Source organism: Haemaphysalis longicornis, unplaced genomic scaffold (genome assembly GCF_048455015.1).
Source record: "Haemaphysalis longicornis isolate Haplotype H1 unplaced genomic scaffold, Haemaphysalis longicornis Haplotype H1 scaffold_6, whole genome shotgun sequence".
In the NCBI taxonomy this organism is placed as follows: domain Eukaryota; kingdom Metazoa; phylum Arthropoda; class Arachnida; order Ixodida; family Ixodidae; genus Haemaphysalis; species Haemaphysalis longicornis.
In genome coordinates this window covers 8,592,263-8,664,351 of record NW_027526407.1, presented here as the reverse complement: position 1 = coordinate 8,664,351, position 72,089 = coordinate 8,592,263, and the positions used below count along the sequence as shown (strand labels likewise).

The 72,089-nt window shown below is 45.1% G+C and overlaps 1 protein-coding gene across 1 annotated transcript; it reads left to right on the top strand.

The window, feature by feature from the left end:
* Nucleotides 1-26,050: 26,050 nt before the first annotated feature.
* On the top strand, nt 26,051-57,925 carry LOC144141373 (uncharacterized). Its single transcript, XM_077672962.1, has 5 exons — nt 26,051-26,257; nt 26,584-26,738; nt 53,155-53,237; nt 53,627-53,722; nt 57,319-57,925. Exons 1-5 carry the CDS (start codon nt 26,078-26,080, stop codon nt 57,513-57,515), a joined length of 711 nt encoding a protein of 236 aa, XP_077529088.1. The 5' UTR covers nt 26,051-26,077; the 3' UTR covers nt 57,516-57,925.
* The last annotated feature ends 14,164 nt before the right edge of the window (nt 57,926-72,089 follow it).

The following is a 72,089-nucleotide window of genomic DNA, read 5'->3' as shown; positions in this document are numbered from 1 at the left end:
GTGGAGAATGAGTTTGTGGTTCTAGACGAAAAGCTGGCCTCGCTGCATGGGGAAATAACCAAATCACTAAGCGACTGTCTCAACTACCACCCCGCAAGCAGAACTTGCATCAATCGACTCTCAAAACCTCTCACGCCCCCCTCGTCTTTTCTCCAAGCCTCATCAGCACGCTGCGTCTACGACTGCACTTTCCTCACCGCCATTCTGCGTGGACATGTCCCACAAATAGCTTCTCCAGTTTCTGGTGCATGTTAAATCTCCTCCTGGGTATACATCCGTAGTCACCACTATCATTGTCATCGTGGGAACCGTGCGAGTAAAGTGATGATCCCCGCTAAGGGCAGCCATGTCTTCGGTCTCGCTTCGGTCTTTCTTCCGTTAAAATTTTGGTGCCGTTAAGCCCGGGAGAATGAACACGTGCTGCGAAGGAGACAATGCGACGTCTCCTCCTGCTTGAGGTTCGTAGAACCCCGTATTTGACTGCCGGTGACCGCCGTTGCCCCGCCCTCAGCCGGAGGTCGCCGTGCCTGGCCCTGACCGCCTACTTACGACCGACGGGAACCTTCAACGGGACGCAGATACACACCGTCACGTCCAGGGTACCACGCTTGAGATCAGCTGCACGTCCCCCGAGTACCAAGCTGGTTACGACCTGGACGCCCTGCGTTCGTTGAGGAAGGTTTTCTTCGCACTGCCGTTACGAGGCTGCTAAAGGCAGTGACCCAGCTCCGGAAAGCTCCTCCACCGTCTGCATTGGACTTACTTGAGGCAGTCAACGAGCTCGAACGGAAAGACACCCAACTTAACAAGCTGAACGAGGTGATAGGTGAGGTTCTCGAAGGAGACGAGTTTGAACATGATTTTTAAGACGTAATGCAATATCAGGAAAAGATATGCGGGGCCCTCAGTCGGTTGCGGTCGACCTTGAGCGACCTGCGGGCACCCGGCATTATATGTACCGGCAAGGGCACCTCACCCTATCCAGACGACCCTTCCTACGTCGGCTCGCGTACGTCCACCTCGCGAGTAGTTCCGCCGAAGTTGATCGCGACGGTCCACAGCCACCTGGACGTTCCCGATACTGCCAATGTGCAGAAGCCAGATACTTCGACGTTCACGTCTAGCACGCTGTCTGCGATGTCGACTTCTGATAGCATGAGGCCAGGACGTTCATTGGACTACAACTGCTGTATGGCGGAGATGCAAGCAGATCCAGTTCCGTCAAACGCGACGTGCGACGAGGAGAAGAGCTTCTGGCCCCGAGGAAAACGAGAGAAGACATTGAAGACTAATCTTTCTTGAAATGTCTTGCATGTCTCCGTACTGGATCAAGCCATCGTTGCAGGGCAGGATTCAGTATTCCCAAAGGCCGAAGACGAGGCTGAGCGCAAAGACATGCAGGTGGGACCCAACAACAAGGCAGTGTCGAGCGTCCAGGCGAAAGGCAACCGTCATGAACACGAGTTTGCGCTTGTCATAGTAAAGGACGAGACAGCGTCAGTATTCCAAGCAGACGATGAAAGCCTCAAAGAAGTCAAAAACCAGAAAGAGAAGACCTTTCCGCCATCATTTCCGCCACCGTTCGAGTGTGTCTCCGGTTCAGACACAAGGAGAAGCGAATACTTACTAGAAGTTATTGAAAGCCGATCAGCTCTAATAGACGAAGTAGGGTGGCAGGTTGCCCTCCGGCGCAAGTGTGAGGTGTTAGATCTTACTGATGTGGGAAAACATGAGCAACCCTTGCTCGGCCTTTCTGTTCCATGCAAGAAGACCGCGCAGCCTGTTCTAGAACCACCAGAACAGAACTCGCTTATTCAAGGCTTAGCTGTGACTCAACATAAAGTAGCCTGAAACTCGTCAGGAGCAGCGTATCAGTGTGCGGCGTTAAAGGAGCACACAGAAGCTGGATGGAGACGCGGTTCCAGCCTGTGTTGTGCTGATACACTGAACGCTTTTGCTGGTACACTGAACGACGTTGCGCGTACCCCTTAATAGCAGACGACAACGTTGCGCGCACGGGAGTGTGTTAAATCTCCTCCTGGGTATGCATCCGTAGTCACCACTATCATTGTCATCATGGGAACCATGCGAGTAAAGTGATGATCCTCGCTAAGGGCAGCCATGTCTTCGGTCTCGCTTCGGTCGTTCTTCCGTTAACAGTGCACCAGCTGTAGACATTGGTTGTCTGTACTTGCGGCACTTCGCTAACCAGTCCGCAACCATGCCTGAACCACAACAGTACGTTGCGCAGTGGAACTGTCGGGGTCTCTCTACAAACATTGGTTAGCTCCGTGAAAGGCTATATCTTAGAAAGCTCCATGCCTGGGCTTTCTTCCTTCAGGAGACGAACTCTCTCCCTCATCTGCCTGAATTTACGCCATACGCGGAGCCATCTATTCCAGATCGTAGTTGCAGCTTAACTTCTGCTCGTCCGGGCAAGGCGGCCATTTATGTTCTTACTCAGTTTCCTCAAACCCCTATCTTTTTAAACTCGTGTTGTACCGCAACCACAGAAGGTGGTGGCGATAAAGGTGCAGCTTCCGCGTGGTGCGGTTATTATGGTGTCGTGTTAAGGGCACCCTTATGGTGGTCGTGCTTCCCACGTGCGGCTGGGTTGGCTTACCCAACTACGCCAACTCACCCTGGCTGCCCCATTCTTGTAGAGGGGTACTTCAATGCTCCCCACTGTGACTGGTAATACCCTGCCTCAGGTGAGCGTGGTCGAGTGGTCTTGGCGCACTTCACCGATGCCTGCTTTACGCTGCTGAATGATATTACTAGCCCGACACACCGTTGTAACCATGCCCGGGTGCACCCATACTCACCTGACTTGTCGTGGTTGTAGGTACACCAACGAACTACTGGCAACGCGAGTCGGACTGCTTGGGCAGTGACCACCACACAATTCGCCGCGGGCTTATTCCGAAATGAACGGATCGGCTTCGTCGCCGTTGAACAGTGGTGAACTGGGATACCTTCTGATCCACCCTCAACGCTTCCCTCTCAGCGCCCAACCCGGACCACATCGATCTGCTTCGCCGCGTCCTCATGGAGGCCTCCTAGCATATCTGGGGGGAGGAGTCCCACCCTAGGCCAGATCTCCGGCTCCTGCACCTCTGGGCCAAACGTAAGCAAGTCGATGTAATTGCCACATAGGATCATTCGTCGATTTCTGCTAGGCTCCAGCTTCAGCGCCTTACCGCTGCTACCAGACGGCACAAGGAAAGACTGTCCAGGCAGCACTGGCTTGACTGGTGCGCCTCTCTCGGTTCGTCATCTTCAACGGCTTCCGTCTGGCGTACTTTTCGCTCCATGGAATCTGGCATTTGCCTTCCGGCAGCAGCAGCAAGCGCTTGCATTGCATCCAACAAGGATCCGGCACAATTCACCCCCGACGTTGCCCTGGCCTTGTTTCCAGCCTGTGATGCTGTGCCAGTGGCAAAGTCGGTTCCGTTAAGCCTGTCGAAGAGTGTGGGCTTACAGACAACTAGCCAGGCCATTTCGATAATCCGGTCACCCTTTACAATGGCTAAATTCTCGGCCGCAATCGGTCAAGCTAAACTACGGACTGCTCCGGGTCCCGACGGCATTACGGACGAGGTGTACAAAAGTATTTACTACCCAGCTCTCACAGTGCTTCTAGACTCCTTAAATCAAGTGTGGCTCTCTGATGAACTCCCTGAATGGTGGCTTCGGGCAGATATTGTCCCCATCCCAAAGCCCGGGAAATCACCTCAGGAACTTCGTAACTTGCGCCGAATAGCTTTGAGATCTCGCTGTGCCAGCTGTTAGAGCGGATGCTTGCCACGCTTTTTTCAGTGGTGGCTTGATACGTTTCAGTGGTATCACCCGGCTCAAGATGAAGGGATTAAAAACCAGCCAAGAAGACGGAGACACAAGCAAAGAAACAGACAGGACGATGCTGACAGATAAGACGAAACAGAGAGGACGATCCAGCATCGTCCCGTCTGTTTCTTTGCTTGTGTCTACGTCTTCTTGGCTGGTTTTTAATCCCTACATGATTAACCAACAGGCCCAGTTTTCCACGTTGCTTCACCCGGCTCAAGTCGGATTCAGGTCTCCCCTTGGTACTATACGTGTCATCTATGCTTTTGGTGGGAGGCCGTTCTCCCAGTTTGAGGACTGTGCTAGCTATAGACATATGCAAGGCGTATGTCAATGTTAGCCATGCTGCCACCTCATAAGTACTAAGATGCCTCCGCCTCGCTGACAAAGTCTGTGTCTCTGGCAGGCACTTCCTACAACACCGCTCATTCTCCGGACGCATCAACGAAGGAAGTTTCGGCACCTTTACTCCAGTGTGCGGCGTGCCACAAGGTTTTTTTCTGTCTGCCGTTTTTAGCATCGTCTTGTTGCCACAAGCCAAGCACCTGGCCACTATTCAAGAACTGTATTTCCTCATGTACGCGGATGGCATCATTGCAAAGACAGTTCATTAAGACCTGCCAAGACGATTCGAGTGCCTCCAGCAAGCGCTAATAGAATGCCACAAATGGTGTAGGTATGTGGCTGGCCCTCTCTCAAGATAAGACTGCTGCATTACCGTCGCCAAAGCTTGGGGCCGTCACTTCCTTGTAGTATCGCCGATCGCCCTACAACTGAACGGTACCGCCTTTCCTAATGTCGGACACCTTCACGTTCTGGGCTTAGAGATATCGGCTTCAGGGTCTGCAGCTCAGTGGCTGCGATCTGCTCGACAGCAAGCCGGACAACTGCTCCACCTTGTTTGCCGCATCTCTCAGAAGTATGGCAGGGCCTGCTGGACGATGGCAAACCTCCTAGTGCATTCTGTACTACATTCAAGTCTCGTGTACCAGTCACAGTTCCATCACCTGACGCAAGTGGACTGGGATCGGCTTGAGGCTAAAAATAGGGCCGCCATGCGCACCATCGCTGGCCTCCCCCGCTTAACGCCAAGGGTGCAGCTGCAAGCAGAATCCCATTTAAACACGCTCAATGAAATCATTAATCAGCGTCCTTCTGCCCACCTGCTGAAGCTTGACCTTGTTTCAGAGGTGTCAGCTCTCGCCAAGTACATGGACCAGGGGCCCGAGGTGATGCCAGACTTTTCTGCCGCTAGGCCGCCCTGGTTCTACCATCAGGTGACCGGCAACACGCCTCTGACAAGGCTCCATGTCCGTACTTCTGGCCTACATCAGCCCCCGGACACCGTTCTTCGTGTCCCTGAGAGGCCGCCGGCGAAGCAACCGGTCATCTAGGGTTTTGTGGACGTCGGGGCATACCACTGCATCGTCACCACGGCCTTGACATGAGCGTCTTACCCTGGCTTGAATCAACGCTGCGTGTACGAGACCCTTCGCGCTCTACCTAGCCTCCTATCGGAAGACACTGCCTTTTGGGATGGTCTGCAGGCGCTTGCATCGACAGTGCCTAGTGGGGTGAAGCTGGAAATTTTCACAGACTCAATGTCAGCGACTCGGAATTTACGTCGCGCTGCGCGGTGTATAGGCCTGGGTTCTGTTTGACTCCTGCGCCAGAGGGTGACGTTAAACACCTGTTGTGGACTTGTCCAGTCTTACAAACGCCAGAATTCAGCACCTCCGAGGCACAGGGCTCCATCCAGGGAAACCCCCCGATCTTAAGCGTTGGAAATGGAGACCAAAGTACCAGCCTCGTTTTGGCTTTCTGCGTACAACTGGTGCAATGTTCTACCTTTAAACCTCCCTATTATGCCGTAGGACAATCTATCGCAATTAAAAAAAACTGGGCGACCAACACAGAAAGCTTCTGAAACGTAGACCAAAGTTCTGCGTTGAACCGATTCTCGAGCCGGCAGAAAAGGTATAGCTCTCACCCGCCGCGGTGGTTTTTTGGCTAAGGCGTTGTGCTGCTGAGCATGAGGACGCCGGTTTGATGTGATTCCCTGTCGCAGCGGCAGCATTTCTGATTGAGGCGAAAAGCAAAAACGCCCCTGTGTTCGAAGTTTTGGCGCACATTATTCATCCCCAGGTGGCAAAAATTAATCTGGAGCCTTCCACTACGCACGCCTCATCCCCTGAGAAGCCTCCGCGCGGTGAAAACCAGTCTCTCAATCAATCGATCAGCTGGAGCTCTCCAGTATTTTGGCTGCCTAGTGAATGCGCAAAAAACGGAGTTGTTTTACGAAATGCGTTCAGGTGTTTTCCTGTACAAATGTAAGATAAGTTCTTTCTGGTTGTTTCGGTCCTTTTATAAAGTTTTTGCAATAGTGCTTATCCAATGTGGGTTTTCGATAAGGACGCTTTTGTTGTGATGCCATAATTTATGTTAATTGAGAAAGCTGAAAACACTGTAATGTACTACGTTTGTGGGTTTGAAGATTTCCTTGTAATAGTTGCTTGAAGATTTAACTTCATGCCCTTTATATCGCCCTTTATATCGTCAGCCAAAAGACGTGCGTTCAGAAGGCGAGCCTTTGCAGTGAGTCGCGTGTTGCTCCGGTCGTTTCTATTGTTTCCTAAACAAAGTTGACTAAACCATTGAAAAATATCTGGTTGGCATGAATCTGAAGTTTAGATATGTAGACAAGTACTTGTTCAAGTAAAAAACTCAAGGTTTTAGCACACTTGTAAATGTCACGAAGACGTCCAAGAAAAAAGGCTTAAAGTTTGATTACTCGTTTCAAATACCTAAGCAACGTAAAATCCAGTGTGTGAATTTATATGTAAAACTTGTGCATATTCACATTTGTGAAAATATAACCTTAGGTTACCCATAGAGGTATTCAGCTTTTAATCGGCCCGTTAAAGACTGGTAAAGAACGGTGTAGCGTTTTTATGCATGAAATTGGCGTTGACCAACTGCTGCGAATTTTTGTAGAACGAAGCGTCAACGCCTAGGTAGGCAGTTTAAGAGCAGCTGGGCACACAGTAGAATGTGTTTGCTTGGCTTCTCAAAATACTCGTCGAGCGAAAAATGATATGTGAAGCGCGGCTGAAGACCGAAAAAAAGCAGCACGATTTGAAACCAAAGACAGCGGTCATTGTATGCGTACATGGTATTTCACATCGCCTGAAGAAAGTTGTATAAAGATAAGAGGTACGATTTCTCTTTTCAGCCCAAAGCAAATTGGCCACGATTTGCGCCGGGGTGAAAATCTAGCAAAGAAAAAAAAATAAGGACTGAAGGCCACGGAGTAAAATGTAGCATAAAAATTGTAGAGCGCCATAAAGTTGTTCTCTGCAGCATTCCTTTAAAGTGTCGTAAGAAATACATAGGCAGAATGGCCGCTGTCTCAACGTTTGCCTGTGCGAACCTCAAATATAGTTGAAAGGAGCACCATGTTGACTGTTAGCCATGCATTTCATGGAGTGCACAGGCTGTCAGGAGTTGCAGCACACACTCACTGATGACAAACCAAATCATGAGTACGAGGAACGCACATGCCTACCGCAATTGCCACACGTCGTTCTCTGAAAACACAGAAAGCGCGTCACAAGAGAGACAATTCAATCAAGAACAAAGTACATGTACCAAGAACAAAAACAAGCCTAAAGAACAAAATACATGTGTCAGCCAACTGTCTATTATTTTATTAGACGCTGAATTTGTTTTTTGTAAAAACGTTATTGGATTATAAAGTTTGCTCTTTTTTTGGTTTTTACACATGTGCTGTTCTTATATGATGTATTTTTTGTTGTTTTCCGGCGAGCATGCCGCATAAAATTTTTAATGCGCACATTCTGATGCGGTGGCCTTGATTGCTTTGTATGTATGGATGCGTGGTCACATTTAAGCTATCCAGTTACTAGTAGCCCTCTCTACTTCGTTCTTTTTTCCCTAGTTAAGCTTCCGCTGTAACCATCATTAAGCAAACCATGTTTCAAAAAGTTCCCGTTCTGAGGAGCTTTCACATGTTCCTCAAAAAATAATCAAGGTGTTCTTGCTTGTTTTTTCCTGGTCAAATGTTGGAAGGATTTCCGTTGTAGCTATTCTGTTTGTCTCTTGGAAGAATGTGCGCAAACTTTCCCAACTCTTAAGTCAATAAGAACGCAGAATATCACCCGCCATCTCTTCTTCCGAGCTTGTGATTAGGGACCGCTCAAACGTTACAGACGGCCATCTCACAACTAATCCGAAGTACTCACCTGTCTCTAACCCAAACACGCAACAAAATATTCTTGTCGTGAAATGTCACTCACTACCTAATACGTTCTCAATATTGTGTATGTACTAATCCGATTAGCGGGTCTTTTACCTCGGTTGCACCCTCATACTTACTACAAGCATCAATTCTTGGTGTACAATGCTCCGAATTTGCTCTTGAGCTACACTTCTCGCCGTATCCGCAGTATTTTGGTATCCGCAGTATTTTGGTATGCCTAGTATATTTACGACCGCTAATTTTTTAACATACATGCGTATTAGCAGATTCTAAAATGACCTCCTGCTTCGCTCCAGGTCAGCGATGCAGCCATGACAAGCATACCGTTAAAATATTGTAACTTTTCTTGTAAAACCACTGTTGCAAATGCCAGAGCATCTGCAGTTGCGGAGTCGAAGTTGAATTTTAAATTACGAATTCAAAGGGTGACCGTTCGAATTAGTCTGTTAATTCCTCTAGATTATCGGCTTGAGTTTTTGTTGCAATTTTTTGAGCTTGGGTTAATTTTTGGTCTTTTAATTATTACAGTCTGTTCGTCAAATTATGTTAGGTTCTGTTAAGCTATATTAAGGAGAGTGAAGTAGTGGCAGACGCCACATTTCTGGCGACGCTCCAGTAGACATCCCCTTGGTGGACTGTTTCCGGTACCAGTGGAAGGCGCTGTAGTCACAGACACTTGCTTTCCCTGTTTATAAAAATATAGGCCACCATAATAGGGATCAAACCATCCCGGCTGCTTAAAAACTAAATGCAAGTTAGGCGCAATTATCGAAAATTCTAATTCATCTTAGCTGTACCGGTTCAGTACTATTCAGCGGGATTATTATCCGGAAAGACATAAACTTCGTCTTGTCAGAGTATAGGTGTGAGAGAGCGAGAGAGCTTTTTATAAAAAGAAAGCAGAGAAGTCTGCTGGCATGGATTCGCCGGCATGTTACTCTGGGGTGATGGGGTGAGGGGAATTAAGGGCCTAAAGGAAGTAGGGCGAAAGAGAGGGCAAAAAAGGAAAAGGTAAAAAAATGTAACATGGAGTGTTACTTGACGAAAATATTTATTAGCTTGCCCAATAGTCAGTGCACGTTTTCATTGTTGCTCTTTACAAGACTCAAAAGCCCTGTTTCCACAATCCGGAATGTTGTTTTGCCCTAAACGATTGTTGGTAACATTTGTTGCCGTCACTTGAATTCGAGCTCTCCTGGAATGTCTGTGGAAACCCGGCACACATCATTTGAGCTTGATTTTTGGTGCTTCCAGTAAAACAATAAACAGAGGTATAAAGCTCGCTATTTTTCACTGTAATACTACTTAGCTCGGTTGGTGGAAATGCACGAAAGCTGGTGTGCGCTAAGGCCGGTTTAAAAATCTCTGACCTTTGACACCAGAACGTCATGTATTTAAAAACACTTGCAGGTACGGGAATCGAACTTAATACCACGCTGTGGCGGGGACATTTCACCTGTAATTATAATGACATAAAGGTGACCACGGAGTTTGAGTTGCTTTAAATGACAATAAAACAGTAAAAAAGTTAAAGAAAAAATTGCGATATGAATCACTAGAAGGCACAAGGTGTTCTAAGTCGATTCGCAGTTGGGGCTTTTCGAGGCACCGCCAGTCTGGGTGCATAGACGTGAAAAATATCAAGTGGACGTTACAATGACGTTACAAGGCCCTCACAATCCTGGTACCCTCACACCATGTCCAGGTGTTCGACCGCAATGTTCTTGGCGAACACGTGGACGACCAGAGCCAACCCAGTGCCACAAGCCTGCCACCAATTTCGAGGGCGTCGCCGGTTAATGTAGGAAAAAAAATAAAAGAAATCGCGTGTTTGTACACCGTAATGCCAGGTAAAAAGCACTGCATGGAAATAAACTTCTAAGCTCCGCCATGCGGACCATGCCTTTGGTTGTACGCGGCAGAATTCGCCTTTCGCCTCGAATTACCGTGAACACCCGCAGGCGCCAATGCTGGAGGAAAATGCACGTCACGGCTTATATAACAAAGGTTCTGGATTCCGTAGGCATTAAACAATCCAGTAACTCAAAGTGCTTATGTTCATTTTTGACGTGCTTTTTCAGTTAGCTTTTTGGGAGTATCGACTTGCCCCTGATGTGGGTTGACTATTGTCCTGTCGGTGTCTTTAAGTCGTCACTGCTAGAGGGCTTGTGATGGCAGCCGTCTGGATAATAGCCCTTTTTGTCTTTTGTGTCCTTCCCTCAGCAGATGGAGCATATTTATTATTAGAAATTTCTTCTTGATTAATAAACAATTTTACTAGTATTTTGTAGACTTTCCTCATCACAAATTAGGCCATTTTTTGTGCTCTTTTCTTTAACAAGCCCAACTGCGGGTTCACTGGAAATATTCTCGTGCAGTCTGCAACAAAACAAGATGAACAGTTATGGTGAACCTTAATAATGTCTTCTTTTCTGCATATAAACACAGCTTTGTAGCAGCAGTTCGGGAAGCATCACTACGACGTTCAGCCCAACCGAGGGAACGCATTGTCGACATGCCGCAGAGGTGTTCTTGCGTGCACACCCATCGCTTCCATTACCACGAAGCTTTGCAGAGCGCCGCCGTCGGTCCATAGTGAGGGTGATTGTGGAACCGTTCTTGAGGCCGTCGGATGTCTTGGCAGTACCGGAATGGGTAGCTTCAGCTGCCCAGAAAGGGTGCATGTCTCACCAACTACGAAGGAGCGGCCAACGTTCTCCTGGGGGGTGGGGGGATGCAGGCTAGCACGTCAACCAACCACTGATGACTGACGCCAACCGGTGGACGGAGGGCAGCCTGACCATGTTGAAGCCTCTCGGGCGTGCACGGGTGAAAGGAGTCGTTAAATGCCGGACCGAGCTCAACCAGTTCTAGTGACGTTTCCATCGTCAGACACTAAGATCTTCTTTCCCGAATGCGATGTTTGTGTTATTGATTATATCTTTATTATATAAGATTATTATAATTACCTTCTGTTCATTAGGGCATAACTACTGCTGGTATTTCTTGATTTATTTGTTCATGATTATGCTTATACAAACGGGGTTTTGGGTACCTAAATCTACTTGAGGTTTGAGGTTACCTAAGGTTACATCAGGGTTGAAGTTTTTGAAGTTTGAAGTTTATTTATTTTCACGTTTTAAAAGAGCGTACAAAGAGTAATACCGAGGAGGTCCCGTAGTAAGGTATCATTTTCTTTTATTCCCCTCCTATTTTTTCCCCTGTTAGCAAAGTAGCCCAGTAAAAAGCTCTACATGGGGGACAACATCTTGTGAAAGGGGAAGGATCACTTTTTAAAGCTTTTGTGCCGATAGCACAATGAAAGCGCAGACACAACGGAGACGGCCATGTGGTAGGCGAGATCCTGCTTAAGGGTTCAGCTATAATTTGCCCTGCCCAGGCAACGCCACCGTGCCCCCTTCTGAGTAAGTGCCGCAATTTCTCCAACCCTTCAGAATACTCCGGCAGCTTCAATTTTATTGATCAGGAGAGGACAAGACCATACGTCTTACCCCACGGGTTCATTTCAATCAGCGAGAACAAGAAAAAATTGTTTTGCACTCCTCCCAGTCACCGCACAGGTTACTGTTCCCCACAAAAGATCAAACGTGCATTAACTTTAATTCACATCGACTCAGTGTAACGTGAGCGTCCACATTTGTGATTGGCAAGTCAATAAAAGACGCATTTCGTCCGAGCGCTTCCTTAGGATGGTTGTATCGCGGCGGTACTTTCATGATTTCCTTCTATTCCTTCTTCCGCACTTAACCTTCTCATTTTCTTTCGACACTCATTCTTCTCCTTTTTTATTTTATTTTATTTTTCTTCTCCATTGTCACTTTTAAGCCCCCGTCTACCTTTCCTTCAACCGGTCATACTAAGGTAGTGCCCGTAGGCGCCTATTTCACTTGACTGTTTGTTGGTAGCATTGCATTTGTAGAGCTGACTTAGAAGCCACATTACCTGTTCATGTAATAATGATTCTCTTCACCATTGGTTTTTTTCATCGACCTCCACCCATCCAATTTTTTCTTAGTAGTCGTTTTACCTCCAAACACTAACTACAGGGAACAGCAGCAGTTCTCGTGCACCAAGCCTTGTGTTGTGCATGTTTTTGTGGTATTAGTGTCTACTTTGACAGGTAGGCGTCTGCATGGTGCATATACCCTAACTGTAACCCGAACGGTGTGCATGTCTACCTGTTCCCTTGGTACTTACAAACCTTTGACAGGCTTCAACATAATAAACAATAAACTATAATTGATTCCTTCGCATGGTGAAGGCTTTTATTGAGTCTATATTTGCTTTCCAGTCACTTTGGGTTATCATGAATCGCGGTCTTCGACCTGTGGACAAATAAGACAGTGGTGAAATGGATATTATCAACTTAGAAAGGTTACGGGGACATCAGTAGTAATTTTGTTATTCTACGGGTGGGCATAAATAAAACTTTCGAACTTTGGCAAAATACAACAATCATTTGGAACGTATCGGGCCGGCAGTTGAGGATGAGTGAAACGTGGGCTCTTTTCTTTACTGATGTAAGATGTGACTTTTAGAGTATGAGCAGCTTGAGCGGCTCGACGCATGCGAAAATAATACCTAGAATGCTGGACATTGCTCCCGGCGTAAGATCACCGTTCACTGGAGCTCTCTGGCAGCTTACGCATAGGCTAACATTAAGAAGAGCATAATTTATTGCCCGCCACTAGTAGCCCTTACTGGAACAACCGCATGATAACTTTGACAGTTTCAAACATTTTTGCGGCGACTACCTGCCGCAGAGATGCATTAACCGTAAACTCCGCGAAGAGGTACGCAAACCCGAAAACTTCGCGCACATGAAGGCTTAACTTATAACCTTTCAAGCGTAATACCAAGCGCAAACCTGGTGAAAACATCATGCTTTAAGAACACTTAAATCTCACGTACTTGTGCGGGAAAATTCCTTATGGCAATTAATATTTCCTAAATGCAAAGTCATCCTAATTAACAGCAAACATTACGTATCAACTTATGAAAACGACACCTCAACAACTCAATTCTTTCAAATGCTAGGTTATGCCTCTGTTGTCATACTTATGAATGGTAGCGCACCTAAAAACAAGTTTCCCTTATGTGCAAAGCAATCTTGTTTTTTAGCTTAACTGTAAAAATTTATTAGACCGAATTAAAAAACACCATCCTAGCATTCGTACCACCAAAGCTTTCATACGATTCAATCAATGGGCGCCATTCACAAGCATGTATTTTACATACATAGAATCTATCTACAACCGCCCCACATGCTTCGCCATGGCTCACTACTTTTACCGTGTCAGCATAACATCAAGCAAAGATTGCCCGACCCTTCCTAGCCTACTCTTTAGTCTAAAACCTTCTTGCCTGTACCTTCTGCACTAGGTATTTTACCAACCCCGGTCAAGGAGCGTCCCCCACAGAGCTATCCTCCCCATTAAACCACAGACACCAAATTACTTGTGTCAGCAACAGAACTTTATCCACAAACCAAATTACTTGTGTCAGCAACAGAACTTTATCCACAAATACTTCCTTTTCACACACGTAAAAACCTTCCCAACAGAATTACCTCATAACATGGTGTCATGTACTAACAGGTACATTTCTCCTCTCCCGAAGTCAATGATTACACCAACGTTCAATCTGCTCTACCAATGCCATAGTGTTGTCAATTCTGTCTTGTATGCATGGTTATACCTCAGCCTGCACATGAGCATTTTGCATTCCCGTTTTACAAAGTATGTCTTTTTGATTTTTCTTTTTTTTCTGTTGACCATGATATTGTACGCAATACAAACTTTGGCGAAGTTAGTCCCCTTAACTAATGCCCTAGGGCCGTGCAGGATTAATAGGCGAAATAAGTAAATTTCGTCGGATCCGGCGTAGCTAGTGGCTTTAATATTGTGTTTTCTAAACCACAAGCGACGCATGTAGCTCAAACTAAAGTACATTACTGGTTTGAGGGATGAAACGTTTACCACAAATTTGCACACCCCACGCGCTGCCCCAAATGGAGCCGTAAAATATATTCCTGATCCCATTCAGTGCCTCTGGGGGAGCCCAATAGGAATGGGGGATGATAGAGTGGCGATGACTCCGCAGGATTTGGAGGTATGCATGGTGAGAGGTAAGAGAATAGAATTTAGGAGTAGGAGGGATGCCGCCAGAAAGCGAAGTGGGCATCATTTGGATCGTGAGAACAAATATTTCAGGCAACCTTAACCACACTTCTATACAACTTCTCAAATATCGTGCTGCGAATTTGTTTTTCTGGAAGAAAAAAATATTGTTGGTGAGCCCTAACTACGCAGTTTATAACAACGTTAAGGTAGGTATGTTGTATAATAAGGGAGTGAATGATGCTCTAAATATCCCGGGAAGATGTTATGATGTGCAAATAAGAAGTGTAGATTTTACCAAGTGCGTAAACTCGGCACACAGATTGTGCAGAATTATTATCTTAGATTTTGTGGGCAATATTGGATTACATGGGGCATGCGAACACTCAAATCTTCGTTTTGATTTTTATACACTCATTTCCAGTTTTCGTGTGCCTAGTTTACCTCAGTTTATAATATGATGCTGAAATCAAGATCAGAAAAATTTCCCTTCAACAGTTCAATGTGCATTGTTCACGCAGCTGGGCCTCCTGGAGGTAATAAAATTTATAACGGCAAACTCGCTTCCTCTATGTGTAGGTAAATAAGTTTATTAAGGCCTCTCACTACAGTATTCCTTTCTTATTTTGGTAGAATTTGAGGCTTTGTCGCTTTGCACACATTTTGGGAGATGGCGAAGCAACTCGTGTCCACAAAAGCACCATTGATACGTAGTAGTTGCCAGCAGAAAATATATTATTCAGAACGTATCGCGATTGGACAAATTAGGCACCCGCTGTCTGGGAAGAACGGACTTGGCAAGCATGAACATAACAAAAGCCTTCAGCATTATTATTTTATTCGCTAGGCGAGGCGCGGCGGAATAACCAATTTGAATATTACCAGTCCCCAGCAACCATATTTTCTTTTACACTCCTCAAACCATGAGCAATTTTTAGCTTAGATTGTAATCGGGCATGAATACAATCCAATCGAGTTGTATTAGTGGAAGTGCATGCTCTCCAGTTTTTGTTTCAATTTTGCTTTTGTACTCAACTTTTGAAAACTGTGCAGAACAAAGAACCTCGTCTGCGAATGCGGGTCATGGCGCACAGAATGCCGGAAAAGCAAAATAATCAGTGAAATTTGATCCATCAGTGCAAGTGAACCGTCGCATTTTTCCCTTGCTGCCGGCGGCGCAGTTTGAGGCTTCATAGCAATGCTTTAAACAGCTCGAACAACATAAAGGTTACTTCTTTACACGGCCGTTTGCCTAACCATAACCTCTATGAAGCGGGTTTAGGAGAAGCTGTAATACGAAGATCAAACAGTGCATCGTTCCCACAGAACTGTTTCGCCAACAGCTTATGTCAAGGTCGAGCACGTCGCCATCTTCTTGGAGCTCCTCGTCTAACTTTTCAACCGAAAAATATTTCCAACAAAAGGGAGTAATCTGCAGGTTGTACACGTGTATTCGTTCTATTGAGGCTCTATTCAGTTTCTTTTTAAGGTGTATTGAGTCTCTAGTTCTATGTAGTAACATAGGAGGTTACTCTCAGATTGCACAAATGAAATTTGAGAAAGCAGGAAGTTACTCGTCTGTGCATTTACTTAGTATTGCAAATTTGTTAGACAAACGAACATGATGAGTAAGGTTTAAATTTTCTGGAATGCACATGCATTTAACAGCAAAATGAGGGGTCAAAGTCTAGTTGTGACGATGGAAACATCGCGACGCTTATTTTGGTCTTTCCTCGCTAATCAAAACATGGCATGCACCTTATTGTTTATAAAACATGAAAATATTGCTTATAACGTAGAAAGATGTATTTTTTAATTCTCATACTTGAATGTTACGTAGCAATTATGTTGATGGACGTGTGGTCTGATGAAACGCGTATATAAACAAAATCACGGCGAATGAATTTAACTTTCTAATTGTGTCAGGGCGACATCCCCGTGTCACCTGGATGAAAAAAAGGAATGGTTTGTCTACCTCTCCCTTGTATGAGTGTGTTAGTGTATGTGAGCGAGCTCCTAATCGAACCTGAATTCTTTTGTCCGAATCATGGGGCAGAATGCGAAAGAGTTGTAAGCTCCCGTGTTGTGACGTGCGCCCGCTGACTGATATTGAGAAGGGCTGACTGCATATAGAACCTGCTTTCGGGCGCACGAACTACGGTAAAAGTTAGCAAAAGTTTGGCTGACAATTACAATACTTCATAACGCAAAATTTGCTCCCAGGAAATCCTGCAGCTTTCCCTGTAAGGGCCCACAGCTACTTTTCTCATGAACGGATTCTGCGACCACTCAAAGGCGCACAATACACTGCAGCGTTGTGCTCTGGCACATCACCCAGAAGGACCATGTGTCGCACCTGTTGCCATAGTTTCATTTTCGGCTTTCCTGATCGCTCTATCGTCGGCGGTCTCACCCTTCTCTAGGCTATTCCGTATCACGGCACGGTAGGAAAGAGTGCCGCGCGCTGTCTCAGCATACAGCCCTCCTCTCCCACCTTCGCTCTAAATTTCTCCTTCTCTTTCTTCCTTGTATGTCCTTTCTCTCTGGTGTCTCCCCTTTCTCTCTGGTGATTTCTGCGGCCGATTTGCACATTTCCAGCAGCGTACTTAGTGGTGTGGGCGGTTTATTTTTGTAATTGAAGCGGGATTGAATATTTACCGTGCAATGGAGGCTCAAAATACTCAGTTCTTCCTCGCAATCAATGTCTTGTATTTCGAATAGTGCACGTTTCGAGGTGGAACAACGTCGGTGTAATCTGGCTAATGACAAAATGTTTCTTTCGGTATGTATGAACCGAAATCTTTGTCTTTTCAATAGAAGGCGGAGAGCAGGCAGGGGTCTAGCACTTATTCCGCTCCCTAAAAGTGATACAGGTCTTACCAGCAGTTGCGATCACAGACGTAACAAAACCGCGAACGCTGATACCCTAGAGGCAGGTGATTGGTAAGTTGCACGCATTTCAATTCACTGTCGACGCTCCTTTTCGTCTACCAGCCCGTTTTGTCCGCCAAAAAAGCAAACGTTCGCAACCGCGCACGAAAATGCAACTGTAGCAATAATTTTTCTGATATGTTGGTTCACCTATTCGAGACGCCATCACATTTTTTTTGGTGGCACTTTCCGGTTTTGTATGAATTGCATGTACGTGTTTAAATCGTTGGCTTCTGTGTACGATTGACTCATCTGCACTGAATGTCACCATAACCCACGCTAGGTTTTCGTTTCATGTTGGCAACTCCTGAAAATGGCCAAACAAGTTCTGTAACTTCGAGTGTTTGGGAGACATTCTTTTCAGAGCCAACCCCTGTTTCTGCTAACAGAAAAAAGTAAACGTCGACGTGATAACGCACAAGATGACCTCATCAGCACTGGCCAGTTAGTTGCAGCTCAGGAACATGCCTGTGCGTTCCCGCCACTTGAACGAAACGAGACAAGCTGTCGGTACACGCCGTATCATACCGAAATCTTCTCGTTACAATGCACCAAAGTTCGTGTTTAAGTGCCTTTGAAGGCCGGGGACAACTGTTTTCTGAATTTACACATCCGCTAACTAAGCGTTGAAAAAGAAAAAACACTTAGAAGGCTACAAAATAAACATTAGTTTTTTGAGCATAGTCATATTCTTCGCTCCCAGATCAACAAAATTGTGGATCCCGTCTAAGCCCCTTACGTTTTTCAAAACGTTACCACACTTGTTTTGGTCAGTCTCTGCATGTTCTAAAGCTGAACGGAACCAAGGAAAAATACTGGCCAGGCTTTTTTTTGCTCTCAGTTAGGACCCAAATTTGCTTAAAGATTGAGCAGTTCTCTACCGGAATTACGGATCTCCTCGACACCGGTTGATAACCACAGGATCGGCTTCCCGTATGGTTCGCCGACACTTCAATTCGCCGACACGTGGATCAAAGCGATATCACGTTTTAAAATACGGACGAGGGGCGAGTGTTCTTCAATTTTAACATAAAAGTGCTGTATTCTATGATACACCAAGATTTCTATGGCGTCATATCTGTCCCAGAAATGACGCCAGCACAACGAACACATGATACACGTGAGAAAAAGTTTCATCGTGCGGATTGTTGTGCGGTCTGGAAAGGTGCAGCGAAGTAGTGCATCATAATGCTAACAAGCGCCGACAGTTGGCGTAAGCTGCGTAGTAGCCCGGACGACAGGTGAATGGCGCGAACGCCACCTGATTTGATGCCAATAGAAATGCCAGCGAGTAGCGGAACGCATTCGCGCGTGCAGAGTTCACACTACTAGTTCCACCATTCGCGTTCCTCATGTTGAGTTCGTCGAAATGCAAGAGTCTGCTGCATACGCCATGGAGCAGGACCGAAGTGGCCGGACCTTTTCTGAAGCGACCCACCAGCAGGGTGTCGCTGCAGATTTCGCTGCACTTTTCACTTTCATGCTTTAACGATTCCTCTGATCGATGAATCAACCATAGTTTGTTTCGGCTGTGGACCTAAGCTTTTTTTCGCGTACCTGAGCGGACCTTGTAAAATCACGCCATCCTACTATCCGAGTTTTGCAATGAACAAAATGAAGATGCACATGACTCTAAAGGTGGTCTTACAAAAATACCGTTTCTGCGTTTTAACGTCGAAACGCCAAGTTGCAAACTCAAGCAGCAACACTCCTGGTATTTCAGAAAGTATAATGTTTTTTATGACGCTCCAGCTTTAATGCTGCCCTAAAACGTGCAGAAATGTTTGCCAAGAAGTGTCTTCTAAATACCAACGCTCGTGTCATCGTACTTAAGCGGAACATACTACTTAAGAAGTCTTTATACTATGACGTTACAAGTGTTAGCTAAGTTTAGTGGCAGACCGGCCATTTGTGGCTAATTTTTGCAACTTTCAGGGAATTTAAATTTTTTTGAAAAATGGCTCCATCACCCATTATTGTGGAGGACACATTTCGATGAAGTTTTAAATTATGTTGAGATACTAAAAAACAGCCGCACTAATGAACTTCAAAAGGGCCAGCGGGAGATGAACTAAGCTTCGACAGTTCCAGAAGTCTCCCTTCTGCCTCATTTCCATCTGGAAACGACTTCTGGTACTGCAGCTTGGTGTACCCATTTTGACAAGTTTGTCGCAATGATTGTAGTTTTCTCATTTAGGTTCATCTCAAATTGTTCTCAACACGTGCCATAAAAGAGAACTTTCCGTACGTGACCTTTGCCGCAATATACAAAAATAGGCAATCACCTAATATTCGGGTGATAATTCGGCTAATGACTATTCACCTCATTATTTTTCACATGCCAGTTGCTCCTAGGCCCGCTAAAACCTTGTGTAAATCCTGCACCTGTAATAGAGGTCCAACTTTTCAATCTAACAATCTCGGTTCCCTTTTTTAATACATCTTTCAGGGAAGACATGCGCGCCCAATGAAAGGCGAACAGTTCTGATCGCTGACAGATTCTGACATCAATTAAATTGTTTATTTTTTGCTTGTTTTATAAATGGTGGGACTTTAATAGATGTAACTATATATTTTATATATTCAATACCATAATGTACTTTTACGTAATAGATGAAACAGATATTGTAAGATCACAACCGAAAAACTACACAATGCATAGAGTTATTTTACTCACCGAACACAGGGTTGTTCGATGAAAACCTACAAGAATTTGGTTTTGCTTTTTTCATACATACCTCGAAACAGATTTAGCTAGTGAATTCGGAAAGAAGCGGTAGTCCTAATTAAAAGTTTACACTTCAAAGAAAATTGTACTTGCAGGGAGAAATATTTTCGGCAGCCCAAGCCCATCTCATCGTGCAGTGAATAGGCCAGCATTACGCTTGTATAGTAGAATGAATAAGCGGATAATGTGGGAGCAACCATTTAAGCTGTTGTTGATGTAGAGTGTTCACAGCCGCATACACATATGAGGAGGAGGAAAAACTTGATTAATATACAAGACAGATTTAGAGGAAGGGAGAGGGGGTTAAGCTTCTCTAGCGCGGGGGTTATCCTCAGTCCAGGATTTTATTGGTCGAGGCCGCCGCCCGTGTACGCTGGAAAGAGCCCGCTGAGACTCAAGGTCCGAGCAGCCGGACAGGGCCGCCTCTGAGCCCTCCGTCGTTGGGTTCACATTGTATATTATCCCAGGGTTATATTGGCAGGCCCAAACCATATGATATATATGCCCTCTGTCCGCAGAAGTTACACGAACCCGAGAACGACGGGTTTTTGTGTTTGAATATTGCCGGGCTGTAGAATGTGCTGTTCTACAACCGGCGAAGATGGCGCTCCTCAGTTCTATCCATGCCTTTGGCGGGCACCGGGAATGCCTGCCTACCGAGACACATGTATATGCGACCTCAGAGAACGTAGTTAGCGGGAAAGGTACGAGGACACTGTGAGAGCCTGGAAGTCAGAGGATCTCCGTGGAAGAGACGCTCTTTCGGCTGTGTGTGCAGCCTCGTTCTCATCCACTCCCTGGTGGCAAGGTACCCATTCAAGTTGTTTTATGGCGTCTGATATTTCTGTCTTAGCATTTGTGAGACTTTTTCTGGCTAGGAGTGCTACCCGACCCCTGATAAAAGTTTGGCAAGTTTTTTGTGGGTCAGACGACATGTGCGTTGCGTCAGAGTGAGCGGCGGCCTGTGCTATAGCCGTCTCTTCAGCAAACTCAATTTTAATTGTATTCACCGATAGTCCACCCACCTGTGTTCCCTCGTGCACCCCCGTGACCGTACAGTTGCCCTCCGGTGTGGGTCCCGCTGCGTCTACTAATACACGCCTTTTCAGGGGCTGTAGAATCTGTCATCATCAGCGTTGCACCGACGACATCGCCATCATCGACGCCTGTCGTCATTGCACGATCGGCGTGCGCTCGCGCCACGTCTTCTTTTAAGTCGCCATTAAACCTTCCGACCGCTCAGTCGCTCTCTCCCTTGTCTGAAGGCCTATCTCATCCTCAGTGGCTAATAATCCCACAATCTGGTACCGGAAATCAGGGATACAACGACAGCGACAGGCAGGGCCGGACACCCAACGACACTGACTGCTTGACTTTTCACGAACCAACCACTGATGACCCAAGATGACCTCCCTGGAGCGCATGCTGAGGCGCCGAATCACAATGCGAACCAAGCTCAACGGCGTCCTAAAGGAAATCGAAGATAGCCTACGTGATGGATGGTTGACCACACCGATGGATTTTGCTACTTCCCTCGAAAGAATCGAATTCATGTTCAAGCCGTTCCAAAAGGTGGATGAGGATATCAACCGCGAACACCCACAGGAACTCGACGCGGATGAGACCTCCGACGTGACAATGTCCAACAACAGCGTCGTCAAGATCATGGCAGAGCTTCGTTACCGCTCCGAAAACCATCCGGCCGGTGAGTCTCACCCTTCAAATTCATCGGCTAGAACCCGCGCTGCCGAGACTGCACCGATACGGACGAAATTACCGAGAATAGAGCTAACGAAGTTTGACGGCCATCGTAGAAACTGCCGCAAGTTTTAGAGCCAGTTTGAGAGCTGTGTTCATTCGAATCTTGAGTTAAAGGACACAGACAAATTCCACTACCTGATGAACCTACTAACAGGAGCGGCGGCTTCTGCTATATCAGGATTACCGATTACGAATGCCTGCTACGCTGACACTGTAGAAATTCTTAAAAAGCGATTTAGAGATAGTGAAGTCATCGTACAAGATCACTTGCACGCTTTGATTAACCAGAAACCAGTCTCGTCATCGTCAGACATCGCAGAGTAACGAAAGCTGTACGACAAAGCACAGGTGCGCTATAGAAGCATGAAAGCGCTGGGGACGCATCCCCTGACGTACTGCTCCACGCTCCACGAAATCGTGCTTCAGTCGCTACCTCGAGATGTCGTTCTCCGTTATCACCAGCGATCGAAGATAAAACGGGATGCGGCCGATTCAGGTACCACAGAACCGTCGTCGGCAGAAGGTTGACAGCGTTGCCCCCGTCTTTTTATACAGGGGACCTGACCCATGGATCGACGTCCACAAACCTCCGACGGATGTGGCAGAAACGAGAAGATACTTTAGAGGACTTTTGGACGCATTGGGAGAAAGAATACCTACACGGACTGCGCCCTCAAGGCCCGAGACGTCAACATTCAACCGAGAAGCTGCAGCCCGAACATTTGTGCTAGTCGAAGAAAACGACACACCAAGGTTGTTGTGAACTCTCGCCCGCATCGAGCAACTTCACCCACGTCGTGACAACTAAGTTCGCGCTTGCACACTACGGGTCCCAAAAAGACTAGTGCCGAAAAGACCAGTGCAGCGCTTATATTTGCTTGAAGCCGGCTAACACCTGGCATCCGTGGACGGGAAAGATGTGGAATCTATCATCATCAGCGTTGCACCGACGAAATCACCATCATCGACGCCTGTCTCATTGCACGATAGGCGTGCGCTCGCGCTACGTCTTCTTTTAAGTCGCCATTAAACCTTCCGACCGCTTGTCTGAAGGCCTCTCTCGTCCTCACTGGCTAAAGAATCTCACAGGTGCCATATTGGTTTGGTATGGCTGTTCCCTGGGATTACCTTCTTCCTATGTTTCGGTCAGCATGCATATTACGGGGCAGAGATTTACCGATTAGTTGGCGGCGTCAAGCGGGAGAGATGTCCGCTGTGTCTTCAGTGGTAGGGGGTAGAGTGATGCGGAGATCCTCAAGGACCTGCCTGCCAGTAGTTGTCATTGACAGTCACATAATTTGGCTCTTGTACTGAGCCTGTATGAGCTCAGTGATCGTATTGTGCATCCTGAGCTGTGTTAAGCGTTCGGTAGACGTTTTATAATGAGTCCAAGGGTACCTCCTAACAACTGTCCTGATGATATTGTCGTTTATTAAGATCGCATGGTCGTTGCTTGAGATAGGGGACTGCATATGGTATGCGGCTGTTGAGGAAGGCCTGAACAAGGCGGAGAGTCTCGCATTTCTGAACACCTCGGTGTTTCTATGATTCTCGACCGATCATGGGGCTGATTTGTTCACACGTGGAATACGTGTGTTAAAGGCAACGGAATTATTGCTTTTGTTATTAATTTGCAGGCCCTGCACGCGGAATGTCTTCACTTCAGATATCTGAGTGCCGCCAAAAGTAATGTGAATTTTAGGTACTGCTACTTTGTTCTGGGTGGTGTGAAGCCGCTCGGATTTCGCCGGCGCACATTTCAGACCGCATTCCTGAGCGTACGTGTGCACTGAGGTAGCCACTGCCTGCACGGTTTCCTCGATTTATCCAATGCTTACGCTTGTCACCTACAAAGTTATATCGTCCGCATATATAGCGTTGTTGCCCCATGTACCATTTTGAGTCCCTCAGGAAGTTTCATCATGACCACGTTGAACAAAAGGGAGAAAGCACCACCCCTTGAGGTGTGCCAGGAGTTCTAATCTGTACGGACCCATAATTTGTGTCATCGATCTTTATGTATGTCTTCTTCCCTGAAGAAAATTCTGAACATAACGAAAGGTTTTGTGCTCACAATTTGCGAAATTTAGGTTACTAAGAATTTTGCTGCGCTTTAAGCTGTCGAATGCACTTTTCGACTCTACTGCTAGGATGACCTGTCCCTATGTTGTCCGGGAAGTGGGTTGATCACCTCCCGTTTAAGCTGGAGAAAAACATTCTGGGTTGACAGGTGTGCACGAAAACCAAACATGGTTGTGGGAAAACGACCATGTTCATCGATGTAAACAGGGCGACGCATGCGGACGATATTTTCTATAGGTTTTTCAATGCAAAAAGGTACAGAAATAGACCGTAAGTTGTCCCTGTATATATCTTTACCAGGTTTGGGAATGAAGTCCAGGATTGATGTTTTTGCATTCGTCCAGAATCGGGGCGCCATTCCAGATTCGTAATGACGTCTGTAATTTCCTCGATAGATTTTTTGTTGAGGTTTGCTAGCAGAGTGACCGTGATTCGGTATCCGCCCGGAGCTATATCCCTCCTGAAGTTCGCAAGCGCGGCCTTTGTTTCCTCAAAATAGTGAGGAGCACTGAGTGCCTCTTTAGCCGTCCCTTCGTAAGTAAGAGATACCGAGTCTTGATCAATACCAGTGCAAAAATACCTGTTTTCTAGCGCCTGCGCTAGTTCTTGGTTAGTACCTTGAAAAGAATTAATGGCGCGCCGGAGCTTTCGTGCACTTTCACCCCGTGTACGGCTCGGCTCGATGAGATATCATAAAATGCACCAGGTTTTCTTCAAGGTCAGAGCTCCACTGAGGGAGTTGCACTTAGCGATGCAAGTATTTCGAGCAGGCACCGTGGCGTATTCTTCGGCTTTCTGTGTGAGTCGTGCAATCTTCAGCTAAAGTTTTCTGCTAAGCATTTGCCGGCTCTAGCGTTTTGTCAGAGACCGACGGGCTTCTCAAATATGCATAAGATGTGTGTCGACGGCCGGTGTTTCCTCAGTCGTCTGTATTGCGGTGGTATGTCGATATCTACTTTCTATGAGGGCAGCAAACCACGCATGGTAGCCCGTTGCCCGATCAAGCGCCGGAAGGTCTCAGTCCCTAAAGTTGGTCCAGTTCGTTTGTTTTGACTGTGCATTCGTGTACGTCAATTTTTGCGTCTCCACCGCTACCATAACGCTGTCGTGATGGCTACCTAAGGTTTCTTTATGGTTGATCCATGCATAGCATTTTGGATTGCAAACTAGGGAGAGATCAGGACACGTGTCCCTAGCCACACTATTAACTATGCAAATCGGATGAAAAGGGTCAGTATGGAGGGAGAAGCCCATGTCTGCTGTGTTTTCCACTAATTTTCGCCCCTTGACGTTCTATTTATGATACCCGCATTAATAGCTGTAAGCATCAAAATCTCCCAAAGCTACAAGCGGTGACCTTCCTGCAATTCGGATGGCGTTGACAGCCGACATTGCTACACCGGAATAAACGTTGTTAGCTGGAACTCGTTTGCTGGTTCACCTTATTGCTAGCAGTGCGATTACCGTGCTCAAAAATGTATTTTTTGATTGGGCACATCTCCCTAACACACAATTTTAAGTCAAAGGCGGAAACCTTGTCGCTTGACTCACCTTCACTGAAGTATAATCATTGAGTTGTAATGTTCAGGTATTTTCTATCCAACCCGCCTTTCGAAGGAATCTGGTACTATTGTCACAAAACGATAGCGTTCCAAACTTTCTCTTCAACTTGATAAGTTACTTTGTTTACTGCACTTTTCATTAAAAAAATAATTTATTTGAAGAAAAAAAAGTGACCTTTTCTTGGCCAGTTCCCCATTTTTTATGCCGTTCATCGGGAATCCTGTGTAACGTATGCAGAAGTTTTTGCGTGCCAAGGATGCCTAGTTGTCAAATAAAACAATTAAAATGAAATTATTTACGAATAAAAATTTCTGAATAATATTTCTGTATAAAGGATGATTGCGTTTTTTTTGTGTTCTATTTTCTGACCTGGTGTTGCACTATTTGCGTACACACTTATGGTTTAAAAGAAAGACTGCGATGAAAAAGATGTTCAGAAAAAAATGTTTGGTCTTTTGTATTTTTTATAAAATGCCAAATATACCCGGAGGGTTTTTTTAAAAAGAATGTTTACCTTAAAATAGGCGTATTTTTTAGAGATGACCAAATAAAACTTCTGAGCCAGCCAGAACTCCATCAATCTTACTCTCTGCGCGCAGTTGTTGACCTTTATTTTTCATCACTATTTTCTCGAGTAAATAAGGCTGACGACAGAATTTTTGAAGATGTTATATTGAAATACCAAAAAAACGTTTTTTTAAAATGTTTTAGTCGAGCAGAAGATGCACCCAACGCCATATCTCTTAAATGTATTCGTCGAACAGTTTTACGAAAAGAACGGCGCGAACGTATTTGTTGGTGCTCGTATTTTTTAACTCCACTTTGGCTTCTCGAGGAAGCCGCACGTTAAACCTACATGAAAGTCTACATTGCATACCACCATACGAAGAGGATCCCGAACATTTTGGGGAACAGAACGTCACTGCCGTAAGGAATTGTTTCACTTCCTCTAAGACAACCAAATGCATAAACTGACTACTCAAGCTCTATACGAGTGGACGTATCCACTATAAAAATAAAGTGCATGTTTCCTGGCTTTGCTTAGAGCAGACATCCTAACTTTGGCTTTTATTATACAGACCGACCACCGAAATCTTCTGTATATGCTCAAACATTGCCTTTTTTGTAATTTTTAAACGAGATTGTAACACATCAGCGGACTATATGCTGAACATAAATATATTTACCGTCAAAGCTGAATTTGGCTTTTAAACATGAGAAACTGTCTTTTTAAACACCCTGATCTATTGCAGGCGCTGGGCATGAAAGGAAAAGTTTACGTTATCCAACGCAATTTTAACACCACCATTCCTCAGCGTTGCCTATCTTCAGAAAATGTCGTTGAAATAAATCGCACCACCTACATTCTCACGCTTGCGTCGACTACAACCGTCAATGGAAGCGTTTTGTAAGCACTAAAATTTTTCCTATAGAAAATGATTAAGTACATTGCTCCTTTGGTGCGTTACTTATTATGAACCATGGACCTGTGCTCTGACTAAAACACATAACTTAAACATAAAAAGAATTCTCTTATGAACTGTTGATAAAATAGCACCCTCACCAAAAGCAAATAGCAAAAAAAATTGTACAATAATATTTAGCCTTCTCGTTGAGCACCATTTTATGTAAAACCAGCAGCGCAAAAATGTAAGGAATAATTGCTAAGTGTTCTTGAAATAAAGCACGAAATAAGGAAATACCACCAAAAATCTTTTACCATATTTACGAATGTCCTTTAGGTGAAAAAAAAGCAATCGCTAGACGTACAATATTTATTCGCACGAAATACAACAGAAAGTTAAACTTATATATTTAAAATTAACATACTCTGAATTCTACGAATATACGCAGTGCATTTTCAGCATGTTTTTTCATTGTGCATAAATAATGGCTGGGGCTGAGCTCAGCTGACCCTGGCTATGCAAACAAAAACTTGACTTGGTCTGGTGGATTCTTGGTTTCGCTTGGTTAACATTTGATGTACCTGTATTGGCGACCACGGCTCAGAGCCGCTCGGTTCCATGCAACGCTCACATTCCATGCAACGCTCACGTTCCCCTTCACCGTGCGCAAGACGAGTCGCGGAGGCCCAGACGGCTCAGCACCGCATGCGTGTGAGGCGGCGGGGTTGGCCAGATGGCTATCAGCTGAGCATCCGCAATCGCGAAGGCCAGCGCTGCTAGTTGAGCAGAACGACTGAAAACGTGGCCTAGTGCGCAGTGCCGAAAGCAAGCCCAGCGAATCGCGCGATGCCCTTCGAGGGGTGCGTCGCAGAGAGTGTTACTGCGGCCAACAGGTGAACGTGTGAATGCTCAACAAAATTGCTCGACGCAGGTAGTAAAGCTTTGCTGTAAAATACCCTTTTCTTCGGTGTCTCTAGTAACTCATTTTCATTTTGTTTATAGCAAGACCGCTTGCCGTTTCTCCTGTGTGACTACAATTTTTATAATATTACCTTCCTGTACAGTCATGGACAATTCAAATATGAACCGCGGGGCGCATGGCCGAAGATACCGGTGCCGTCACCTAGCAGCTGCCGTGAAAAACGCGTGGACATGCACAGTTAAGATGACGGGAGCGAGGCTGCGTGTGCCACTGCGATATGTAGGCCTCTGCTCGCTCGCATGCTTGCCTTGTCGCCATGCCGCAAGAGCGCTGAAAACAATTATTAGCGATACGGAGCGAGATTGTCCACATTGCCCACATAGCTTTGCATGCAGTGTTCAGTAACTTGAGCAAATAACGATGGGCACCTGGGCCACTTCCAAGCCAAGCTAAGTGCTGCCCACTCCGCCGGTTTCGATAAGCACTGTGGGGCCTGCCAATAAAACGAGAAAATCAGGCCGTCAAAATTGTTCCGCAAGGGCAACTGGCCTATAGAAAGGATGGACCTACCTATGTTCCTAATTTTTGTTATTATTTGAATTCTGCCAGCAATTTTCTCAGACAACACAATGCTTGCAGTTATAATTATATCATTGGAGATGAATTCTGGTGGTATATCTATTGTTTGCTACTAGCACCAATTCCGCGAAATGAATCAGCCATGACTCCGTTAAACAAAGGCGTAGTCTTAGAGGCCAGTTCATTGTTCGATTCCCCAGTCACTGCACCACGAACGCAAAGCAATGCAGCGCCATCAGAAGTTAGGCGAGATGGATTTATTTTGGCTCCATATCTGTGCAACTGTTTTCTTCAAGAAAGCATGATGAGCTCATCAGCATGCCTTACGAGAGCGTGCACGCGTTTGCCACAGAAGCACTGACCGAAGCTGCGAGCAAATGCGCGGCGCATTGTTCTCAATGTGACCAACACCTTCTAGCTGCAGCAGCGCTGGTACTTTCAGTGCTTGCAGCGCTCTTGCGGCATGACGACAAGGCAAGCATGCGAGTGAGCAAAGGGTGGAATATCGCAGTGGGATACGCAGTCTCACTCCCGTCATCTCAACTGCCCATGTCTGTGCGTTTTTCACGGCCGCTGCTACGTGAAGGCACCGCTATCTTCGGCCGCGCGCTCCGCGGTTCGTATTTGAATTGTCCATTACTGTACGTATACAAATGACAGAAGTCCTGACGTATTTACGTACGTATCCCAGCAAACCACGTTACATCGTGCAGATATTCCGGAGACGTCAGCAATCGACATTGCAAATGTACAGGAGTTACATATATTCAACGTTGCTACAACTGCAAAAAACCCATCCAAATCACAGAAAGGATAACGTACAATAGACGTCTCATTGTACTTTTATATGCTGTTCACAGAACGTTACTTTAGTGGTACGTCGTATGGGTATTGTAGTGGTACGCATGCAAGACGTATACAGATGTCTGTTCTACATTGGTTTTCTGTCTTTGGCACGAGCATTAGTTTGTTATATTCATGACTTGTGTACGTTAGTATGGTATTCTTGATATAAACCTGTATGCCTGAAATTTACATTCTTTATACATAATTGGAAGTTTGCCCAGCCCCCTTTCCAAGGTTGCCTAAGTGTTGTCAGCATTTATACTTCAAATACATGTCTTACTAGCTATTCAGCACTGTTTGCTGTTACTTGTCACCTGGTTTCGAGATAATTGTGTTTCCACTTTTGAAGTGCTTCCTACTGCATGAAGTCTCATATGGTAAGTGCCAAGCTGACCACACACTCCCGCAGAAGCACACAACGCACAGTTCTAAACAGGAAATGTCTCATCGAAAACAAGAGGTAGAAAGTAACAGCAAACCAGTCCTCATCAGCACAAGCGCCCTGGAGACTAAGGCAACCACAGAAGCGTCACCGAATTGTACCATACAGAACGGCACTACCGGCCTTCTGCAAATAAACTATCACAGAAATCATTCAAAAATTAAACTAAATAATATGACAGTCTCGCATCCTATCTGTAAGTACCTGCAGCTGGGTAGTAAGAACGCTTTCAAAGTACACATAAGACACAAAAGAGTTCAGGTAAAACAGTTTATATTGACTTCCAAATTATGTATTATGCTTTCGCAACACAACCACTTTAATTTTTATTGCTATCGGCCCTAGCCCAAAGGGTACACAATGTACAACTACAAGAATAGTACAAATATTTATGACTCTAAATAAGACACACAAAGCAGAAAGGTTGATAAAAAATAGGAAGCACAGCAAACATGTAAACCCAGGGTACAAGCACAAGATAGTTATGCAACTTGAAATATCGCACATTAAAATAATTTTGTAAAAAACAACGCAAGAAAAGTGTACAAAGAAAGAAATGATTGAATGGTGGTTATAAAAAGGCAGCAAATTTACGAAACTAAATAGTTCAGATGAAGTGAAAAGTTAGTAGAACAATAAAACAAAAGCACCTAGGAAAAACAGAAGTGGTTTTGAGTGGTGGTTGCGAGTGCCATACAAATTTCAGCTACCCTAAACAAACCAACATCTAGGGAAATGGTTATGATCTATAGAAAAGGTGAGTATAAAAAATGACTGTACGGCGGTCCCAAGAGCAGTAGAAATTTACGTGATGAAATGATTCACACTTAGTGAAATGGCAGGACAACAATAAAACAACAAAAAACGTTAGAGACAACTTATTGAATTCAGGTTAGGAAAACAAAAAGTTACACTATTTCAATATTTCACACAAAGTGATATGATTTGGGAACAAACGAAAAAACGGGGAACACGGAAATGATTGAATATTAGTTACAAGAAGACAGATTTACATGACTACGTGATTCACACCAAGTGATACGCTCAAAGAACAATAACATAAAATAAAAACGCATGAAAGCACGAAAATGATTCAATGGTGTTTCAATGGTGCATGCCTCCATCATCAGTTATGGTAGGGAATTCTTGAACAGTTTGCGTTCTTCATTGTGGTGCCAGAAACTGCCAAAATAGTTGCAGACGGGATTGGTTGGAAAGTGAGTAATAATTTCATGGTCCAAATCTGAAAAAAAATTTAATACCGCTTCTGGCACTGAAAAAGAACAAGCCGTGGGTTGACGACAAAGCTGATGTTTGCGCAGGATGTGACTGACAATAAAAATCTGGGCCCTATACATTGTCTGGTGAAAGAATTTGATGTCTGTAACTACCCGAAGATATAGTTACACACAATGCAGGATGCCACTCGCAGGTGGGAAAAAGCGTGTTTCCTGTTTCTCGAACCAGGAAAAGTCCTCCGCCAAGTTGACTGTCAACAGTAGCTTGAGCAGGCGCCTTGTGCAGACTGTTGCAGTAGCACCTCCCTTGCAAGCCAGTTCATCAATCTAGGCATGGGTACAGCAAAATCTGTGTTAATACAGCTTTTTAAGACTGGTTTAATACACGATGGCCGCCTACCATTTCCCCTGAAAAAGTGTATGACAGCTCCATCCTACCGGTACTCGCCTACAGGGGCAAATTGTCCAGGCTAACTAAAAGGGTCTACTTAAAAAAGGACGGCTTAGCAGGCAATAGAACGCTAGACTATGAGTGTAACAATAATGTACAGGAAGAGAGCGAAGTGGTATAATTTAATGTCAGCACTGGAACTACTAAGGTAACCTTAACACTAACTATGACAGCTAATGTGAGGTAGCTGTGAAGGTGCGGTAGCTGTGAGGTAGCTAATGTGAAGAACTATATTTCGTGAATGGAAACTCTCAGACCTTTTTGGCCCAGTACGGGTACCATCTGAACTTGCAAAATATTTTCTGTCTATCCTAACCGCTTGGTGGATTGAAGTGACAATATATACACGGATGAAGCCATGTCCACAAAATGGGGCAAAAGGAAACATGCACAAACCCGGACACCGTCACTGCCATGGACGTATACTTTCTGCAGCAGAATGGCGAGGTGCGCTAGTTAGTATATATGCATAACTAAACCTTCACAAAGCACATCACTGAAAAACTCGTCATGTTTTCGTGTTCGTTTGTCCTAGTAGGCCTAAATTTTTAGTTGAAGTATACGTTGTACCGCAGGAAGCATCAAAGTAGTGCAAGAACTTTTTACAGCACAATTACATTCACACATAGTCTAAGTTGCACCAGTGAGGAGCCTGCAACATGTAAGTTATTAGGAACAACAGACGAGACACCAGAATCATACTCTGCCTTATACCTGCGAAATCCCAAATACTGTGTTACTCTGATCACCAAGGTGTGTTACACACTAAATTCATTATGCTGAAAATTCTATAAGAGACAGAAATTTAACAGCCATTTCTGAATATTTTTACTAGGTTCTGAAAGGTTAATTTACGTTTGCAATGCTGAAGTAAGAATACGAAGCACCACCAGCGGTGCTCACTTTACTGTACCAGTTACGACATGCGTGTAGTTCTGACGTTACAAATAAATTCGGGTTGCATACACGTTGTCCATTCCAACATTTCACGACAAATCTAAGCGTTCGAAAATATTGAACACTCAATTCAAATGCGAAAAAAGCATTCAGATTGCATTTTAATCTAATGCTGTCCTCTCGGAATTCACTCAATTTATTATTTTATTTTAATGCTACACGCAGGGCAACCATTCAATTTATTGTGCACGTTTTTTTGACCGAAAACTATTATGAAGAAAAAAAACGGCATCTGCAGAAACAAAACAAAAGCCAACATCACGCTAAAAGTACACGATTAGCATATAACGCATACAAGCCTATATTCGCACACGCGCCTATATTCGCACACGCACTTATATTCGCACTCTCCAGCTTCCCACATTTCATGTCATATCAAAATATTCGCCTAGCAAAAGAGGACAGAACAATAACACTTCACCAAACACAGGGCTAGAAATCGCGCGAAAATTGATTCTGTTTACAAACGCAGCAGCCAGGTACAAAGGTCTACCGACAAATCTCCGCAACGCACAAAGCGAGTCCCTCAAATCGTTTGGACTAACCGCTTACGCGTACCGAAGTTCGAGAGCAACTCTGCTGCGTTAAATACATATGACAGGGAAACAAGGTTCACTAGTATACACTTACCTCCACTACTTGGCAGTATTTCTTCGTCCGGTAGATAAATCCATGGTAGTCGAATCACCGAAATAACGAAAGTTGAAGGCGTGCACACCCATGCCGACACCGGCCTGTAGCACGCGTATCGATACGGAGTGCAGTTAACTCTCGGACGATTGGACTCGCCGCGCAGCGACTTCCTGTCTCGTGTTCGTCCGAGGGAAAAACTAGTTCCTGAAAGACACCCACCTTGATAAAACACGTTGCGAAATAGATGCCCAAGTTATTGGTAAATACAGATATTACTTTCCAATTAAATACAAGAAAAGCTTCAGCGTGGGTATTTTTTAAAGATAACAGTAATTGCACCGACAATCTAGATTACAGCATTTAAAGGGGTCCTGAAATACCTTCCGCCGATGCATGGATCTACATGTAACCAAATAAGACAATGTATTAGCAATCTCCTCCCGCAAGAATTTTGTTAAAGCGATGAGTATTAGCTGAGAAATCGTAAATCAAAAACCGCGCATTATCGTCCCGCCGCGTTTCCTCCTCTTTTCAACTGTTGACGGCGCGCGAGCACTGCCTCCCATGATGCTGCGCTAGTCAGCGGTGACGTACTTCCGCATTACGCTCCTCCGACTGCCGTCTGCTACGGGCAAGTTTTGTTGACACCATGAATTCCGCACTCCGCTCAAGGATGGATAAGCGAACGAAAAATCTGGCCGCATGTGTGCGGTGGCCTGGCCTTGCCCTTTCGCGGTGTGCGCTGCTGCAGTGCAGCACGTGAGTTTTAATCGGCGGCGAACTCGCAGCCGCTGGGGAGGATCTTGCGCTCGGTCCCTTTCATGCACCGCGCACTGTTTATCCAAAAAGCGCCGCATCAGATGTGGCCCCGCTGGTGCCGGGTCTTATTTTGCGGTGGTGGTAATTCCTGCCGGCGCCATGTGAAAAAGACATTTTAAGCCGATACAGAACCCGTGCACAAAACGCTTCAATCATGTGACCAGTTCAGCTTGGGGCGACGCGTGGTGGAGAGCGGCAACGTTGGCTAAACATGCTCCGGCGCGGCTCTGAGCTTTCTAGCGCTGGAGCGAGCGCCTTTCTTTGACGATCTCAAACATCGGTTGCCTTGGCAACAAGGCACAAACCGCCCCAGAGGTCAGTTACGGTTGCGTGATCCCGGTTCAGCTTGGGGCCCCACCTCGCGGCATATGGGCACTGCAGGCATACTACTCACTCTGATTTGGAAGTGCGAGATGCGTTTGGTATTACAGGAGGCGATGGTGTGTGTGTTGTGGACGCCTTTGTTTCGCGATGAAATGCGACGTTGTGCTTCTGCGGGTGGATAGTGCTTCCCATGGCCTGGATTATCTTTCTCGAGCGACGTACGACTCAACCTCGCATGGGGTATGTGCAGTGTGCGTGGCTAAAAGCCATCTCGGCTTGCGCGCGCGAGTTAAGTGACCTCCTGTTCGTCCCCGCAAACCGCGCGCGAGGTGAGTGCCGAATTTACGAGGGGCAGGAGGAGGCAGCCCATCGTCTGTCAATCGCGGTTCAGACTTGCAACGCATGTTGTGACGTTGTGTTCGTTCGAAACGCATCTCTGGATTGTTTTGAAGTGGAAAAAAATGTATCCGTCAAACCTGGGCATACGGCTCAGGGCGTTCTCTGCGATTGCACGAAAGAAGTGCCACGGGGCTTCAACGCTTTCTTTATGGGACGTACTCCGGTAAGAGAATATCCATGTCGTGTTATGGCCGTGTTGCATTCGATACGAACGGTTAAGCGTTTGTTTACACTTGTTTCGTTTGTCGTAAAATGTCCAAGCACTCCGGCACTACGCTGGCAGATCAGCCGGCGAGTCGACGCTGAGCAGACGACTCATCTCTTTGCCGGAAGGGCGTGAAAAAGCCGCCCAATAGCAGGATGTCTAGCTCATGACGAACATCGGGGAATCGATGATGTAGACATGTGAAGATGGCGGCGTCCAAAAACACGAAGGAAAGGGTGAGAAAAAAGCGACAAACTTTGCAACAAAAGTGTGAGCTTTCCGCTGCGCGTAAAAGAGTAATACTTGGCCCAAATGACCTTGACGACCCAATCTAACGATTGCGCTACTTAATTTAGTGTGCTCAAAATGCCTTTCAGGGCCCCTTTAAGGCAAGTTCAGGGTCTGCGGTGGAAATACAGCTGCCGTGGGGTTGTGGGCGCCGTAATGATACGGTTTGTTCTGGGGCCGCAACCACTTGCAGCGATTTTCCGCGCTTTCGCGCGTCGACATCGCCCCGCGTTGACGGCGTCGGCAAAATGCACGGCGACGTGAGCTGACGCGGGAGGGGGAGGCGGAAGAGAAAGCTTTATTGAACAGGTAGATCGATCTTAGAAGTGGGCGGGGTCCTCAGTCTAAACTCATTTGGTGCGGCCTGCCGTCTTCACCCTTTCAGCGAATCAAAGCTGCTTACTTACGTCCGAGCTGGCAAGTTCATTCTCCAACTGCTCCTATGTAGCTACGCCGATGTCTATGTTGCTGGCAAGATATCAGCGTCGACGCAGCGGCAGAAAGCATCCGAAAGCAGGCGACATCGTCCGGATTCCATGTCCATCTCCTGGTTTGGGGTCATTACGTTCGCAGAAAACAATCATTTTTTTAACGTGCGGTAATTTGGTGCCTTGAGGCAAATAACAAGCTATTTCTGTTAGAAAGTGCGCATTCTTTCGTTGCTAGCTTGGCTTTCATCAGGGAGATTGGGGGTTTGGGAGATCTTTTTGCGAGTTAAATACGGGAGCTCTGGCTACATCGCTTGTAGTGTTAACATGATGGGCTTGTCTGCAAGATCGGTGCGTAACGAACAAAGTTTATCAACGCCAGAAATCTAGCGGTGCATTCAATTTCATTCGTGGCTACCGTAGCTTGCATAGGGGGAACAATAAAGCGCGATAGCTTTTCTTGGCTTAAATAAGAGAGCTGTGGTTACATCACTTGCAGTATTAGCATAATTGACCTCGCCTCCAAGATCGGTGCGGAAGAAACAATGACTGCCGAAATTTGTCAAATACGACCAAAACGAATCACCCGACAATATTCGCTGGAGGCCTCGGTTAGGGTACCAAATACTTGGGTCCACGCATTGCTTTCCGGTGTGGTCGAGTGGATTGGAGCTTTGGTGCTGGTGTTGTGTTTTGAAAGTCTATGGTTCGAGTCTTGGCCAAACCTCACGGATTTTTTGAGGGTGTCATCGACTATTTTTTTTTTAATGCAAAAAAAGCCAGAGTACCTTGCCGTTTAACCTACAAGTAACGTTTGTCGGTAACCTCAGTATCAAGGCACCCCCAAAATTTGCTTTGCTCACACTTTGAACTCATGAAGCTGCAGTCGGTACGTAACATCAAGCTTAAATCAAGTAGCAAGTAAAGTTGTGCTAATTGCGTCTTCGTTCAGGATCCTATAATATTTTGTTCAGATTTGACGGCAATGATCCCCCCCCCCCTCACCAAAAAAAAAACCTTACAAGGCTGGTTGGCCACATCGCTTGTAAACGAATTCTGCACGAAGTCCCTGCCTTTTAAGTGCGAATGCACTTCTTAAGCGAGCCTGAAGCGTCCGCCGCCGTTCGCATAGCAACAGCTGCGGGTGAGCGCGCTCCTCGTCTTCCTTGGCAACGGGGGGAGATGGGCGCCTCCCGGCGCCCATCTCCCCCCGTTGCTCCCCGGGAGGCGGTGGCGCCTTGCAGCGAAGCACTCGAGAAGTAAAGAGAGAGGGTTTCCGCACTTCCACTAATCATCAGCAATCCTAAGTGCTCTGTTGCCATTCGCGCTCCGAATGCGGTGCGCGTGGAGCTGCCCGATGTAGTTCAGCTTGGCGCAGCCTTGCGACTCCAGAATTGTGGTGAGTGGAACAAAGCGGCGCAGTGGCCGTCAGTGACGTAGCTGAAAGCATAATACATAGTGCAATTCCTACCGTGATGCTTTGCCAGAATTAGAGGCAGAAGCATTAAATAAAAAAAATGCCTTCAGCCAGTGTTTCAGATATCTTTGTGTGGAAGATTGAACGTTATCGATATTTCGCGAAGCGCTATTATTACCAAACTGTAAGGCTTGCGCAAATGCGCGTACGAGCATTGCAGCCAATGATAAAACTTATCGCTGGCGATGCGGTAAGCCACTCCGAAAACGTCTGAGGTAACAATTTATACCAGCCGCAAAGAAAAGAAGCCAGCAATGGTGCACACAGGGGATGCCGATAGGTATCGGAACAGCTGACCCCTCTCCCTTTACTTCTCGAATGCTTCGCTGCAAGGCGCCAACGCCTCCCGGGGAGCAGCTGCGGCGGCCGCTCGCCTGTTGCGAGTGACTTTGGGCGCGATAGTACCTCACATTAGCTATCATAGTTAGTGTTAAGGTTGCCTTAGCTTGCCTTAGCAGTGCCAATGCTGGCATTAAAGTATATCCATTCCACTCTCTTCCTGTCCCTTAATGTTACATCCATCTTCTAGCCTTCTATTGCCTGGTAAGTCGTCCTTAATTTAAGTTAGACCCTTTTAGTTAGCCTGGAAATTTCTGCCTCGTAGGCGAGTAACGGTAGGATGCAGCTGTCATACACTGTCTTTTTCAGAGACGATGTAAGCGGCCATTCTGTATTATACAAGTCTTAAAAATCTGTATTAACAACACAGATTTTCCTGTACCCATGCCTCGATTGATGAACTGGCTTGCAAGGGAGGTGCTACTGACACAGTCTGCACAAGGCGCCTGCTCAAGCTACTGTTGACGGTCAACTTGGCGCAGGACTTCTGCTGGTTTGGGAAACAGGGAACACGCTTTTTCCACCTGCTAGTGACGTCCTGCATTGTGTGTAACTAGATATATTTTAGTTTTTACAGACATCAAATTCTTTCACGAGACAATGTATAGGGCCCAGATTTTTATTGTCAGTCACATCCTGCGCAAATACTAGCTTTGTCGTTAACCTTCGGCTTCTTAGTTTTTATTGCTAGAAGCGGTATTAAATTTCTGTCAGCCTTTACACCATAAAATGTTTAGTCACTTTCCAACAAATCCGGTCTGCAACTATTTTGGCAGTTTCTGGCACCACAACAAAGGACGCAAACTCTTCAATAATCCCTACCATAACTGATGATGGAGGCATGCACCATTGAACCATTATTGAATCATTTCCGTGCTTCCACACGTTTGTGTTTTGTGTGATTGTTCTTTGAGCGTATCACTTTGTGTGGATCACGTAGTCAAGTAAATCTGTCTTCTTGTAACTAATATTCAATCATTTCCGTGTTCCCCGTTTTTTCGTTTGTTCCCAAATCATATCCTTTTGTGTGAAATATTGAAATAGTGTAACTTTTTGTTAACCTAAGCAGAATTCAATAAGTTGTTTCTAAAGTTTTTTGTTGTTTTATTGTTGTCCTGCCATTTCACTAAGTGGGAATCATTTCATCACGTAAATTTCTACTGCTCTTGTAACCACCGTACAGTCATTTCTTTATACTCACCTTTTCTATAGATCATAACCATTTCCCTAGATGTTGGTTTGTTTAGGGTAGCTTAAATTTGTATGGCACTCGCAACCACCACTCAACACCACTTCTGTTTTTCCTAGGTGCTTTTGTTTTATTGTTCTACAAACTTTTCACTACATCTGAACTATTTATTTTCGTAAATTTGCTGTGTTTTTATAACCACCATTCAATCATTTCTATGTTTTTACACTTTTATTGCGTTGTTTTTTACCCAATTATTTTAATGTGCGATATTTTAAGTTGCATAACTATCTTGTGCTTGTACCCGGGGTTTACATGTTTTCTTTTCCTCCTATTTTTTGCCAACCTTTCTGCTGCGTGTGTTTTATTTATAGTCATAAATTTTTGTTCTATTCTTGTAATTGTACATTGTGTACCCTGTGGGCCAGGGCATATATGAATGAAAATTAAAGTGGTTGTGTTGCGAAAGCATAATACATAATTTGGAATTCAAATATAAACTGTTTTACCTGAACTCGTTTGTGTTTTATGTGTACTATGAAAGCGTTCTTACTATCCAGCTGCAGGTACTTACAGATAGGATGGGAGGCTGTCATTTTAATTATTTTAATTTTTGAATTGTTTCTCTGATATATTTATTTGCACAAGGCCTGTACAGCCGTGCTGTATGGTACAATTCGATGACGCTACTGTGGTTGCCGTAGTGGCCAGGGCGCTTGTGCTGATCAGGACTGGTTTGCTGTTACTTACTGCCTGTTGTTTTGGATGCGACATTGCTTGTTTAGAGCTGTGCTCCTTGTGCTTCTGCAAGAGTGTGTGGTCAGCTTGGCACTTCACATATGAGACTTCATGCAGTATGCAGCACTTCAAAAGTGGAAACACACTAATCTAGAAACCAGGTGACAAGTAACAGCAAACAATGCTGAAAAGCTAGTAGACATGTATTTGAGGTATAAACGCCCACAACACGTATGCAACCTTTGAAAGGGGGCTGGCCAAATTTCCAAATGGTGTATAATGTAAATTTCAGCCATACAGGTTCATCTCAACAATATCATACTAACGTACACAAGTCATGAATATAAAAAACTAATGCTTGTGCCAAAGACAGAAAACCAATGTAGAACAGACATCTATATACGTCTTGCATGCGTACCACGACAATATCCATAAGACGTACCACTAAGATAACGTCACGTAAACGGCGCATAAAAGTACTATGAGACGTCTATTGTACGTTATTCTTTGTGTGATTTGGATGGGTTTTTTGCAGTTGTAGCAACGTTGAATATATGTACCTTTGATCCCAACGCTACGTCTGGACATCTGTAATGTCGATTGCAGACGTCTCTGGGATATCTGCACGACGTAACGTGGTTTGCTGGGAATGTAACTGCGACAGACATGTTCCAAGTAAAAAACGGACATACCAACATTATCTGAACAACATCAGCAAAATATGTCTAAATACCGTACCAAAATGAAGCAGCAGCCACATCGAGAGAACGTCTTTAGCAAAGCTGAAGGAACGCCCGACATTAAGGTACCAGCAACGTTATCTCAACATCCAAAAATTCCTATTAAGATATTGCACGTTTTACGGATGTGTAATAGAGATACTGCTGTGACATAGACGTTCGAATCTTTTTGTGACATCGCAGAGATGTTATTGGTTTGCTAGATGGGCCACTAAGATAAGGAGTTAGCATTTACTGCCGTCCACTGCGATGTATAAGCTGATGCTCTGGAGCCAGCAGCGCCAATAGAGTTTCTTAGCAAGTATACCAGAGTAGAAACTGCTTTACGGCCGTCCACTGCGATGGATAAGCTGATGCTCAGGAGCAAGCAGAGCCAATAGAGTTTCTTAGCAAGTATACCAGAGAAGAAACTGCACCTTGGAGTCCAAGTCGTCGTGGGGGGGTTATGGGAAAACCCCTTCTTCTTGCTCGTACTTGGCGAGACAATTGGATTCCTAAGCAGTTTTTTGTTTGCTTTCTTTACTATGCATTAGCACGTCTACGAGCTACAAGGTAGCCGTGAGCCTCAACAACTTTGTGTTCGTTGAAAGAGCATGCGGTGCGTGATCGTTTGTAACGTTGGTCATGCCTGAGTCCAAGGAATTCATCACTAAGCGGGTAATACGGTGTCGCAAAAGTTGCAGCTGACGAAAAAAACAAGCCAAACGTACTTCGACGAAGACAAGATACGCCTGATACGGGCGCCTGCACCGGCGCTATCTTGTCTTCGTCCACGATTGTTTGACGTCCCGTTTTCTTTTTTCTTCAACTATTGCGGAACCCGAAGTCTTGTTAAACTGTATCTGACGTGCGGTGCACCCGTTCACTAAGAAGGCGAAATTTTCGTAGGCACCCTCAAAAACATTTTCAAGCTCTTGAAACAAATTGTTATTTGAAATATTGGTAAAATAATAACATACTGTCTATAAGGAGTTTCCCCCAAATTTTAACATGGTTAAAAAAGAGCTTTGCCCGAAGAATTGTAAGCACAAGCATCCGGCAAAAATAGGTTTTACTTCTTTTTTTCCTTAGCTAACCGCGCCTCTGTGAGAGCAAGCCGCAAGGTTGCCGAAGTCACCAAGTACCATTACCGCAGTCAAAGTAGGGTTACTGCACAAAATTATGACTGGCTGTACTCTTGGGTCGTGAGTGGCCACCGCTGCTCCGCCACCTTCGGATTGTTGCCGTCGGCAAAGAAATGCTCTCGTGATAATGCGGCGGCCGTCCAGTGCTAAATCTTGGCTTCTGGGCCGTGGCACGTGTCGCGCAGCCACCCCACATGCATGCATCGGTACCGGCGTCCATGTTATTAGAAGTATAGAGAGAGAGAGAGAGACTACGTTTATTGAGCGTCTAAATTGGGAGTGGTCCCTTATTCACTGGAGCCCATATGATGTCATGGCCGCCTGCGCCCGGTCGACCAGCGCTAGCTGGGTCGCCAGTGAGGAGCTGGACCCACTGCCAAGAAACATGCACCCCACCCATCACGAGGCGAGAAGAGCAGCGAGAGCTCGAGCGCTCAACACGAGCTTTGGAAAAAACCCCGGAGTCGTATACACGGACGCCTCCCACTGTAGAGGCAAGCCATACGCAACAATAGCGGTTTCCACCAAGAAGAGTCTCCTTGTAAGCGCAACAGTCAAGACCACGGACATTACTGAAGCGGAGGAGATGGCAATTGCTCTGGCCCTCCCACAGACGCCGGCACAAACAATTGTCACCGACTCGCAGCAAGCATATCGGAACTACCAATCAGGATGGGTGTCACCAGTGACCCTTAGATTGCTGCAGAACAAAATAGCACATAGAAAAATCAAATTGGTGTGGACGCCTGCTCACGCCTCCATGGAGGGTAACGAGTTTGCCCACCAACAAGCCTGCACACTCGCACCCCAGGCTGCGGAGGAAGGCGTGGAGTACTGCCCGCTTATCACTTTCAGAGAAATCACGCAACACTATCGGCTAGAAAGACAGACACTCCCTCCACCTCATCCTAGCCTCTCTAAGGAGCAGCAGGCAGTCTTTCGCCTCATTCAATCTGGATCCTTCCCCCACCCAACAAGGCTACACCTCATGTTCCCGGAGCAATACTCTGCCGAATGCAAATTTTGTAAAAAACCAGGATCACTCCGCCACATAATTGGGGAATGCGACTTCAGCTCAGAACATCCACCCCTCAACTGGGACAAGTTCAGAGAAGACAAACCCAAAATATCATTCTCAGAGAGGCAAACCTACGAGCAGTGGACCGTGGAACAAGTAGAGCTTATGAAAAAGCATACCCAATCTATTGTCACGACGCACCAGACTCCCTGTGTAGACGCCCGTCTACTCCACCTGTGGGAAGCGAGGCGATGTCTCACAAAAAGATGGAAAAGACAGAGACATAACAGCAAGCTCCGCAAAAAAATCAACGAAATCAGCAAGGCGGCTGCGGAATACGCCTCCACTCTGTGCAGAGATAACTGGCTCCAGCTGTGCGACGGCCTCCAACGCACTCTGTCCACTAAGAGAACATGGCAGCTACTGAGGCATGTAATCGATCCACTCACGAGTAAGGGCAAGATCAACCGCAGCATGGTTCGCACGCTTAACAACTACGGAGGCGACACCTAGAAGCTAACGCAGGACCTCCGAGACAGGTACCTCAAAACGGAACCTAGAGAAGAACTCCGACCCTATTCTGGAAAGCCCAACGAAGAGCTCGATCGACCTATTTTCCTCCATGAACTCCGTGCAGCAATAGCCGAGAGCAGGAAGTCCAGTGCCCCGGGACCGGATGCCATTACCTACAGACTACTAAATAACCTTGGAGACGACTCCTTATTAAATCTGTTGGAACAACTCAACACTGTTTGGGAGACGGGACAGCTCCCCGCTCAATGGAAAACGGCCGAGATAAGATTCATACCCAAACCTGGAAAATCTCCCCACATAGTTAATTTAAGGCCAATATCCCTGACCTCTAGTGTTGGGAAAGTCATGGAGCGGATTGTGCTCAGCCTCCTTCAGAAACATTTGGACGACACAGAGCAAATGCCCACGACAATGTTTGGGTTCCACAAACATCTAGGAACCCAGGACATACTCCTTCAACTCAAGGAGGAGGTACTCAAGCAAGCTACGCGCTACTCCCCCCGGGCCATCCTGGCCCTGGATCTCAAGGGCGCGTTTGACAACGTGACTTACGCAAGTATATTGAGGAACCTCAATGCTACGGACTGCGGAACGCGGACGTACGAGTACATCCGCAACTTCCTCTCGGACCGCACTGCCGCACTCAGGATAGGAGATGCCACATCCGACCCGATAAAACTAGGAGCTAGAGGCACGCCCCAGGGATCTGTGCTGTCACCGTTGTTATTTAATGTCGCCTTGCTTGACCTCCCCAGAAGACTCGATGTCATAGATAACCTTGGGCATGCTCTCTATGCTGACGATATCACCGTCTGGACGGGAACCGGGTTCCTCGGCGATATTCAGCACACACTCCAGAGGGCAACGGACGTCATAAATAACTATGCCAAGGCCTGTGGCCTCCAGTGTGCGCCACAAAAGTCTGAACTCCTTGTTGTCCGCCCGAAAACCAAGAAGAACATCAAGGAAGACATCCAAGTCCAACTAGAGGGACATGCAATAATTCCTAGTCCCAGCAATAAAATCCTAGGAGTTCACCTACAAGCAGACACCAAGAGTGACATCTCCCTAAAAAAACTTAAGCAAACTACCGATCAAATAATGCACATGATTAGGAGGGTGTCAACAAGGAAGAGAGGAATGAAAGAGGCGGATACCCTGCGTTTGGTCGAGGCATTCGTCATTTCAAGGATAACCTACATCACGCCGTACCTCTTACTAAACAAAAGCGACATAAATCTCCTCAATATACTCATACGGAAGTCAGTCAAGCATGCCATAGGACTACCCATTAGCGCGTCCACAGACAAGCTGCTCAGGATGGGCATACACAACACCGCAGAAGAATTGATCGAAGGTCATCTCTCCAGTCAAATGGCCACACTCAGCCGAACTAAAGATGGACGAAAAATTTCCTCAACATAGGGTGGGCGGCCCTCGACGCGATCCCGCAGGTACAAATACCATCCTCCTGGCGCCAGTCTTTAATTATTGGAAGTATACATTTGGGCGATGCACTACAACAATAGGGATTGTAGAATCTCTTTGAAGGGGTCGCAGCCGCATCGTCATCGAACTCCATAGGCCTGGTGTGGCCAGTCATTGTCTTGAAGGGACAGTTGTCAATCTCCCTGTGCACTGGCATCATCGTCATGTCTAGGGGCGCACGAGCACACGCATTTCTTCTTCGTCTTTTTTCCCCCTGACGTTCCATAAAAGACAGACCTTGATGGTCACTTCTCTCCCCCCTTGACGCTCGAGTCTCGTCCTTAGAGGTCGACAGATCTAATAGGAATTTTGCAAAAATCAAATTTGGCGCCATTCGAAGACAGCCTCATAGTTTCCACAATGGCAGATAGAGGGAACCAGGGGTCGGCTGGAAGCGCTGTGAAGAACAGAAGAAATGGCCGCGCCCAGCTCAAGCGGCATGCAGTGACGGAGAGGTAAGTTTTCGGCAATTATTTTCAATTTTGTAAACATTACATAATATTTTCTGCTCGCATATTGAATATACGCTCCGCGGAAGCGTAATAAAGCGTTATTATTACGGTGTTCACAATGCTGATTAGCGACAAGCGTCTTTACGATGGGCCACGTTTGTGGACGTAAGTTCTAAACATGGGTATTGCTTTCTGGGTATGTGCGTTCAACGGCTGTGTTCCTGACCGATGAAGCGATCGTTGCCATGCTAGAAGAAAGTGATGCGGGTCTCTCGGAATGACAAGATGACGAGGAATGGGCGTCGTCACCACTTTTAAGTGATCTAGAGTCTTGAGGCCAATCTGCTGATAAACCTGAACCGGATATGGCCCACCGAACAATGAAAAAAATTGTTGTTGGACCTAGCAAGCGTAAGTGATTCTAACGTTTTGGCTGTATGTTAGTTCAAAGTCAGTATTACTTTCGCTGTTACAGATTTTGCAAGAGGGACGGTCCTGACAACGACAGTAACAGCGCGATATCAGTTTCTGACGCCGCATGAGTACTTCGAAAAATATTTTACTTTGGAGTTTTTCAAGGAAGTTGCTGAGAAAACAAATTTGTATTCTGTTCAGAAACAAAACCACCGATCTGTGCAAACCAGCACACTTGAAGTAAGAGAGCTAGCTTGGATCGATCTGCTGATGGGAATTGTGCATCTTCTTCGATTCTAGCTCTACTGGTCTCGAGGAACAATGACACCTTCTGTTGCGAACCACAAGCCGATGAACAGGTTTTGCGAGCTGCATAATCAGCTGCATTTTATCCACTACAGCACGGCAAAAGGAAGATAAGCTTCAGCTTGTGCGACCAATAGAGGATTGCTTCCAAGCCGTCTGTCGAGCACTGCCCCACACAAAAGAACTCTCTATCGACGAGCAAATGATCACAATTTCAGGAAGATGTGCATTCAGGCAATATCACCCTTCGAAACCGAATCCGCTCCGTCTCAAGAATTTCGTTTGAGCCTCCCATGGCGGTCTAGTCCTTGACGTTGTTGTTTTAACTGGGATAACACTCTAGACGCTGATGACTCAAAATTGCCTGGCCTTCGTGGAGCAGTGGTGAAGAAGCTTGCAACAACTACAACGTCAGCATTGACAGGTATATTTTAAGCCTGCGAATCGTGGACTACCTCCTAGAAAGAGTAGTGTTTCTCACTGGTACAGTCAATGCAAACCGTACAGAGGGCGCGGTTGCAAACCTTCCAAGTGACAAAGCGATGAAGCGGGATGACAACGCTTGCCTTCTGCGAGATGATAGACAAGTGTGCGTTGTGAAGTAAATAAATAACAAGAGCGTTCTTCTAATGTGCCGTTGTTTGCTACCCCGTCGCCACATGCACGAGGTGGTGCAAAGAAGCAAAAAAGAAGGTTCCTGTTCCTCCGCCAGCTATTGTGGCTCATTACGTGGATAGGTGGTGTACACTTGGTCGACCGATGTGTGTCGTGCTATCGGATACAAATCAAGACAAGAAAATGCACGGTGAGGTTTTTCACTCACCTTCTAGACCTTGCCGCATGCAATGCATGGATCTTGTACCAGCGGGGCGATCCAAGCAATCGGCATACCAAAATGGGAAGTCCTTAGACAAATGCAGTTCAAGCAAGACATCGCTGAGACATTAATAAGGGGAAACCGAATGCACAACCTCAAGGAAAGGACCGATCCGCCTGCGACTGACAACTCAAGGCCTGTGCACCTGCAAAACCCTAACACATGTCGGGACCGCTTTGATCACTTTCCGGAATTCTGCAGCCTAAAAAATGCAATGCAGAGCAGAAACGAAAGCTGCAAAGGAAAGACGACAGTGAAGTGCACCGAATTCAATGTTTTCCGATGTCTGCAAGGCAAAAATTGCTTTGTGAAATTCCACAATGCTGGCTACTGATGTCCGTGTATGTGGGCGCACTTTTGACATTGCTTACAACCGATGTCCACAAGTGTGGATATTCTAGAATTACTTGAAATAACGGGACTTCTTTCAGTGTTTTTTGTTATACACTATGACTGAAGTGTTCAATGTAGCATTGAAAAAAATGAAAATTCTCTTCGTTCCTTCTTAGGCCTGTAGTGAAGAGGATAACAGACCCCTGTGGGTCAGCCTCTAGTGTATGTAAATCGGGGTGAGGGGCGTTGTGAGCGACCCGCGCCTTTGCGGGAGTTCACGGTCAGCGTGTGGTCGTCACCTCCGTTGGTTTAGCAGACTTAACACGAGTAGAACCAAGTTTATTTTTCTTCTTTTCAGTTTCCTATTTAGTCACCGGTTTAAAAGGCCCCTAAATGCACTATGCAAACAAAAAGCTATCTCAAAACGTTTGTATTTAGAGGCTTTACTCCACAATTACAATAAAGGCAGTTGCTATTTGAGAGCATTATATAATTTTATACTGAATATAAATCAAAGATTCGACAGGGGTGTGAATCTGCGGATAATGTAAGAAAACGATTGAAACTGAAAATAAACCAGCAATTGCCAAAAAACTGCTGCATTTATAACTCCCAAGGTTACCGGACATCACAGACTGATCACAAAGACTGCGAAGTTTGTTGGGCATACAACACTCTGAGACATTTAAAAGTTCTTTACTTTGTGCTGCGATGAGTGGCCTGTACTGTTTCTATGAATACGTCACATGAACAAACGTAAGTGCCGTTTTTGACGTTCTATAAAAGACACAGGGCAGCGCAAATTCAGGGCTGGCTTGTCTTCAAGAAATAGGGCAAACTAGCAAAGCATTGAGCCCGCACGGCAAATATGAAATGGAAATTAATTTCTTTAGTCCGCGTAAAACACTTGTGACACGCTCACAGAAATACCTTGTGTATGCCTAAGCGAATTTTATCAGCTGCGGGTGTGCAAGGATGAACGTCAATTGGAGCCGGGAAGAGCATTTTCATTAGAAAATGCTTACGTTTAAACTACGCACATTTGCTGATTCGCATGCGACCGTGGTGGCATTGTTGTCGTCACTCTTCGCGTTTGTATACACGCCTCCCCAGAATTCGTGGTTTGGAATTTTTCCATGCGTTATTTTAACGCCGCATCCAAGTAAGAATTGTAAAATCGGCAAGGAGATACTTGGTGCAGATGCACAAGCCAACTAATCCAGTTTGCTTGGTTGGTAGCCAGTCCCTAATCAGCTTACATGATTCCTCAAACTATGCAATAAACGCCTGCATTTTTATTCCTGCGTAGGAGAACTACAAAAGGAACACCGATTTCAATGACACAGCGGTGCTCAGTGATTAGCACGTCAAAGTATCGAGATCGTATGCTTTCTCTTTGTTGTTTCGTGTATATGAAATGGCTTATTACTTCAACATAAAGACACACCTACGTTCCACTTGAATCATTTCTTTCAAGGGCTCAAAGAATGCCCTAAGAGAGGAAGACAGGCTGGTTGTAATGTGTATGAATAAAGCATCGTTGTTTTGCTGATATGTTCTGTGGCCGCTTAGTGCACGTGCTGCAATCACTTCTTGACAATGCCTAAAAGTCAAACTGGTTTAAAAAACACCTAACCATGATGTTTAGGGAGAGAGCGAGAGAACAACGCTTATATGGGCATTGATCAGAAGATCATGTGCGAATCATATTACCTTTGGTCAGCTTAGAGTTTCCCAATCACACGTCCAGCGATATTAAATGCGTTGTACTTGGAACTGCCTGTATTAATTGCTGTAGTTCGTTGGTCCAAACATCAAAGCGTATTTGCTAGATAGACCTTTCCCAGCTAACGCCGTGGGGCTGAAGTGCAATTTGGGATGCGTGCTTGGCTGTAAGTCCGGGTGCCTTGGTTGGATGCCCTCCGACAAGCATGCGGTTCTATTTTAAAATCTAAGTGCTTGATTTTACTTCTTGTATTACTGACCAAAAGGAAGCCATTTTGCAGTTAGGTACAGCAGAGTCGATTTTGCGTTTATTCAGCCAGGTATGGCCTAAGCATTAGACATTATTGTTTTTAAGAGTAGTGATATTACCCGCTTACCTTAAGTACCATTTTATTACGCTTTTTTAGCGGAATCTAGCGTTACAGCGTAAAACATACGACATTATCGATAGAGAAACTGAAACGCACACAACATTTATTATGTATTCGGTCTATCTCGCCCTTGATTCAGCCACCCAGCCACATGATAAAGTATTTCTGTAGGGAGCAGTATATATATATACATATATATATATAAATATATATATATATATATAAATATAGATATATCTATATATAAAGACAGAAATAAGAATTGGAAGTCAAGAAAACCTCGGAAAGCAAAGGGGAGGATGTAGTTGGTCAGGATAAAGAATTTGGAAAATAAGAAAGTGGAGAAAAAATGCCCGCCAGGTGGGATCCGAACCCACGACCTCCGGAATACCGGTCTGGTGTCGTGGGTTCGGATCCCACCTGGCGGGCATTTTTCCTCCACTTTCTTATTTTCCAAATTCTTTATCCTGACCAACTACATCCTCCCCTTTGCTTTCCGAGGTTTTCTTGACTGCCAATTCTTATTTCTGTCTTATTGTCAACGAGCCCCTCATTTCCTATTCTGATTCGCTATATATATATAAATATATATATATAAATATATATATATATATATATATATATATATATATATATATATATATATATATATATGTATATTCAAGCTACGAATATGTGCACCTGGTTGTTGCAATGAAATGCCCTGCGCCGCCGCCAACTTTTCTAGGTGTGTAATGACTGTGATGATAATGATGATTATGATGGTGATGACGAAGATGGTGCTGATGATGAATCTGAATAGGTTCGCGCATACCCAATCGGGGGATTAGACAAGAATAAGGAGTTGCATGTGCACGTGTGCCTCATGTGTCTTTGTGTAAACCTATTTTGTCAGTTCGCTTCCCTGCAGTGCATGTTGGGCCTAATGAGTTGGATATTGACTTTGAAATTTTTTAAAATTAGCTTTTTATTAGAGAAAGCTTCTGATTGCAACCATACTTCATGTCACCAATGATCATTGTCGTCGTTAGAGAAAGTTTGCTTTCCTTAAGTGTATTTCAATAGGGATAGGCAGCAGCCGTGAAGCAAAGAACGCTTCGCTCGAAAACCTAAATGGCCTCGACCGTGTCGCGATACTAATCGGATAGATTTCGGCTGCATAACGCGTCTGGCTCAGGCTTGATTCCGACCACGCGAAACATTTTTTTCTTTTGTCCCTTGTGTAAACATCACTTTCCTTTCATGTGTTTTGCCGTGCGTCGGACGCCATTACTGAAGCTTATAAAGCTTTGCTTTAGAAATCAGAGGCCTTTTATAAAACGCAAAGATTTCTGCAAGCAACTGCATTCAAGGTGACAGTGTAAAATCTAACTTGCTTCGAACGCATATCAGAATACCGAATTGAATTGACGTCGGCTGCATAGCGGTAATGACGCAAGTTTGATTGAGATCACGGAAAGCATTTTTTCGGGCGGTTAATGGGCCTTTCCTTACCATCTTCATTGTTTTGCAAAACCAATTGTTTATTGTTGGCTTTCCTCTTGCACGTTCGTACCAGGAATACCCACACCATCTGTGAGGAATAGAACGCTTTGCTTTGGAACTTTTTTAAGTAAGTCCTCATCGGCGTTTGCCAAAAGCACAGGCCCGCGATCGTGCAGAAGGGTTGCGTAAGGGCCATGTATTACAGTAGAACAGAACTTGTTGACGCGTGATCTCAACACGGGAGCCATTCGCGATTAAAGATACAACTGGGTTTTTCCGCCATTGTCGAGCTAAAGCGGTGGACATTAAAAAGCATACGTGAGGGCAGCGTCAAAAAAGCCTCATAAAATGCAATCAGCTATTATCTATTTCACAACATAAGGTATCCTTCATCCCTTATGGGTATTGAACTTTGAAATAGTAGGCGTTCGCTAATTTACCTGAACTGGCACAAAAACTCAGTTGGTAAAAAGGTACCATGTTTTCCGTTAGGTTCTTTTAGTACAGTTGAAGCGATATATTGATAGAAATATGACGATAAAAAGGAGTTGTACATTCACTAGCAGATACACAACAAGGAGCCATCATTAGTACTTTTTTTCGGTTATAAGGGCGACATAAGAAACGATATCTGAGAATATCTACTTAAGAATAAACCCAAGTGTAATATCTTTTTTTTAAATTTACAATGAATATTCATTGGACACAAACACATTTGCTAGATTTCCTGAGAAAAGGTGTACGTTCTACTTCCACAGAGACTGAGCAGTAGGTAATGAAGGAGTACACGGAATATTTATTTGATATATAGCTCACGGTCCTGCGGCGACGTGTTGACAGATGGGAGGAATCTGCATGTTATTTAAACGTACAGAACTAGAATTGTGTACTCTGCAAAGGCACCTTGGATGGATGAATGGGTTGATTTGTGACAAGAATGAATTGCCTGCTTTAAACTTCTCAAGCCTGACCCCTGCGATTAAAGTTTTCGGAGAAAGCGATGGTGTCACTGTGGATGCTTAATAGCTTTTTGGGTCGTTTGCAGGAGGTTAAACGGTGGGATAACGAAAACGTTTTCCCCAATGTGATTGAGAGTCGAATGCTTAAGGTGTTTGTGATTGGTAATAAACTAGGCGGACCTGTGATGCATCAAAAACGTTTTGCACCGACACAGATCAGGTTGGTGGAAGAGTGTCAGTGTAGGCTAAGGCATTTCCGTAGAGAGATGTACAGTTGGAACAAATTTTGGTGTGAGGCTTTCTTAGGCATTGCAATATTGCTGTATGTTTTACCTGATCGAAACAATTTTGAGACGGAGACCTGACAGAAAGGCGTTTTGTTTTGAGCATAGTTTTAAGGTTAATTTATCTTCCTCGATTTAAAATGCCTGTTGAGGATGAAGCAAAAAAGGTCCAGAAAGCTGTTAAAGAGAAGCGAGGTGTGCCCCGCAAGAAATCGTGTACATCCGAATGCGTTGCCTAATTGCCCTACAGCGTCTGTAACAATTCGGAGCCCACCCAATTCGAATATCAGCTCTGTTTAGAGGAAGGCAGCTGTAGGAAATCTTTGTGCGCCAGTGGCTTGGCTTAGCGTGGGTTCATCATGGTTTCATGCGCTTGGAAAGAAGGGTAAATATCGACTGCAGTTTGAGGTTACCCATAACTGATAGCGCAGAACTGTATTTGGAGGGGAGTACTGTGTTACGTAGAGGGTTTGCTAGGTTGGCCGGCTGTACCTTCTCAAATTTATATTGGGCTCCAAGTGTTTGATACAGGCTACGAGGCACGCTGAGGGCGCGCGGTTTAGGTCATATGGTTGAGCTCCGTACTTCAAGATATTGGGAGCAGTCTCACTCCACGTAATGTGTAGTGTTTCACGTACCTCGTCTAGGTAAATGAAGAGGTGGTTCGCGGTTGCTTCTGCGTTTTTTTCCCAACTGTGAGGGCAAGTATTCACTGTTTGGTAAGTCACTAATGAACCAGCATTCGAGAAAAAGTGCGGGCGTATAATAATGATATTCTGCTTATGTACCTAGGTCAAGTGGAGAGATTTTTACGAATTATATTTGCACTCTGTTGATATTGGATGGGTCGACACTATTTGCGTAATCCTGTAGTTTGTTTTGCGTTGAGTAGGAACGAAGCATGTTCTGGTGATGACATCGGTGTTAATTGCAAAATGTAGAGTGGTGTATCGTTCGGCATTTTAGACGGCACAGCCTTCGATGTCGACACATGTGGTGTTTGCAGATTCACAGTCTGATAAATAGATAAAACGAGTAGTAAAGAGACGTTAGTAAATATATTGTTGAAACAATAATTAGGTAGAGTCGCGCACGGATGAGAAAGATCCCACTTCTTGAGTGATTCTACAAATATATGGGACCAGCTCTTTATGAGACCAAGCGCGATCATTACTGAGGCCTCAATAAAGATCGCGGGTTTTATTAAGAAAACTTTGATTATAATCGAAAAGGCCCGACTGATTTCACCAAAACTGACGCACTGCTTGGTACGTGGTAGGGTTGTCTTTTGTTGCTTCGAAACCTCTAGACATCATGTACCACTTGCTCCTGATTCATTGTCATGCACACTGCGGCTAACAGTAGCCACTGTTTGCGACATCGAATTGCGAGGGGGGAAAGAGGGCGAAAAAATGGGTTGTTTTATTACACAATCCTGGGCAATTGTTTTGTCTTTCCACAAGAAATAAACAAAAGGGACTATGGGAAGGTCACACTCCTGTTTGAAACCAACTGAATGGTTGTCTAAAGTATCCGTTTAATTATTTACTGTCTACTTCGAAATTGAATTTGCTTTGTTTTACTAGCTTGTGTCATTGACTGTCGGCGCGCATTGCATCAACCGGTTTTATTTATTCTAATCATGTGTCATAAGGTTGAGGTGTCGCACGGCGCGCACTAATCTACAACTCCTATGCTTTCAGTTTAAAGAAGTTTAAGTTTTAAAGTCTGCACAGCAGCCCTCAAACCCCTTAATTGCTCTCCAATCCTCCAAGTTACTGTTTCCCTGAAGGAAAGCACAAGAACGCTCCTTTGGGTGTACCGCTGGCAACGTAATGTGAGTGAGGTATTTAGGCAATATTTTTGTCTAATACTGTGGGACTGAGGGTTACGGCGCATCCGGCCATTCGTCTTGGTAGAGACGTGTTTGCAGTCGTGATTATTACTCCCTTTTTTCTACAACATGATTACCGCAAAGACTCTACAGAACGCATAGTTTATTTGTGTCTGAACGCCTTCATATTTTATTTATAGGCTCAAGTTCAATGTAACTGTTGACCTTCTAAGAACTGGAAACCATACAACAGAAAATGCTTTGAGGCACCCACTACTACCAGGTAAGGCAGTTTTCGTGCCCGATTATCTAAGTCAAGCCAACTGGCGTTTTATTTAACTTGACGCTTCTATGAGCCTATTTATGGCAGACATTGACGGATGTTTATTCCTACATAGAAAGTAAAAAATCAATATTTCCTTACAACGGCCTTGTCTTTGGTTTATCAGATATTAGTTAGAAGGAGCCTACAGCAGCCTCTAGTACTTTCGCCGACGTTCTGGTTGTGTGGTCAAAATACTTTTATAAAAAACGTATCATGCACCCACAGTTTGTCATTATATGTAATTTTCTTTCGCCTTTAAATACTAGATTCTCTTCTGAAACCAAGCTATTTGAGGTACAATGTGGGGAAATCTATTTTGTTTTTGTTCCACCGGGTATCTCCATTAGGTGGACCTCCCCTGCTTTACAAGCTGATGTACATTAACCCCAACAATACTTGTGTTGTATTTATCCAAAACCGAACGTCGTCCACTGAAACGCCAGGTAAGACATTTTAATGGCATTAAGTGGCCTGTAGTATACAGTATCGCTAAAACAAGAAATATCAGCATACTTCATGTACGGAAACATATCAATCCTTGAAAAAAAACTTCTTTGATTTTTAATGACAAAGTCATAAATCCTTCTTTGATGGCATCTCTGGCGAAAACGTTCGCTTGATGCTATAAGTACTTGTCCAGTGGAAAGTAGAAACATCGGGCTGAATGAGCATTTCACTGCACAGCTAATAAAATGAAGAACCGCCGTGGTTGTTCCAGAAACCAAAAAAAACAGAGTTGACTATATTTTGCATTGGCTATGCGAAAGCGGGACATTCTTGTGTCCTTCCGTCTGTCCCTCCCCTCTGCCCTGTGAAGTCCTGCAAGCAAAACAGAAGTCGCCCAACCCTTTAGGGAAACAAATTACATCATAATAAATATGCAAGCTTGACAACAGAAACTGGGAGAGGAAGGAAGAATGGCGATGTTTGCAAAATTGTTGAACAAATTTAAAATTACGAACGTTCGTGCATTACACAAGGCGACGATTCCAGAAACGTGTAGAAGCATAATTAGTGTAAAGGAGGAAGCAAAGAGACAAAGGGCAGTCTTCTCACTATGGCCTTTTGTTAGACCAATATTCTCTCCAGTGACGGGATCCCTGATCCTTAACCGCACTTGTGTCAGCTCTCTTCTCAATAACATTTATCGGGCAGAGGCGGGCGTCTGCAGAAACTCTAGCCCGTGGCAGCCCTCATACCATCACTCACCTGGTCTTAAAAACACACACAATATAATATAGGAACCTCTCCCAAGCATTTGATTTCACTGGCTGAGGCAGTTACAAGGACACTGTTGCTGACGTGCCCAGTAAGGAAGGCCTCCCGATAGAGCCAACTCCGAGTGGTTGGTCTCCTGTTGAATGAGCCGAAGTACTACTGCGGCTGGTAGCAAGACAAGTCGTGCTTCATTTACGGATTTTTTTTGCACCATGCGGGTCTTTATGCCTCCTAATAGTGTTGACGCCTCAGTAAATGGCGGAGTTGGTTTCTTTAGTATCCTTTAGTTTTATAGTCCCGTTGCTTCCCAAATTTTTTACCTTGTTTACTTATTATTTCCGAAATTCATCCATATGCGCCAGGGCAAGATGTTTAAAAAATTGGTTCTAAAGCGGTGCACATTGCCCATTGATAGTGACATAACTCATATTTTTCGAGAAATTATGACGTTTTCGGAATTATTTAGGATTAGTTAACAACAATAGCGCCTAATTTTTAATTTTAAAGATATTCCTACCCTCATTAATATATGTGCGAAAACAGCATTGGGAAGATATTCCAAGCCAGTTTTACAGCGCGAACGCTGAATTATTGCATGAAAGATGCATACATTGTAGCTTCGTACCCCTCGACACTAACCCCCATCGGTATTTCTTGCTAGTAATATGAATTGATAGGTTGTGCTGCATGATGTCTAACTATTGGTTAAGGTCTTGAATCTTCAACAGTTTACAACAGTTAACGTTCAATGTATTTTTACTCGGTAGAGCATAGATGCTGGGTCTCCATGTGCCATTACGCCTAACTTCAAAGATTTATGCCTTACAGGTAACCAAGATGATTCAGAGACAACTTGCGGATCAAGCTGATACTCATTACACGCCGAACTGCCATTACCGTTTTATAGCGTAGAAAGTCAAAGTGTGCCATTAGGTCTAACGTAGGGCCTATACATGCTTTAATCGACCCCTTCTGCTGCGCAAGAACCTTTACCCGTGTTCGATATAAAGTCTACTTTTTGGGCGCCTTCAGAAACCATACCTCCGGAAGCGGACTACTCAAATCACCAGCAAAACGAACAGCGGCAGGCTGATAGAGTTTTTCCACTAAACGTCGCACTTTGGACATGCTCCAAAAGTAACTAAACAAGAGGTAGACATAGCAGGTGAATTCACAGAGTTGACCTGCTAGAGATTACAAAGTACCAGCCGATTTTCTTCACAATAAAAAAATCAATTATAACAAAAGTTTGTCAGAACATTTTCTCAATACATGATTTTCTTCGAGACACCAAAAGCGTGGTATAGCATGGCTATAACTTTTGATATTTGTTCCGCGCAATAAACACGTATTTTTCTCTCTCCAACCAAACGGGTATAATCTAAGAGCTCGCATTCTTATGACCAGTGCACTACTCTACATTGGTCAGAGGTTCCGACGAGTAATATTTCATAGAACTGGTTTACCCCTCAAGTTGTCAACACCAGATAGGGCAAATTAGCAGAAAGATCAGAGCTCTGTTGTAAGCCAATGAGAGCGCTTTCAGTGCCCTTATGGTAAGGTACGGCTGATGTCACATTTGAAGTTATTATCAGTTATCAGTGGTTATCAACCGCGTTGTACGACTATTACTTCATACAAATACGTCGCTTTAAAACCTCGCTGTAAAATGTTTAGGTGTCAGCGATGCTCCGTACTTACGGTCAATAAGAGGGTCGTTTACAATTAGCTAATTTTCGCTTATAGGACATTGTTATGCCCACACAACAGACCCCGAGACCGCAGTTCCTAACAATGAAAGTATTTTTAGGGGCGTTGCTTTTCACTTGCGCTTAGTGGAGCATCTTTCACACAAGATTCTGTGACCAACACCATGGGAGGCCGATATGCAACTGCGCTCCTATGAAACTCCGAGACCAGTGCTTTTGTGTGTTACTCTGTTGAGTTCATTTATTTTAGTGACATTATGTTTTTAGTGATGCATGCTTGGTATGAAGTATGGAAACAAAAGCTGCTTTTCTGGAAGCACTGTGAGATGTAATTTAAACCGCAAGATATTGCAAGTGTAAAAACGTTTTGAAAATGACAGACCTAAGCAAGCACGCTAAGTTTTTAATCGCATTCATAAAGCGCTTCAAGGACTTTGCTTGAATTCTATGAAGAACAATGCTCCGCACGGCTTTGTTTACTAATGCTGGCTCCAGGCATACATCGCGGTGCGTTAATCCCAAATAAACGTACCACTGATGAAGAGAATAATGGGAGAGGCCTTTGCCCTGCAGTGGGCGTAGATAGGCTTATGATGATGACGATAAAGAGGGGGAAGGTTCAGTTACTTGGTGGAAGTATTCTTCATTATGACGCTCTACGTACCAAAACCCAAAGAGCACGGAGCACACATATGAGTGGGGCGAGTCATCAATTTGCTAGTATCTCGTAGATTTAGGTCTGCCGTAGGTTTAATGCGCATGTATAAATAAAATTTTGCTACTTTTTCAACCAGGCGGTGCAGCCAACGAACAGGATTGTAACTAAGCTTTTAATTACTAATATTGGCTCATGCAATATTTTATTATATATTTCATGAAAGCTGGAGCTCAAACGTCATGCGTATTCGCTCGCTGCATTGAGCCGCAAATACTTACGTCACGAAAATTATGCTTTTATTGCGTCAAAGAACTTCGTTGTAGCACTAGAAAACTGGCATAATTAATTACCCCACCTGTATAAGAAGTATGGGAAATATTTCAGTGATAAAACTTTGTTTATTCAGATGACTACCGAAGTAACGAACCATAAAAATGTGTGTATACTTTTACAGAATGCCAACTAATGATTCCGGCTGATCACGCCGATGGGCCGATACCACAGGACTGTCAGAAAGTATACGACTGTGAATGTTCTGGTGATAGTGTGAAACTGTACACTCCTCACTGCAAAAACATAACAACAGAGTTAAGCATAGAGCAATTCATAAATACAATGACAAGAAGTACCACACCGAGTGCACGCCCCTAGAAACAATACCGTTAAATTAAAAAAAAATGAAAAAGAAAACTGTTCAAAAAATAATTTCGTCGAACGGTTCTTAAGAGGCGTTAGTGCCTAACTGCGCCAATTAATTTAACGTTTAAAATTACATTAGCTACTGACACAAAATAAAATGCTGTAGGAAAAATGTCTGCACAGGAGAAAGCCACTGCTATAATCTTGTGACTGGCGAGTTTTTCTGAATCATACATCTTGGACAACAATACAAATGTACTTTTTAAAATTTTGTGGGCACACGACCGGCAGTACACATGTGCGAACATAAAATTGTCAGCTTCGCACGGCCGAAAAAATAAGGCATTACCTAATAAGCTCTAGTAGTTTCCAATTCTCACACACGTTTTAATGGCGGCTAATCAATGACAAACAAACACCGTCCAACATTCGCAGAACTTTATTTAAACTTTGTCGCAGACCCTACAATAAAAGCAGTTTGCATTCATTTCGTACTTTCGAGCAACGCTACCACAGTCTCGATGTGGAAGAAATTTTCATAGAAAATGTGGGCAAATTTTATTTTTTGTGGTGTGTCATTTCACTCATTCTTATTATATTTTGGCGCACCGAAGTAAAATGTCTGAAAAAATGAAGCAATATTAGGGCTTCCTGCTTTCGCCAGTAGACACATACTACCAAAATACCTGATTTTCTAATTTAAGTTTATCGAACGCCTAGTCCGCGGTGGAATTTTTGTTTTGACTGTTGCTTAAAGAAACATTTTCAGCCTATAATTCTTACAACGTTCTAGCCAGTATTTTCTATGAGTGACTAAATTGTATATACAGTGCAGTAAACACGGATAATGTTCGGAGCGACCGCTAAGTGATTCGTTCTTTGGGTAGAGCTTTGCAGTTGTGTCTACGGAACAAGAACACTAGCCACCTGGGACGTCGTCAACGGGCTCAAAACCAGGAAAGTCTGCTTATTGGCGCCACATAAGCTATTTATTTATAGATTTGTGACCTAGAGCTACGTGCGTTTTAAATGTATCGGTCCACCTTTTGTTATATGTACCTTTTGTTATGTGTACGTCTCGGATCGTTCCGGTGGTTTCCGAAAGAGGGGAGGGCTTCCTAAATTTAAAACATCGAGGTGGCCCTACCAACTAGAATCGAGCCGCCGGTGGCTGCTCAAGAAGAACGGTGCTCTGGCCGCTCATCAGCCGGCCTCTGCCTGGGCCTAGATTCACGCAAAATTGGCGAAGAGCCGCATTTCACAGCTTACAAGAACCTAACGCTTGTAAAGAACATTAAGAATCCTGATAACGTGGCACGCATTTTTTTGGCTGTCAGAAAAGCTCGGGGCGCATTGTCATCACTACCATCAGTATCATCAGCATCATCATTACCTTCATTATCATCAGCCTAATAAGGTCTAGTTCAGGACGAAGGCCTGTGCCTTATGCCCCACCAAGCCTGTCCATCCAGCCGGCAGCGCCTCCTTCCTCGTTGCTGGTGGCTTCCCCCGAGCCGCCTGGCTCTCTCGGAGATTCTCCAGGACCCTCGATAACTCTAGGCCAATCAAGCCGTGAGTTTTCCCCATCTGACCAACCTCTGCCAGAGAGCCACAGTGATATCTCGGACATCTCTGACATTACTGATGCCTCTTCAATTGTCACAGAGATACGCGCTGATAAGGCCAAGAATCCCCCCAAAATTCCAGAACCATTTCCGAATGTCCAAGCTCCCAGGCGCTGTCGGGGATCAAAGAGTCTCTGTAAAGCCTTGGACGTGCACGCAGCTGTAAAGAACCCCTTGAGATACGGGCTTGCCATAATTGTAAAGCCTACCGATTCCTCGAATATCATCACATGGTGCAAACAAATATCCGTGAAGAAAGGTTTGGAATCTCTGGCTCCCGATGGCGTGCAGCAAGTGCGTCGTCACTACAGGCTCCACCTCATGGCCATCGACCCACGTAATGCTTATGCAACGGAGCACGTGCTGAAAATTTCAAGCGTTTTGGGGATTCCGGTGACGGAGCACGAACCACACCCTTGCAAATGCTGTGTTGGCGTAATTCGGGGTGTAGCCACGGATATCTCAGACCCTGAAATTCTCGTGGCTTCGCGACAATGAATACCAGCCAAATCGCTCCGCAGACAGGGCAAATCATGCGAAAGCGTACAAATTGTCTTTGCTACAGAATCGACCCAAGAACACGTCATTATCGGTTACACACGCTACCGTGTGTATGCATATGTTGAAAAACACTGGCAGTGCTCCAAGTGTCTTCGGTTCGGCCATGGGGCACACGTGTGCAAGCTTACAACGCGCTGCACTCGATGTGGTGGCAACCACGAGCGTGCCACGTGCGAAGCCAAGAACCTTCATTGCGCCAACTGCGGAAAAGAACACGGAGTGACGCCTGGCAAATGGCCGGCCTGCCATGAAGAACAAACAAAACAAAAATGGGAGACCACTCATAAAACTGACAATAAGTCTGCGAAAGCTGCCGTAGCCAAACCCACCTCATCACTGGACGCAAAAAAGCTTCAAGTAGGCGTGCGTAGAAGGCAGACAAACATTTCGCTACGGACGTCGATAAAGACTTCCCTGCACTTCCCTACTTTCATAGCAAGGAACCACAAAAATTCAAAATAACCGCAACCCTTGAAGCGACTGCATCTGCAGTTACAATTCTTCCAGAAACAACGGGCGTTCCCGCTCCGTCTCTCGGTTTCCTGTACACACTCTGCTCCAGGGAGCCCGCGCATACATGTACCTGAGCATCCATGAAACTGATTTCGGCGCGAGAATACACGTAGGTGAATGAAATATTAGGATTAATTGTGTCGAATTCATCTCTAAAGGCAATACGCCGTTGTTCAGTGTTTGCCCAGATGATAAAAATATCGTGAAGGCATCGCATGTACAGTGCAGGTGAATTGCCCGAAGTAGAGAGGAATTTTGCTTCAATATTTTGCATGAATATGGTGGCATACCTGGGTGCAATGTTTGTTCCTGTCGCAGTGCCACTTGTACGGAGAAAATATTTGTTTTTAAATTTAAAACTGTTGAGTTCTAATACGAGACGCGTTAATACCTCAATAACCATCGCGTTGGGAGAGTCGGCTTCGCGGTATTCGTTGTACGACTGAATGAGGGCATTGATGCCATCGCTGCGCGGAATGTTGGTATAAAGGGAGGTCACGTTCAATGTTACGAGAAATGCACCGTCCGGCAGAAATATGCCCTCGATGTCTTGAAGAAAATGGTTTGTGTCTCGCAAGTATGATGGAAAGTGAGGAGGCATAAGGCGAATGAGGTAATATATATAACTTGAAATTGGCTCTGTGATGGTGCCTATTCCAGGCATAATTGGCAGGCCAAGATTTCCAATTTTGTGTAATTTTGGAAGCACGTAAATGAGACCAACCACTGGATGGGCCGATGGTCGTGCCGTGGCAAGTTTTCTACAAATTTCTCGTGCCCCCACAAGTTGCTCAAGGACGTTATTTGCAATTTTTTGGTTTCTTTAGTAGGGTTTGACTGAAGGGGCTTATAGAATTTCCGGTCAGCTAATTGCCGATCTCCATTTCTGAAGTAATTATTCCGGTGGAGAATAGCAATCTCCCCTTCCTTGTTCGGTGGTTTCATATATAAGGTTCGCGGACAATATTAATTACAAAAAGAAATTTTAAACGAGACTAGCTGTTTATCATGCTTCAAGCCCAAACAATATACACACATTCAGGAAAAGAACAATGGCAATTTACAAACAAGGGGTAACGGTGACAAAATCTGTATCGAAAGCAGAAAAGAGTGGGCTAACTGGAAAAAGTCACAGTCGGAAAATGAAGCAAAAGGTCACAGTAACTGGTGTTTACCGACAAAGGTCATAAGAAGCGTTGACATGTCCAGTTCGAGGGTCGTGGCCGTGATGGTCAAGCGTGCTCCCAGCTCTTGTTGCCAAGTGGGAAACGCAGCTGTCTTGGGCGTCGCTGTCCTACACCACTTCACGGCGAGACAACTTTCTCGCGAAGAAGTTCTGGAGGTTGCGCCTGTGAAGGATTTCTTGGGCCGCAGCAAGAGTCCGGTCGACCGACCGCCACGCATCCCGGTCTCTCTCCACACTTCACAGCCTCTCTTCTCTCTGGGTGTTCTTTTCTTCCGGATTCCCTTCCGCTGCCGGCACTGTCGCTGGCAGGTTTTTATTGGCCGGCTCGTGAGGGCGACAAACCTGGAAACGACCTGGAAAGACGCTGATGATGATTGTGTTCTCGGGGTGTTTAGAATATACCACGTAGAACGTACCTTCGGGTCTTCGTCATTGTCGTCGTCTTTTTTTTCACTTCATGACACTTTACAATGTCATGTCGGTTAGTAAATGCATTGAGAGCAGCCAGATCGCTTTTTGTGATGTTGTTGTCATGACGTGTTTTGCATGATTGGTATGCCTGCAAAACGTCTCTCTGGACGACACGATAATACAAGCCGAGATTTTCCTCCATTTGTGCACTGGGCATCTACTGGCGCTTTGGCGACAAAATAAGGCAAGGCATTCTTCCTATTGCTTTTGCCTAAGTAATCTTGCAAAAGTAATGTACGGGCAAAATTAGCTAGATTTTTCAAAAGTGTCGATTCTGTGTACTTCCAGCTGCTAGCGTAAAATGTGAGACCCCGGAACAGAACAGAAATTTCAGCAGTGCTTAATATAATGTTTGATAAATCAATGATGTTGCCGACCCCAACCCCTCAGTCAACCTCCAGCCGCGGTTCCCCGGCATGCTGTCAACATTTCTTCCTCGCAGTCAACCGCATCCACACGAGGCAGACTCGCTTGTTGTCTGACGTCCAACGCATACGACCCGCCAGGCCCCGGAACGTTACTTCTTGCGAGTTTTTCAGATCATCTCTTAGTCTACCCTCCGTCGTCCGGCATCCGCACCTATCCTCCTCTCCACAACAGCTGTGATAACGCCGCTCTCTCGACCCTTCTCCTCTCCACACCGCCTGCGCGATAACGTGCGCTGCTCCTTCTCTCCCCTCTGCACACCAGCTTTCCAATCACGCGCATGCGCGCCGCTCCTCCTCTCCACTCTCTCTGCTCTGCAAATAAACCCGTCCGTGCTCCGCTCAGTTGTTTCTTCGGTACTGCGCCGTCCGATGACTTCAAATGGACGCCAACGATTCTGCCAGCAAACTGGTTGGCACACCTTCAACTAGCGCCGTCCAGCACACTGTCAGATCCGCGAGCAGCTCTGAAGACAAGGCTGCACAGACAAGAGCTCGCGACGCCGAACGTAAACCGCACCGTCGAACAGCAGATTCCTCGCTTCGAGAACGAGAAGCCGCAAAACCTTCCCCACTACTCGATAAATAAAGAAGACATTTAATACGCTACTACACGTGTCTTTACTTTAACAACCAATTAACACACTACCACTCAACGGCTTTGCATCCTCTCAGGGTTCCCACGTGGGAAGATGAAGTAATTTTTAAATTTATTTTTGACACTTGAAGGGTTTTTTTGCATCCAAAAATTCAGCTGCTCCAGTTCCAGCGGTGAAAGGAATGCACTTTCCGGACTCTACGCTCCACTCTAACAAGTGACGTTAACATTTTTCCTGGGTGCTCTATTGTGACCTGGAGTATTTCTAGGGAAGGGGTATTTATTATTCGATTGCAGTTTTCTACGTTCTCGTTAGAAAAGTTCTACATTGATGGAGGAGTGAAATACGAAGCCCTTTGCGTACAATATTTTCTACCATATACGTTTGAACATTTGAAAGATAGGATCATCAAAGTCATTGCGAACGCGCTTGTCCACGATTCTCCTGATATTTAGGAATTCTTTTGATTTGAGTGTTACGTCACCTGAGGACGAGGAAGTCGGCTGGAGTTTGGAGACAGCCCGTCAATCACTGTGCACTCGGTTGGCCGTTCCAGGGTATTTCCCAATGTGGTACTTTGGAACGGAAGTTTTGACCGCGTCCTCACTGTCCCCTGTGGAAAGTGTGTGCACCGCTGCGAGATCTTGCGGTGCTATCCTCGACAGAGGTTGCTGCGGTGTAATCTGGTGGGTGCTCGTTGTAGGTAACTTGGGTGATCTGAGTGCATTCCCCCGCCAGAACTCTGTGGCGGGGCCAGTGCTGGCGCACTTTCGTCGTCGGGGGCGTAGGAAGGGTGCCTCCCGTCCTGATGTCGTATCTACTTGAAGGGCTTCATCTGCCGTCATGGGCGGTGAGTGGGAAATATTTCCGGTTGTGGAGCTGGATCCACAGGAAGGGCAGTTGCACCTCTGGCGGGCGTTGCGTCAAAGGATTGGTGAGTGTGATAACTGGTAGCTGGAATCCAGCTGGTTACACGGGTTAGTGGGGGTAAGTTTAAATGCAAATGCTGACTTGGTTCATCGTGTATTGTGGCCTGTGCCAACGTAGGCCGCTGTTGCGTTTCACGAGCTGGTGTTGGTGATGATAATCCTGCGAGCCTCTAACCACTGGTCATCGGAGTTCTAGGAGGAAGATCTACAGGTTCTACTCCATAACCGACACACAACCAAAACTCGGTTGCAGCCCGTCGGCTGCCAGCACCCTTGTTGTGGACAAGTGATGCAAGCAGTGATGCTAGAAAAAGACATTTTCTCAGTCTCCGCACAAGTCATTCATAAAGCAGTTGACAGTGTAGGCATCTCTGTTGAACCTGGCTGCTGCAAGCCAATCATGGCGGTTCCGTCGACGGTTTGGCGACTGTGGGAGCAGCAGAGTTACAAATGTTGCCTGAATATCAGGTCTTTCCTTTGGAATTTGGTGAAGAATGTTCGAGTATCTCTTCTTGGAGACTTGGCCATTTGTGTGGTCTACGTCGTTAGTCCCGACGTAAAGGATGAGTTCTGTCACACCTCCTGGCACGAAGTGCAACAGGTTCTAAACGTGGAGGAAGCATGCTCCCTGCAGCATGATGAAAGCCGGTGATTGAGGGCTTGACGGGTCACAGGACTTGCGCAAAAATTTTTTGGAGATTACCCAACCATGGCGTACGTGGGGCCATAAGCAGAAAAGTTTGAGATTAGTGTCGAAGAATCCCAGGCAGCAGACATTGTAGAAAAAGTTGTGCTTGGGAGAAAAAGCATTTTTGTGAACTCATCATGTGACGCAGGTGCGCCTGCAAACTAGGAGGACGCCGGACGCTTCTCAGAACGCGCACGCTCACGTGCGCTCAATTCTTTGTCTCGTCATTTTTTGCGAACGCCAAGGACCAAGCTAAAGCTTAAATAGCTCTGCAGATAAAGGACGGAGTGGCGGTGTCCGGATTCTGTGTATCCTAATTTCAGTCGTAAAACTAGGAATTACTACCGAAAACTATTGATTCGTCTGTTTCTCACCTGAGCTTCGATGTCTGTCTCACGATGTTACTTTCGGAGTTAACCTTTTATTACTGCTCAGCTGTGTCATGTGCCATGGTCGGCATGGATCTTCTTTAGAAAGCAGCCTGACAGGTTCACGCGTTAACAGCTGTGCAGATCGGAAGCCACAGCTCTTATAGAGTTGCGATCCTCTCGTATAGAGCATGTGCGTTCGGATATTGCATGCTTCGCATTTCCGTGGTAGTTTATTCCTTCTTGCGTTGCGTGCTCATACTTATAGGGATAAAAGTATAATACTGAGAGTGTAAAAAAGCCTACATGAGAAAGAAACGGATATGCCGGCAATCAATCGCAGAAGCCTACCCGAAGTTTTGAAATAATTCCTCCTTCACTACCATATCTTGGAATTGGTATAGCAATGTTTTGGTGTTTTTCCTTTGTAGTACTTTTTTCACAGACAAATGCCGAAAGATTCCTATGCGGCAAAAAGTAATGATCAAAACAATATAGTCCTAAACAAGAATGCCATGAACGTTTAAGCAAAGCTGCGAATAATCAATCCTATTTCAGTTCGTTATACCTTATCTTTATAGCCTGTGCTTTGGCAAAATCTGCTTAGTCAATATAACTGGATGAAGTCAAAGGCATAGCTTTACCAGTTGTTTGGTTTCGTGTTTATTTTAGACAAACGTGCTTAAAAGTGCTGAATTCTTCTTTTTTGTCGATTTGTTATCACTCATTCAGCTGAAAAACTTTGAGACATGAACCATGTATATTTTTTTCCTAGCAATATTTTTCGGAGAGCACATACTATTCAGAAAAGCACGTTTACCAAAACGTTTTAGGGGCCCCAACAATAGTGTTGAATAGTGAATTGCAATAGTGTTCTCTTCCCGATAAGTATTTCTTTGGTAAAAGTATCCTGTTACAAAAAGTGAGGCTGTCAAAGCGACGTGCACTGGGCGGCCTTTGTTCTTTTCTATGTTGCGTTTAGTTTGTCATTTTTTTGCAACTGCGTCAAAACATAAAAACCGGCGGAGCATGTAAAACAGTTTATTAAAAAAAAAGCCGCAGAAAAGTCCAGCTCTCTAGATAAACAACACAAAGGCATGAAGTTCTTAGGAACGGCGGACGGCGCTAATTCGACTTTGTTACCGTTGACTTTGTGGGCCGAACCTTGAGATAACCGTCTGCATTTTAACTGAAGCATGCTGTCACAAGAGCAACTGAGAACATTGAATTGCCGATACCAAAGGTTTCTGTAATCAGATGTGATGCATCCCTAGTGGTGAAATGCATATGCATTGGTCCTACGTCCGATCCCGTCCTGCGCGATTTTGACGAGACACCACCGAAAATAGTGCACACTGACGGTCTGTTCCCCTGCTGCAATATGCTCATCATCGTGAAATAGTGGTCGCGTACGCTAGTCGCACCTTGCCACAAACAGAGCAGAACTACACTGACACCGAGCAAGAATGCCTCGCAGTTGTTTGGTCAATTAAGCAGTTGCTACCCTACCTTTACGGCAGTCACTATACCATCGTCACAGACCACCATGCCCTTCGCTGGCTATCAACTATGAAGAACTTGTCTGGGCGTCTAGGCTGGAGGGTGTTTCGTATGCAACAGTTTCATTTTAACATCCCGTACAGATCCCGTAAAAGGATCGCCTCCTGTATTTTTACAATGCCACACGCTTCTAGCGGTTACCAGTGGGAGTGAGTGGTACGCCTGCAGTGGTCAATGTCGCCAGGTGAGGCCCCGAACTGAACCGGGAACACGCAACCCTAATTCGCTTCTACAGCGGCTTGTGCCTGGTTGCCAAGGCGACCGATGTTTGAGATTGTCCAAGAAATGGAGCTCGCGCCAGCGCTACAAAGGTCAGAGCGGCGCCGAAGAATGTTTTGCGAACGTTTCCGCTCTCCACCACGCGTCGCCCCAAGCTGAACTGGTCACAGCGCTGGGAAGGCTACCAACTGGGGGAGAGTGGCCGTAGTAGAAGGAGAGGACTGGGTTGGCCGGCCCCGGCTGATGCGTTTGGCATTGTAAAAATAGTGGAGCCGATGGGTAAAAGGCATCTGGCTGCCGACGCACTGTCGTGGCGACCCCTCTCCTTCTCGTTGCAGCCGGCCATGTCACTAGCCTTCTCCGAGTCGAGTCAGTCATGTTTACACATGGTAACCTTAACCCTGCTAAGTACCCGACTTTACAGAACTGCAAAGTTGATAGCACGCTGACTATTACGGTCGTATTTTAATGGCCCGCCTCGATGGCTCTGTCCCACCGTCTAACATCCGCTTGCGACGCCAATTTCATCTCTTTCGGCTCTTTCATCTGTTTCATTCTTTCCCTCTTCTACCTTTTTTTTGACCTGATGCGTGCAGATAGCTTCTGATAGAGGCGCCTCTCACCACCTGTTCTACTTCCGGCGTTTCTGTGAACCTTTCTGTAGGCCGCGCGGCGGGGATTTCGCGGAGTATCCATTGCCGGCTGACTTCCCTCTTAGCGACTTCGCGGCTAAAATCATGCAACCTAATTTCCCCTTCAATATCTCCCCCTACGTACTCCCAAACCAATCCGTTTTCTCAATTCCACTTCTTTCTCTCCTCTCACCTGGGGATCTACCCCTATATAAAGCGTGCGAGACAGGAGAGGGGCTGCCCTGACCAAGGCAAGTCTCCTTGCTTAAACTTAAACCTTGGCGGCAACAATCGTGGTTTCGTCCTTGTTCGAAGTTTTCTTTTCTCATATATATATATATGTATATATATATATATAAATATATATATATATATATATATATATATATATATATATATATATATATATATATATATATATTTATATATATATATATATTTATATATATATATATATATATATATATATATATATATATATATATATATATATATATATATATATATATATATATATATATATATATATATATATATATATGTTTATATATATTGTACGCACAGTAGTTCTTCCATCACAATATTCCGCTCATTTAGGCATTTAGGTGATGTATGTATTTATCATCACCCGCCATTTTTGCCAAAATGCTTTATCTTGTTCGAGGTGTATGTGATAATTATCATCGCTAAGGCTGGGCTCGGCTGCGTGTTTGCTATGTAAAAGACGTCTGTCTTCCCTGCTCTATCAGCGAGCGACGCCTTCTTGAAGACAGAGCTCTTACAGATCGTGTGGGGCACCTCAATCCCGCGTTCTGGCTCTCCTAACGCACCCCTGCCGCTACGTTCCGGAAGGTGCCTCCGAATATTAACCGGAAAATTGGAGCAATACGTCCCGACTTGCACCGCCCCTGCAACTACTTTCGCGCGTTCCGCGTTGACCGTTGGTAGGCAGCAACGGGATCCCAAACCCTTTGCTTTTCTTCGCGGTGAAGACGTGGATGATTGGCGCTACAACTTCACCCAATTGAGTGAGTTAACCGGTGGGACGACTCTATGAAGCTTTTTAATGCCTCTTTATACCTCTACGAAGCAGCTAAGACAGTGGTTTCGAACAACGGAGATTATCACCGCGATTCAAGGGCCTTTACAGAGGAGTGTTGCAAGATTTTCCCATGTATAAATCAGGCCAAAAGTACGTTGATGCGGTTGCCGTGTTACGCTGTCCCCTCGGGTCGACATCAAACCCCCCTGGCGATGTTTTCTTCGCTGCATGAGTTATATACTTGCATCCCATCTACGCTGCGCCATCCGTTGAGTGTACCGAACTGGTGACTCTTCAACTGGCGGATCCGCACTGCCGGAACATAATTGACCAAACGTCTGCTGCGGCGCAGCAAATAACAGTTTTTTACACTGCCAGCTTAAAAAGTACACGCTCCTCGATGGTGAGCTCTGTCGCGCAAATCATCAATCTTCTGGATAAAAATAGATGCCTGTGGCCGCTCGGGCTTTGGAGCCAAAGGTTTCACAAACATTTTACGATCCCACAGCTGCTGGCCACCTTGGCTTTCAAAAAAACGTTTGATGTGACTCCAGCACGCTCCTCCTGGCCTGGTATGACACGCTGCTTCGCTAAGTATGTCACCTCTTCCGCATCCTATCAGCATCGCAAACCCCCTACAACAGCGCATTCTGGACTTCTGCAACGCGTACCTTGTTTGGCGGATGCCTTTGATGTGATTGGTATTGACGTATACGGCATTTATCACACCCCTTCGACTACCGCTCGATTGTGACCGCAGTCGACCTGCTGATGCATTATGCAGAGACTACCCCTGTTCGATCTGGATGCTTCCAAAAAGTCGCCGAATTCATCTTGCATGCATGATTGGGCCCAATGGGGCCCACGGGTTCTAATAAGTGATAGTGGAGAGGCATTTCTCTCAACCGTGAATGCAGACTATCTTCGTGCATCGAAGACCATCCACAAAATGACGTCGTCATACCACACCTAAACAAATGGCCCCAAGGAACACTTCCATCGTACACTTTCATATGTGATTGCCATGTATATCGGACCAGAACCTGTAAACTGTGGCGCAATGCTTCCATTCGGTATGTTTGCGTGTAATACTGTAAGCCAACGAAGCACTGGATACGCTCCGTTTGTTCCTGTTTATGGCCGTGAACCCTCTATTGTTCTAGACACCTGGGACGGGATAGGCCCCAGCGTATGAAAAGTTCATTACGCACCTTTACTACTGCTTTTGTCATGCTCGCGGAAACATGGAAGCCTCCCCGCAGGACCGCGAGCACTAGTGACACCTCTGCCCGGACAATTCAGTTCCGCCGGCGTTGTCACATTCTACGCTGGACTCACGTACATGTTGCCGGGCCATTCAAAAAGTTTCTGAGGCGTTGCATTTGTCCTTATAGAATTTGGGAAGAGAACTCGCCAGTAAATTCTAGGTCACCGCTGTGCCCTTTTCTCCCCTGCGGTTTCTGCAGAGCACACCCAAGCGCATTGAACAAACACCTTAACCAAAATACACGACAAATAGGAGGGGAGAACTGCCCCGCTGGTCCAGTACTGGTCACCGCAGCAGACGCATATCCTGGAGGTGGAGGGTTCGGATCCCACGCGGCGGGAATTTTTCTCCGCTTCTTTCTGTCTTTCTGAATTATTCATCTGTTTCAACGATAATAAATGAACTGCCGCATTCTTCATTCTCTTTGCTTGGCTTTCTTGAGTGGCAACCCTTATTTTGTTGTAATTAAATGAACCCCTCTCTTTCCATTCTGATTCGCTATATATATATATATATATATATATATATATATATATATATATATATATATATATATATATATATATATATATATATTTATATATATATATATATATAAAGTTCGAACAAGGTAGAAAAGAGGATTTTTGCGAACGGTTAAGCAAAGGGACTTGCCTTTTGCCTGAAGAAGGCAAGTCTCTTTGCTGAAACGTTGGCAACAATCCTGGTTTCTACCTTGTTCGAAGTTTTCTTGGCTTCTGTTCTCTACCATCTTCAAAGTTTTATTTGCTGCTCCATATTGATATCTATATATATATATATATATATATATATATATATAATGAGGTTTCTTGGCAAAGGTTGCTTTGCAGGCGAAAGATAAGGATGGCACAGTCGGAGCACAGTCGCGGCTGGGAGAAGAAGGCAGTGCGAGGGAATCCCATCGCTCTAGGCAATGACGGTGCGGCTTCCACATTCGGCTTCTGCTAGCGATGATAATAAGGTGGCGCACATCCCCGCGTGGGATTGGCGACGGTCCTGATTATTCTCGTGAACGTTACCAATCTTCTGCAGTATGTATAAATATATAAATACATAAATTTATATATATATATATATATATATATATATATATATATATATATATATAACACAGAAATAAGGGTTGGCAGTCGAGAAAACCTCGGAAAGCAAAGGGGAGGATGTGGTAGATCATTGAAACAGATTAAGAATTTGGAAAGAAAGAAAGAAAGTGAAGAAATGATCAATGATCTACCACATCCTCCCCTTTGCTTTCCGAGGTTTTCTCGACTGCCAACCCTTATTTCTCTGTTATTTTCAACGAGCCCCTCATTTCCTATTCTGATTCGCTACATGCATAGCGAGGGCCTCTGTTCTGGCAGTCTTGTTGCCAAAGGGAGCTTAAGAGGGTTCAAAGCTGGTCGACCACTCTGGACATGTCGTAGACACTCGAGTCACGACCCGGGGGTTAAAAAGAAGGTCCCCTTCACCCCGATTAGTCCGAATGGCGCTGGCTACCACCCCCAAGCACAGGAAACAAATCTACCTAACATAAATACCCCAGAAAGTGAATGGGAAAATCGCCCCGCCGGTAGCGTAGTGGTTATCGCACCAGACCGGTATTCTGGAGGTCGTGGGTTCGGATTCCACCTGGCGGGCATTTTTTCTTCACTTTCTTTCTTTCTTTCCAAATTCTTAATCTGTTTCAATGATCTACCACATCCTCCCCTTTGCTTTCCGAGGTTTTCTCGACTGCCAACCCTTATTTCTGTGTTATTTTCAACGAGCCCCTCATTTCCTATTCTGATTCGCTACATGCATAGCGAGGGCCTCTGTTCTGGCAGTCTTGTTGCCAAAGGGAGCTTAAGAGTGTTCAAAGCTGGTCGACCACTCTGGACATGTCGTAGACACTCGAGTCACGACCCGGGGGTTAAAAAGAAGGTCCCCTTCACCCCGATTAGTCCGAATGGCGCTGGCTACCACCCCCAAGCACAGGAAACAAATCTACCTAACATAAATACCCCAGAAAGTGAATGGGAAAATCGCCCCGCCGTTAGCGTAGTGGTTATCGCACCAGACCGGTATTCTGGAGGTCGTGGGTTCGGATCCCACCTGGCGGGCATTTTTTCTTCACTTTCTTTCTTTCTTTCCAAATTCTTAAGCTGTTTCAATGATCTACCACATCCTCCCCTTTGCTTTCCGAGGTTTTCTCGACTGCCAACCCTTATTTCTGTGTTATTTTCAACGAGCCCCTCATTTCCTATTCTGATTCGCTATATATATATATATATATATATATATATATAAGGTTAGTAGAGACAGAAACAAACGAGATAGACGTAGAAAAGAAAAATAAGTTTACTGATGACGTTTCCCTGAAACGTCAGTAAACTTATTTTTATTTTCTACGTCTATCTCGTTTGTCTGTGTCTCTACTAACCTTACTTTTTTCGCGCTCTGTGTGAGTTTTTATCTTTTCAGACTATATATATATATATACA

Bases quoted from the DNA above. Each gene is read 5' to 3' on its own strand.
- LOC144141373 (XM_077672962.1), top strand. From the start codon at position 26,078: ATGTATTCGTCGAACAGTTTTACGAAAAGAACGGCGCGAACGTATTTG. The intron at 53,238-53,626 runs GTAAGGCAGTTT...TATCTCCATTAG, and splicing joins GAGGCACCCACTACTACCAG to GTGGACCTCCCCTGCTTTAC. The intron at 53,723-57,318 runs GTAAGACATTTT...ATACTTTTACAG, and splicing joins GTCGTCCACTGAAACGCCAG to AATGCCAACTAATGATTCCG.